Source organism: Aplidium turbinatum, chromosome 8, assembly GCF_918807975.1.
Source record: "Aplidium turbinatum chromosome 8, kaAplTurb1.1, whole genome shotgun sequence".
Lineage (NCBI taxonomy): Eukaryota > Metazoa > Chordata > Ascidiacea > Aplousobranchia > Polyclinidae > Aplidium > Aplidium turbinatum.
This window is the reverse complement of record NC_137479.1, coordinates 11,665,217-11,737,305: the sequence shown is the minus strand read 5'-3', so window position 1 is coordinate 11,737,305 and position 72,089 is coordinate 11,665,217. Positions and strand designations below refer to the sequence as shown.

The window sequence follows — 72,089 nt, the reverse complement described above, 5'->3', positions numbered from 1 at the left end:
CTCGCAGATATTTCCATCAATTATTTTATTTTTCGTCATTAACGCGTCCGGGACGAAAAAGATACTAACTACAAAAATCGATATAAACCTACCAGCACGTTAGGCTAATGAACGGTGACGACAGCCTGTCTTTGACTGTCAATTGCTTCATGTTTAAGATTGTATAAGAACTTCAATACAATAGCACTAGGCTATAATTTAAACAATAGACTTGTAAAAAATAATTTTACAAGTTTTCACTCACGGCCATTTTTGAAAGTTTTGAGCTCGAAAAGTTTAAATTCTTTAAGTGTTCAATTGTTCATGGCTATAAAAATTTGGAAACTAGGTACGGTAGCCTACTGCACAATGTCAATGACCGATACTCTTTAAGCTTTTAATCGTTATGACCACCAACACCTAATATTGGAACTTGAAACTTTGACATATCATGGATGCAAGTTTGTTTCTGTCTTGACTCTTTGTTGCAAGTGTAGATAATTTAGTGTAATGTTTATCATCGACTTAGCTGAGGGTGGCTTCGGTCACTTCGCAGCTTCCCGTTGTGATTTACTTCAAAGATGCAGTGTACATTTGTTATTTTTCTTTGTTTCAATTGTGTTCGTTAAGCGTGCTGCATCATTTAATGATTTTGCTGTTATAATATTGCACAACAAAATAAACCAATCAATCAATATGTTGCAACAACGAGGCTGCTGTAAGAAGTAGTTGTCGACCTTATTTATGAGCTACGCCTACGGCCCATAAAATGGGAGGCTGCTATAAGACGAGACTGATACGCTACACTTGGTCATAATGCTTACCAAACATTCGCAGAATGTCTTCAGAGATCGGTTTACTGCAAATAGTAGTTCCTTTGCAAGGGTCATCTTCGTTTTTTGTTTCGTTGTTTTCTTCAGCATCTAATAAAGCTTGATACATTCCAACCATTACCAAAACAAGAAAAAGAAGTTTTGCAAATAGGCCTAACTAGCCAACTGTAAAACTTAAATAAATAACTTACAAAAACTTTAACTATAAAAGTTAGGCCAACTGCAAGTTGTTTAGAAAATTTACTTTTGTATTGTATTGGAGTAGGCTATACTTAATAAAGCAACTCAAAACAATTAGCCTATTAAGTTGAAAAATATAAATAGGCTACAATTAAGGCCTATTTTTCCAAGTGACATAAAAACAAATTAGTTACGGTACTCAAGTGCCAACGAAAACCAAAAATCTGCTGTGGGAAAAGTGTGAAACCGCAGTTTAGTATAAAATTCTACATAGGCTGATATAGGCTAGGCCTGCATGATCACTGTCTTGCATTGTAGGGAAAGGCGGGGCAAGTTGTGCAAGTCCCGGTTTGAAAGGAAATAAAGAGCGTAATGAATCTTCAATGCCATTATTATATTTTACCTATAATGCCTTTAAAGTACATGAATCGCAGTTATCAGTTTTTTGGGCAGGTTAGGTTTGATCAACGATATAAGGTGCTTAGGTCTTAGGATCTAAATTCGGATGCAAACGAAACTTTGATTTTTTGGATGCACAATAGAACTAGTCAAACTTTAGCAGTAGGGGTCAGTAGACATAGCCTACGATGTACTGTAGTTGTATTTTCACAGGTAAAATTTTTTCGTACATTTGTTAGTTTTCTTGAATTTTTTTGTTCTTTAAAAAAAGTGTAAATGGGGCAAGTTGTGCAATTGATGACGGGGCAAGTTGTGCAACTGTTCCTGTAAACCGCCTTTGCTAATTTACAAATGTTGTAGCCTATTAGTCATTTTTACATAGTTTCAAAGTCTGGAGATAGTGAATGAATGTAAAAATAGCTGATTTGTTAAATTGTCTGTACTTTTGCTGGTCGTAATATGTTGCTCAACTTGCCCCTAATGTTGCTCAACTTACCCCATGGTGCTACACAGCTTGCCCCATGATGCTGCACAACTTGCCCCGGAAAAATAATCCGGGGCAAGTTGTGCAATCGTTACTTACACTTGAATACAGTGCAAAATAAAAAAACAAAACCAACCAGTTTTTGTCTTAAAACTTGGTTTATTAGCATGTTTTTGAAATGCAATACTTGAGTCTTCGAAAAAGTTAGTGAAATAAAAAAAAAATTAGATGTAAAAAAACCTGCTCAACTTGCCCCGCCTTCTACTTTTTAGTTTGCGGTATTTAATTAAAACACGCTTTCTTACAGAAATTACCAAAAATTTACTTTCAATCCACGCTCTCCATGGTTAGCCTACTCGTGTTGACAATTTGTTGATTATGTTTTTTGCTCAAACTGGTCTACTTGCACTTGTGAACAACGTTTATTGCGGTTTTTGCTTTGAAATGTAATAATAATGTAATAATTTATTTGCATCAGACAAAGCTGTCCATATCCAAAACAAAACAACGAAATAATAAATAAAACCTTTATTATTTTTTCCTAAAATATCATCTTCCAAAACAGCCTAACTCACTAAAAACTACGTGACATAACTTTTTATCGTTTCAAGTAGGCTAGGTCTATAAATCAACGCCATTTGCTAGCCCAATTAGTCATCGAACAACTGATGTCATCTTTCAATCACATCAGTGGCTGCAAAAGTCATCAAAATTCAATTGCTGTGGCAGACCACGTGAGTGGTCTTATGAGCCTTGTTGTAAAAAGAGCACACATTTGAACAAGGATAGCTGGACTTGGGAATATCTTAAATCTTACAAAGAAAAGCATGATTATTATTATTATTACATTGAGCTAGCCTATGCTTTTGTAGCCTATGTATGAAACTAGGCAGTCTAGGCTACTGTCATCCAAGGCGAATCAATCGCTTGAATAACTGGCTGTTTTTTACTGATAGCAGGTCTAATTTTTAGTAGGCTACCGTACAACTTTCACTGTTTCTTAGGACACTCGCTTTACTTTTAACGTACCGTAACCAACTTTAATTAGCCTATAGCCTACATTTTTAATGGCTATTTCCTCTTCTTGTGATTGTGATGCTGAGGAGCAGTCCGTAGACCACATCATCACCGAATGAAGCGCATCACTTTTAACCCACCTAGAATCGTGGGAGCACCATCTTGTCCCATCCAAAATCCACTTCATAGCATGCCGCTATTTTTTTAGTGACAATGCCGAAAATGCTTTTCAAATTATGGGTTGTGCATTCGGATCAAAAACATCAAATTTTGACTAGCCTACACATCGTTTAAGAGTCCATCTTTGACTTCAACAATGCAAAAAGCTATAGAGTTTAACAAAAAAAAACATAGGAATTAAACCATCCACATTTGTTACAAACACGCCAAAATCTTTCCGAGTAGGCCTAAACAACTTTTAGGCTACACTTTTTTTTACATCTTTCCACTGCGACTACGATCTACAACAAAACGTTAGACACGCAAGGGGAAACTAGGGATGGTAGAAGTAGAGGATTGCTCACTTAAAATTAAGGTGGACAACTGGAGGGTCACAATGTTATGACAAAATTGGATGCAACTACAGCTTGAGGTCTACTGCCATATGTCGCATACTCAGGTGCAGTTTATATGACCTGCCCACGTGTGTAGCCTACAAAGTGTGTATTGCCAAAACAAATGTAGGAAATATGTGATATCATTTTTATTTAGGCCTAATAGTATTCAAGTCCTGATAGTGTAGTAGTAGACTTCACGCAACACCAGTAACGGTAGGTAGCCTCCACACTGCTGGAGTAAGGTTTTGCAGATTTTCTAGCACCCAAAATTTTAACCAAATATAGCCACTCGTTTGGTGAGAATGAATTTACATAAAATCAAAGAAAACGTTGTGTAGTTCTGCTAATTTTTGAACTTTTTAGTAACTCTCCAGCTGTCCATTTCGCAAGAAAATTCAATGAAGTGAGTCGTCCCGGTATTCCACTGTTCCTAGGGGAAACTTAATTTTGCGCGTCTAGTAACACTGTTTTTATTGAATAACTAAACTATAACTCATGTCAATGGTTTATTTGTCAAAAACAAGAACAGAACATGTTGGAAATATCAAATATGCATGTTGTAGGCCTATGTAACTTACGTTGGCTACGTACACTGAAAAAGTAGCACAAGCTCCCATACTGACAGGGAAACAACGAAACGATCATACGGTCTACTAGTCAATTGCCTTGCCACCCTACAGAAATGATAATTTTGTCATTTCAGACCAGAGATAATCGGAGTCTTGATTTTTAGGCTTTTTATCCTGTTGTTTGAAGCAAAATTTATCTCCGCTCCGCATCCTGTTGTTTGGGGTAAAGTATATCTATGCAGCCAGTGCTTATTAATATATTGGAAAATTTTATTTTTATTTAACACTAAACTTTGCCTTCGCCTTCGTTTCCGCTCCGGCTCCGGTATTCGGACGAAAATTCAGGCTAACGCTACACTCAAGATCCGGTTGAAAACAGCCGGACTCCGGCTACGGTTACTCCGGAAATCCAGTTCCTGCTCATCTCTGTTTCAGACACACAAAACATTAACAGCAAAATACAATGTTTACGTGCTTTAAAGTACACACCAAAAAGGAAAACAAACATATATTTGAGATAGCGTATTACAAGAAATAAGCAGAGTTTAAATTTCCATAACATAGGCTACAATTTACGATTTTCCATAACTTTGTAAAATTAAGGTTTTCACCACTTTTTTAAGACGATGAAATGATAAGTTTTTTCATGTCAACCTTTTTTAACGGAATACCGAAGTGCGCTGAAAATTTGACTAGATGAGAGAAAGATGTGTTTCAATTGTCCTTCTAGCAGTGGCTCTGCTTCTAGCACGAGAAAAAAAATCGAATAATTACACAATAGAACAAGGATGCCGATCTAATGGTAGCTAAAATTGCGAGTATAAGTTGATACTTTGAGTAGTAGTTAATAGATAGGTCTTTGTTTTTATTTTGTGCCTTTGTGGTATTGTTGCCATACAAACACTGGACTATATTTTGACACTTGTGAGCTGGAAATCAAAAAAGCGTTTGGCAACACTTATAATAGTGTGAGATTTGTCATTTTTTGTTAGTACAGTTCAAGACGATCTCTATAACAGGCCTAGACACCGTGCGCCTCCAGTCGAAAACTGGAGGCGGATGGTTCAAGCGAGGTTTTTAGCTATCACACAAAATGCTTTTGATTTTTGCGAGTGCATTGTTATTCAGGGAGCTGAATATGCTTAATAACAATAAATTTAAACTAGGCACTGCAGTTTTTTTTAGAGAAATTGAGGTTTTTATGTGTGAAACTAGATTAGCCTGGCAGTAAAGCTGCAGAGGCCACCAGCCAGCAGGCTAGTGTGTTAGATATGTTTAGTACATTAGTTAAAATTGAATCCAAGCTAATTATTTTAAAATTGTGTGCTTTTGAAAGTAACATATATGGGTGCTCTTCCACAAGACACCCTGTTGGTCAACCAGACAAAATGATGACGTCACACACATTGGAATGGACTATTATGAAGGAAGAAAAGCGGGGTGAAATTGCAATAAAACACACCAGAAGGAAATTGTCTCCCATTTATTGATTTGTTGTTCAATTTAAAGAAATTTGCGATCGTTGAAAAGCACAAGCATGGATCTAACCAACTAAGTTAATACAAAGTCCCAAAATACTACTAGCTCCATCTGGTGGCCACCTAAACTTGACCAAATTCAAACCATTATCAAAAGTTTATTTGCAATGATAAACACATTAAACGACAACCAAATAAAAGAACATGATACTGTTTATTGAAGGGCTAACTTTCATTTTTATATCTTATTCAATATGCGCGCAATCGTTGTTCGAAGACAGCCCCCCAACGAAGCTTTTGCCCAATGCATTTTAATGGCGAATCGATCGTCTTCCAGTTCACGCCCTGCATGTTCACGATAATTAATTGTCTCCCATTTATTCATGTCTTGCTCAATTTCAACAGATTTGCTATCGTTGAAAAGCACAAGCATAGATCTAACCAACTAAGTTAATACCAAGTCCCAAAATACTACTAGCTCCATCTGGTGGCCACTTAAACTTGACCAAATTCAAACCATTATCAAAAGTTTATTTGCAATGGTAAACACATTAAACAACAACCAATTAAAAGAACATGTTACTGTTTATTGAAAAGCTAACTTTCATATTTATATCTTATTCAATATGCGCGCAATCGTTGTTCGAAGACAGCCCCCCAACGAAGCTTTTGCCCAATGCATTTCAATGGCGAATCGATCGTCTTCCAGTTCACGCCCTGCGTGATCAATGGCGAATCGATCGTCTTCCAGTTCACGCCCTGCATGTTCACGATAATTAATTGTCTCCCATTTATTCATGTCTTGCTCAATTTCAACAGATTTGCTATCGTTGAAAAGCACAAGCATAGATCTAACCAACTAAGTTAATACCAAGTCCCAAAATACTACTAGCTCCATCTGGTGGCCACTTAAACTTGACCAAATTCAAACCATTATCAAAAGTTTATTTGCAATGGTAAACACATTAAACGACAACCAATTAAAAGAACATGTTACTGTTTATTGAAGAGCTAACTTTCATATTTATATCTTATTCAATATGCGCGCAATCGTTGTTCGAAGACAGCCCCCCAACGAAGCTTTTGCCCAATGCATTTCAATGGCGAATCGATCGTCTTCCAGTTCACGCCCTGCGTGATCAATGGCGAATCGATCGTCTTCCAGTTCACGCCCTGCATGTTCACGATAATTAATTGTCTCCCATTTATTCATTTCTTGCTCAATTTCAACAGATTTGCTATCGTTGAAAAGCACAAACATAGATCTAACCAACTAAGTTAATATTAAGTCCCAAAATACTACTAGCTCCATCTGGTGGCCACTTAAACTTGACCAAATTCAAACAATTATCAAAAGTTTATTTGCAATGGTAAACACATTAAACAACAACCAATTAAAAGAACATGTTACTGTTTATTGAAGAGCTAACTTTCATATTTATATCTTATTCAATATGCGCGCAATCGTTGTTCGAAGACAGCCCCCCAACGAAGCTTTTGCCCAATGCATTTCAATGGCGAATCGATCGTCTTCCAGTTCACGCCCTGCGTGATCAATGGCGAATCGATCGTCTTCCAGTTCACGCCCTGCAGACAATTAATTATCGTGAAACACGCCCCGCCCTGTTTCACGATAATTAATTGTCTCCCATTTATTCATTTCTTGCTCAATTTCAACAGATTTGCTATCGTTGAAAAGCGCAAGCATAGATCTAACCAAATAAATTAATACCAAGTCCCAAAATACTACTAGCTCCATCTGGTGGCCACCTAAACTTGACCAAATTAAAACCATTATCAAAAGTTTATTTGCAAAGATAAAAACATTAAACAACAACCAATTAAAAGAACATGTTATTGTTTATTGAAGGGCTAACTTTCATTTTTACACCTTATTTAATATATGAGCAATCGTTGTTCGAAGACAGCCCCCCAACGAAGCTTTTGCCCAATGCATTTTAATGGCGAATCGATCGTCTTCCAGTTCACGCCCTGCATGTTCACGATAATTAATTGTCTCCCATTAATTCATTTCTTACTCAATTTCAACAGATTTGCTATCGTTGAAAAGCACAAGCATAGATCTAACCAACTAAGTTAATACCAAGTCCCAAATACTACTAGCTCCATCTGGTGGCCACCTAAACTTGACCAAATTAAAACCATTATCAAAAGTTTATTTGCGATGATAAAAACATTAAACGACAACCAATTAAAAGAACATGTTACTGTTTATTGAAGGGCTAACTTTCATTTTTACACCTTATTTAATATATGAGCAATCGTTGTTCGAAGACAGCCCCCCAACGAAGCTTTTGCCCAATGCATTTTAATGGCGAATCGATCGTCTTCCAGTTCACGCCCTGCATGTTCACGATAATTAATTGTCTCCCATTAATTCATTTCTTACTCAATTTCAACAGATTTGCTATCGTTGAAAAGCACAAGCATAGATCTAACCAACTAAGTTAATACCAAGTCCCAAAATACTACTAGCTCCATCTGGTGGCCACCTAAACTTGACCAAATTAAAACCATTATCAAAAGTTTATTTGCGATGATAAAAACATTAAACGACAACCAATTAAAAGAACATGTTACTGTTTATTGAAGGGCTAACTTTCATTTTTATACCTTATTTAATATATGAGCAATCGGTGTTCGAAGACAGCCCCCCAACGAAGCTTTTGCCCAATGCATTTCAATGGCGAATCGATCGTCTTCCAGTTCACGCCCTGCGTGATCAATGGCGAATCGATCGTCTTCCAGTTCACGCCCTGCATGTTCACGATCATTAATTGTCTCCCATTTATTCATTTCTTGCTCAATTTCAACAGATTTGCTATCGTTGAAAAGCACAAGCATAGATCTAACCAACTAAGTTAATACCTAGTCCCAAAATACTACTGGCTCTATCTGGTGGCCACCTAAACTTGACCAAATTTAAGCCATTATCAAAAGTTTATTTGCAATGATAAAAACATTAAACGACAACCAATTAAAAGAACATGTTACTGTTTATTGAAGTGCTAACTTTCATTTTTATATCTTATTCAATATGCGCGCAATCGTTGTTCGAAGACAGCCCCCCAACGAAGCTTTTGACCAATGCATTTCAATAGCGAATCGATCGTCTTCCAGTTCACGCCCTGCATGTTCACGATAATTAATTGTCTCCTATTTATTCATTTCTTGCTCAATTTCAACAGATTTGCTATCGTGGAAAAGCACAAGCATAAATCTAACCAACTAAGTTAATACCAAGTCCCAAAATACTACTAGCTCCATCTGGTGGCCACCTAAACTTGACCAAAATCAAACCATTATCAAAAGTTTATTTGCAATGATAAAAACATTAAACGACAACCAATTAAAAGAACATGTTACTGTTTATTGAAGGGCTAACTTTCATTTTTATACCTTATTTAATATATGAGCAATCGGTGTTCGAAGACAGCCCCCCAACGAAGCTTTTGCCCAATGCATTTCAATGGCGAATCGATCGTCTTCCAGTTCACGCCCTGCGTGATCAATGGCGAATCGATCGTCTTCCAGTTCACGCCCTGCATGTTCACGATCATTAATTGTCTCCTATTTATTCATTTCTTTCTCAATTTCAACAGATTTGCTATTGTTGAAAAGCACAAGCATAGATCTAACCAACTAAGTTAATACCTAGTCCCAAAATACTACTAGCTCCATCTGGTGGCCACCTAAACTTGACCAAATTCAAACCATTATCAAAAGTTTATTTGCAATGATAAAAACATTAAACGACAATTAATTAAAAGAACATGTTACTGTTTATTGAAGGGCTAACTTTCATTTTTACACCTTACTTAATATATGAGCAATCGTTGTTCGAAGACAGCCCCCCAACGAAGCTTTTGCCCAATGCATTTCAATGGCGAATCGATCGTCTTCCAGTTCACGCCCTGCATGTTCTGGATAATTCTGCCGTCCCAAGGTAAAGCGACGTAACTACAGATTTTTGATTTTTCCACTTTTTAATGTTAAACGCTTCGCAAAGACTATATTTTTCTTCCAGCAAAAACTCAACAGCGTAACTGCAGTAGTTTGCGAGATATTTGTTGGTCAAAACGACGTAACTGCATATAAAGATCATCTATGCAAAGCCAAAACGACGTAACTGCCAGTTACGTCGTTTTACCATAGAATCCAGAGCAAATAATCCCAGTTACGTCGATTTACAATAGAATCTAGAGTTAATCCCAAATTCTCAATGGGATGCCAGTCTCTGCCAAACAACGCCAGCTGTTTCGCTCGTGTTGCAAAGACAATTACATAGCAAAATAATAACCTCCTTTTGTAGATAAAATTCTTATTAGCTCCTGAAGTGAAAACATTAGTACAGAAGCTGCAGAGTCAACACGCAACAAAATGTTAACCTCATTTTGTAGATAAACTTCTTATTAGCTTCTGAAGTGAAAACATTTTATCTACAAAATGAGGTTAATATTTTGTTGCGTGTTGACTCTGCAGCTTCTGTACCCAAACACTCTTCATAAAGCGTCTTGTAGCACCCTTTTAGTGAACAGAATCAGCAGTTAGCTTTAACGCAGCTACAAGTTAAACGCGAATAATGACAAAAAAATCGACTTGCATGAAGTTGTGAAAACGCTTATGAATGATTCTGAGGACGATAACGCTAATGACAGAGACTACATGGTGACATACTAAGCAAGCTATGCCCGCTTATGCCGGAAAATCGACCACAATTTTGGGAACAGCTACCCACCAACGACAACTCACTTGACTTAATTGATGTTGACTAAAGATACTGCATTGTATTTGAACCATATTACATGTTTTGTGTGTGAATTCAATGCATTGCGTCAGATACGCCGGTTTGCCTTTGCAGCACTGTCAGAAACACAATCAGGTTTACAAAGGTAAAACGACGTAACTACAGTAATTATCTTAATTAGCGAAAATTAGGACAACAATCAATGTTTTTGTTCCCATTGGAACAAAAAGTAGACAAGGTCTTTTAGTTAGAGGCATCAAATGTTGAATTGCGATTAAAATGTCGTTATGGTTTACGATTAACTTTAAAGCGCTTTTTCTCGGTTTTAACTTTTCTGTAGTAACGTCGCTTTACCTTTGGACGGCAGAATTAATTGTCTTCCATTTATTCATTTCTTGCTCAATTTCAACAGATTTACTATCGTTGAAAAGCACAAGCATAGATCTAACTAACTAAGTTAATACCAAGTCCCAAAATACTACTAGCTCCATCTGGTGGCCACTTAAACTTGTACAAATTTAAACATATATCAAAAGTTTATTTGCAATGATAAAAACATTAAACGACAACCAATTAAAAGAACATGTTACTGCTTATTGAAGTGCTAACTTTCATTTTTATATCTTATTCAATATGCGCGCAATCGTTGTTCGAAGACAGCCCCCCAACGAAGCTTTTGCCCAATGCATTTCAATGGCGAATCGATCCTCTTCCAGTTCACGCCCTGCGTGATCACGATTTTTCTTCTTGCGTTTGAGATCACGATAATTAATTGTCTCCCATTTATTCATTTCTTGCTCAATTTCAACAGATTTGCTATCGTTGAAAAGCACAAGCATAGATCTAACCAACTAAGTTAATACCAAGTCCCAAAATACTACTAGCTCCATCTGGTGGCCACCTAAACTTGACCAAATTCAAACCATTATCAAAAGTTTATTTGCAATGATAAAAACATTAAACGACAACCAATTAAATGATTGCTTGCACAGTCCCATTGGTCATTCAACCACCAGTTTGTGTTTAGCTTGTCTGAAGACATATCACAGTACAACGTGTACTTTTCTGTTGTGATAGCATCAGACCCAACCATATGGCTTAAACTGTCATGCCAGGTCCCACTTGATACAACTTATTCATAGTGTAGAAACTGTTAACAACAGTTAACCATTTAAAGTTACTTTGGGAGCAGAAAAAAGAATCAACTGACCTCGCCACTAAATTGCACAGCTCCTTTTCAAAAAGCACGATGGCTCATGTCAAAAGAATTATGCATCCATTAAAAATAAATTTACCAATTCAACATGTTTTTGTTATTTCTATTTGGAAACCGTTGCAGCAAGCATTTTACGCTGAAATTTATTTAAAGTTGCTTTCTTATTTTTTTAGATCTTGGATATCGCCACCAAACGGTCAACCATCACCATCATTATGTTTCGGCCACAGGGGTTCATACGAACCACATTGAAAACCTGTGGCTGAACTGTAAACGGAAATTTAAAAGAATGGGTGGCACCACAAGGCACATGATACCTGGGTATCTTGATGAATTTATGTGGCGACATCAGTTTCCACGGGGACGACATTTTCCGGAAGTTCTCCGCGCCATAAGGGAGTCCTACCCCTTACTGTAGCCGCCACATCGTCCATTTGCCAAAAAAACAGCCCTTTTCAGGGCTACCTAAAGATAAAAAAGGGTTGCTGCCCACATACTTTGTAATATTTATTCTATAACAAACAAACTAGGCTAACAAAAGTGCAGTGTCAGATGAAACAAAATAATTTTTTTAACTTACGTTTGTAACATGATTTTTGTGTGTCAACGTTTAAGGTTTGGACCTATGAATCATTTTGTTTACACACACGGATGCCTTTAGGAAAAAGACTTCGTGTGGTAATGAAAGAACACGAGAATGCAAGCCCAAGTCATTTCATTACGGTTTCGTTACTTACCTTTGATCCATATTTAAGCCTAGGTTTATTAGGCTTAGACTAAGTGTTGTGAAAAAATTTCTTGGCTAAGCATTGAACAAAACATAAGTATCCGCACCCACTGTCTCGCTGGTTGTTGTTGCTTTTGATTATTTGCAGAGGATTCTCCATCCAAATAGGAACAATTTTCTGTCTCCTGCACTTAGAGCTGACATCACTTGCTTCCTCAACCGAGCTTTTCCAGTTGATGTCGACTGAGGGCCGAGTGACAAAAATTCTTCCACGACCTCCCAAAGGATCAAAGTTCTACACCGCTCTAGAGCACACATCGCTTTCCTATTGATCAGTGTTTGTTACATTACTTGATTCGGACAAGCCATTACACCACAAATTAGGCTATTTGTGTGCCTGATCCTCATCCTTTCTATGACTTTAGCATTTTTTCTATAAAAATAGGAGACAATTAATTATCGCAATCACGCAATGTGAATCCAGAAAGACGATCGATTCGCCATTGAAATGCATTGGGCAAAAGCTTCGTTGGGAGGCTGTCTTCGAACAACGATTGCTCGTATATTAAATAAGGCATAAAAATGAAAGTTAGCCCTTCAATAAACAGTAACATGTTCTTTTAATTGGCTGTCGTTTAATGTTTTTATCATTGCAAATAAACTTTTGATAATGGTTTGAATTTGGTCAAGTTTAAGTGGCCACCAGATAGAGCTAGTAGTATTTTGGGACTTGGTATTAACTTAGTTGGTTAGATCTATGCTTGTGCTTTTCAACGATAGCAAATCTGTTAAAATTGAGCAAGAAATGAATAAATGAGAGACAATTAATTATCGTGAACACGCAGGGCGTGAACTGGAAGACGATCGATTTGCCATTGAAATGCATTGGGCAAAAGCTTCGTTGGGGGCTGTCTTCGAACAACGATTGCGCGCATATTGAATAAGATATAAAAATGAAAATTAACACTTCAATAAACAGTAACATGTTCTTTTAATTGGCTGTTATTTAATGTTTTTATCATTGCAAATAAACTTTTGATAATGGTTTGAATTTGGTCAAGTTTAGGTGGCCACCAGATGAAGCTAGTAGTATTTTGGGACTTGATATTAACTTAGTTGGTTAGATCTATGCTTGTGCTTTTCAACGATAGCAAATCTGTTGAAATTGAGCAAGAAATGAATAAATGGGAGACAATTAATTATCGTGAACATGCAGGGCGTGAACTGGAAGACGATCGATTTGCCATTGAAATGCATTGGGCAAAAGCTTCGTTGGGGGGCTGTCTTCGAACAACGATTGCGCGCATATTGAATAAGATATAAAAATGAAAGTTAGCACTTCAATAAACAGTAACATGTTCTTTTAATTGGTTGTCATTTAATGTTTTTATCATTGCAAATAAACTTTTGACAATGGTTTGAATTTGGTCAAGTTTAGGTGGCCACCAGATAGAGCTAGTAGTATTTTGGGACTTGGTATTAACTTAGTTGGTTAGATCTATGCTTGTGCTTTTCCACGATAGCAAACCTGTTGAAATTGAGCAAGAAATGAATAAATGGGAGACAATTAATTATCGTAAACATGCAGGGCGTGAACTGGAAGAAGATCGATTCGCCATTAAAATGCATTGGGCAAAAGCTTCGTTGGGGGGCTGTCTTCGAACGACGATTGCGCGCATATTGAATAAGATATAAAAATGAAAGTTAGCACTTCAATAAACAGTAACATGTTCTTTTAATTGGTTGTCGTTTATTGTGTTTATCACTGCAAATAAACTTTTGATAATGGTTTGAATTTGGTCAAGTTTAAGTGGCCACCAGATGGAGCTAGTAGTATTTTGGGACTTGGTATTAACTTAGTTGGTTAGATCTATGCTTGTGCTTTTCAACGATAGCAAATCTGTTGAAATTGAGCAAGAAATGAATAAATGGAAGACAATTAATTATCGTGATCTCAAACGCAAGAAGAAAAATCGTGATCACGCAGGGCGTGAACTGGAAGAAGATCGATTCGCCATTGAAATGCATTGGCCAAAAGCTTCGTTGGGGGCTGTCTTCGAACAACGATTGCGCGCATATTGAATAAGATATAAAAATGATAGTTAGCACTTCAATAAACAGTAACATGTTCTTTTAATTGGTTGTCGTTTAATGTTTTTATCATTGCAAATAAACTTTTGATAATGGTTTGAATTTGGTCAAGTTTAAGTGGCCACCAGATAGAGCTAGTAGTATTTTGGGACTTGGTATTAACTTAGTTGGTTAGATCTATGCTTGTGCTTTTCCACGATAGCAAACCTGTTGAAATTGAGCAAGAAATGAATAAATGGGAGACAATTAATTATCGTAAACATGCAGGGCGTAAACTGGAAGACGATCGATTCGCCATTAAAATGCATTGGGCAAAAGCTTCGTTGGGGGGCTGTCTTCGAACGACGATTGCGCGCATATTGAATAAGATATAAAAATGAAAGTTAGCACTTCAATAAACAGTAACATGTTCTTTTAATTGGTTGTCGTTTATTGTGTTTATCACTGCAAATAAACTTTTGATAATGGTTTGAATTTGGTCAAGTTTAAGTGGCCACCAGATGGAGCTAGTAGTATTTTGGGACTTGGTATTAACTTAGTTGGTTAGATCTATGCTTGTGCTTTTCAACGATAGCAAATCTGTTGAAATTGAGCAAGAAATGAATAAATGGAAGACAATTAATTATCGTGATCTCAAACGCAAGAAGAAAAATCGTGATCACGCAGGGCGTGAACTGGAAGAAGATCGATTCGCCATTGAAATGCATTGGCCAAAAGCTTCGTTGGGGGCTGTCTTCGAACAACGATTGCGCGCATATTGAATAAGATATAAAAATGATAGTTAGCACTTCAATAAACAGTAACATGTTCTTTTAATTGGTTGTCGTTTAATGTTTTTATCATTGCAAATAAACTTTTGATAATGGTTTGAATTTGGTCAAGTTTAAGTGGCCACCAGATAGAGCTAGTAGTGTTTTGGGACTTTATATTAACTTAGTTGGTTAGATCTATGCTTGTGCTTTTCAACGATAGCAAATCTGTTGAAATTGAGCAAGAAATGAATAAATGGGAGACAATTTCCTTCTGGTGTGTTTCATTGCATTTCCACCCCGCACTTCCTCCTTCATAATAGTCCATTCCAATGTGTTTGACGTCATCATTTTTTCCGGTTGACCAACAGGGCGTCTTGTGGAAGAGCACCCATATATGTTGCCTAGTTTAGAGACACCCTAGCCCTAATGTGATAATGGGCAGAAAGTGTGGGTGCAACCTAGTTCGTACCTTGAACCATTCGTACAGTCAGTTCGTACCCTGAAAAGATCGAGAAAAAAAATTAAAAAAAGCCGAAGTCGCTGATCGCAGTTTAATAGCACAAAGCCGAAATCGCTGATCGGAGTTTACCCAAACAATTTGAAACAAACTCGAGGGTTAGGGTTAGTGGAAACTGCAAAACTGCGTAAAAATGTTTGTGGAAACTGCGATCAGTGAGGGTTAGGGTTAGAGCATAGATTACTCTATGGTTAGCGGAAACTGCGGAAAAATGTTTGCGGAAACTGCGATCAGCGAGGGTTAGGGTTGGAGCATACATTACTCTATGGTTAGAAGTAGGGTAAGGATTAACGGAAACTGTGGGAAAAATTTTGCGGACACTGCGATCAGCGAAGGTTAGGGTTAGAGCATAGATTATTCTATGGTTAGAGTTAGCGGAAACTGCGGAAAAATGTTTGCGGAAACTACGATCAGCGGACTTCAATTTTGAGCTATTTTTTCTCTCGATCTTTTCAGGGGGAAAATTTTAAAATGATTGCGGAAACTGCTATCAGCAACTTCCGCTTTTTTTAATTTTTTTTCTCGATCTTTTCAAGGAACGAACTAACGGTCCGAACTGTTCATGGTACGAACTAGGTTGCATCCAGAAAGTGTTGTGTTACTGGATGCAGATCTGGTTACAATGGAAATAAACAAATTATAATGTATCACTTACCCAAGGATAGTGAAGAGAGCGCTCTTACTAGAATTGCATCAAAAGTTAATAATATGCAAGGTTTTAACTTAAAAACTATTTTAGATACATTGTAGAGTCGCTCGAAACAAGTATATACGGTATTTCTTCTGATAAACGAAATATGGGCCTATGTCAAGCCTAGTACGGTATGTCTTACCACGGAAGGAAGATTTTTTGGAAAGCTCAATATACTTCTAAACAATTAGAAACCACTGTTCTAGCAGTTATGGTTAAGTAGGTATTTTTTGGCGGTCCCGAATTCTTAATGATACCAGTTCATCATTTAACAGCATACTTTCAATATGATCAAATCATCATTATTATCGATAGACTTGAGCAGTGCTGTTCACATATTGGTGATACGATCTGTGATCGAAACCAAGCCAATAGGTATTTTTTCAAACATTTTGAAACAATTTCAAACAAACCTTGCTTGACAAAGCACAAAAATGAGTTCATAAAAATGTTTCTTTAGTTTTGGAAGATTGTCAATGTTAAATTGTTAGGAGCTAATTTGTGCTTTAAGGATCCAGTCAGAGATGTTGTAAGATCTGACAATGACCTTCAGCTGAAGATATTAATACAGTTGGCTAATTCAGTTGAATGAATGGGTAGAGTTTAAAGAAAACAAGTATATACAACAGTTGTCCAGTTTAACAAGCTCAGCTTTTCATCATACCGTACCTGCTTCAAAGGTCTAGTTGATCTTGCTCAAAGCCTTTTATCAGCAGATCATGAGTTTGTTATGTTCAGTGAGTTTTCAACAGATCCTCTTGAGAAATTATTTGGTAAGGTTGTGGGGGAACATATTTTATAAATGTTCAGCAGGTCTCCGAAAAACTGTCAATAAGCAAGATCATGCTTGTTTTGCATCAGGAAAGTGACATTTCGTCTGTATGTGCACCAGCTGGGCATGTTTGCAATCTAACTCATATCATACAGAATGGTTTTATCAGAAGTGGAAGTGTTTGAGGGATTGCCAAGTATAGAAAAGAATTTATCATTTGATGAATTGCAAGCCATTGTTTACTTAGTTGGATGATGGATATGTTACAATGAAAGAGGAAATTTGTAGTAAGGATGACTTTCTTTTACTATGAAAATTTTGGATCTTATACCCATTACTTGAATCGGGGAGGATTAAATGTACCAAACAATGCAACATGTCAGATTGTCAGTAGTGTGGTTTTTTCTATTTTATTTTTGGTTGTAAAATTAAATGTTTGCCAAAAGTCACTTAGCACAATTTTTCAGTATATGTAAGTGATTTTTATGAATATGACTTCATTACATTGTAGTACTTTGCCCAATATTTTGCTCAATAAGTTATGCAAAGCAATGACTCCATTGTCATGCATAGAACCATCTCAGAAACTGTTAAAGTTGCAGTAATCATAATATATATATACAGTACGCTTTTAACAAACTGTTCATTCTGAAAACATATATATAACTTCTAATGTTGGCCTCGTATTTGGTAACACAGCAACCCCCTAATATGTTTGGACCCAATTGAATGCATATCATAAATCGTTGCTCAATCACACCCAACATGTATAAACATTAAACAATATTGTCACAACCTACTGTATTTAAGTGATTCCCTTGAGAATTGTATGTCAAATGTACAAGTTTGGCCTAAAAAGGCATAAGCTGCATATCAAGTATATATGTGTTAATAAGCATTAAGCATTGTTATATATCTTGGGTGTTTGAGGTACGAAGTTTGTTGCATTAATTAGTAGGTGCTTGAGTACTGAAAAATTTGGTTGTTCCTGTTCTATGTGGAATGCAATAAGCTGAGTAACAGTAGTTTCAAGGTTTTGTGTTATTCTCTGTTTTTCTTGTGCTGCCAACAAGCAAGGCACATTCATTTACAAGGTATAGGCTATATTATATAAATGCATCAATTAAACAAAATATTTTAATCTTCTATGATGTCATAAACAACCTGCATCACCCCCAAATAGTTGCTATTGACCCATGCTTAGCAGAAAATATCTTGACTCCAAAAATGTGTAGTCTTATTAAGGAAATGTGTATTTATACCATCCGCCTCCAGTTTTTGACTGGGGGCGCGTGGTGTCCAGGCCTGTTATAGAGATCGCCTTGGTACAGTTAAAGTAAAACTGTAATCACCGGCAGCAGACCGCAGGAGTCTTGCGGTTGTAAAGTGATATTAGATTAGGTTCCAAAATTGAAATTACATCGGCCTCCAGTTCTTACGTTGGCAAGGCCTGTGTGTATATTGATTGCTATGATGTTAACCTTAGTAACCCTCTTTGGACTTAGGCCTGGCTTGTCAGCTGTGATTTCTATGCAACCATTGATTCATTTGAATTTTTAGCCTACTTTGTACTGCATTTCGGTGTCAATATATCTGGTTTTGGTTTCTATTATAACGTACTCATTATGTTGATTGTACGGTACCTGGTTCACTTACTTTCAATGATGGTTTGTTGCAGTTGGTTTTCTAAAAGTATGAGATGTCATAGTGCTTGTAAAGTGAATCTGGGCTAGCCTAGTCCAGTTTGTTTATTTAATATGTACAATGGAAGAGTAACACGATCACAAGACATAAAAGATGTAATTCACATCAAAGTGAAAGTATGTTGAATAACTTAGTCGCTTACTGGATTTTCCCATTGCACATGTTATGTATAAAGTAATATGTGAGAACTTATATTAAATATATCAACTTGTGTACAGAGGTTTCACTGAAGACATAATTGACTTCAGCTTACTTTTTTATGAAGATTGTAACAGTTTGTTCAAAAAAAAATCAGTGAATTCTTTCAGTAATGCTTACTGACTTGCCATATATTGTTTTTTTTTTAGAAGTATGCGGGGTACTTTAATCCTGAAAGCCGAAGTTTCGCTGTAGATCCACATCTAACAAGTTTTGAAGATTTGCAAAAAATTTTGGTAGAAGCTTTCAGCTTAAATGGGTGAGGATAAACTGTAGGCTACTAAATATCTTGTTTATGAAAGTTTGTTGATGGTACAAGTGTACGAAGTCTTTAATGTAACTATAATAAATTTAGATAATTTCTTGGTCAACATCTTATAACAACAATAAATTTGCGGTATAATACCGTACAATACTAGTTTTGAGCCCATGACTTTTAGGGGCAGACACATCACCCACACTTTATCACTTGCAATTTAGGTACTATTCTGAGCACCGACAGTTTGTATTTTACTGAGTGTTTAGTGCTTGTGACTATGGTAAGTGCATATAAAAATCGCAATCACAAAAGTTGAAGATGTAGGTTCAGGTTCCATGTACATTGTACAAGTTTGTGGCCTTGAACAAGTGAATGTTGCATACATGCTTCCAAATTTAGACACTACCAAGAAGCTGACCAAAGACTATTAATTTTCTCAAATCGCTCCATCTAGCAAGGTGGCAGTTCCAAATTTAAATGGGCCTAAGCAGATTGGCCACTCAACCAAAGCAAATACTTATACTACATTAGTAGCCTATTTTTCACAAGACTGCTGAGATTGAATAAGCCAATTTGTTTTAAAGCTACACCATTATTATTGCGACAAACTGTAAATGCTGCCTATGCTAGTGAACACTCAATGCTCTTTTGCTGGTCCTTTTTAAGATTGTAGAGCAATTTCTTCCAGTAGACTGGCCCATATTTATAAATGGTATGACACACTTAAATATTCTTACCTTGCTATTTTTATTTATTGGATAACACTGTATATATAAGTCTTTTGATTTCTATATGCATGGGTAACAATATCCTTTCTTTTTAGACCTTTTCATATAACCTATTTATGCCGTGATGATGCTGGTGAGAACGTTTTCTTATCCATGCTTACAGATTGGGATTTGGATGCCGCCTTTATGACTTCATCTGACCCACATCTTCGATTAAAGGTTTGTATTGAATAAATGAATATTTCATATCAATGTACAAGTGTGCATTGCATGGTTTTAATATATTTGAAATTGTGTTAAAGAGGCTTTCATGCTTTAGAATGGTGTTTATGCATGTGTCTCGAAGCTATGTGTCTTATTGTCAGGCCTACAAGCTTCCGACGGCCATGGACGCCAGGAAGTCGTTAAATGGCCTCCAAAACTAACATGCCGGTAGGCCATGTTTGATCACATGTTTCCACAATATTTCTCAATTTTGGTTGGTATTTCAAACTTTTCTCCCCTTTTGTACGTGAAACATTTTACTCTTCACTCGCATTCGCAACCTTTTTTAACAAACAAGGCGAAATCTCCACATGCCCTCGAGAAATATTGCTGATAAAGGTTTAGCAAAAAGTCTGAGCGTTGATGTATAAAAACTCAAAGACGAGCTGTAGCCTACTGGATCGTCCCTCAAGGTTACTTAAAGAGACTTTCATATTTAGGAAGCTTGTATTATAAGTCTTCTATCCTTTTCTAAACTTCCTTCAATGCACAACTATTTGAAGCTTATTTGATTAATTCATTTTAAAGGATTAAAAATAGTTCTTTACAAACACCAAACAATAACACGAAAAGATCTCAGCCATCCGGACGGCATTAATAAAAAACTGAAGTGATTGAAAATAAAAAGTCAAACAATACTGGCTCTACCTTTGGGAAGGCACCTTCCCGTAGGTGAAGCGCTAACAAATTAGGTGAGGCGCGCAGAAACAATTAAGCAAATGAGCCTCGGGAATACCTACACCTACTTGGGAAGCAGCAAGCAGTGCATTCAAGTAGGCTACAACAGCAAACATGTTTCAGAGCCATGTTTGCATTGTTCTTACCCTACTGAACGCAAAACCACGATACTAATTAAAAGGTTTTTAAAAACACAAATTTTTAACGGATTTTAATTTGGCTGTGTACCCGAGAATATTTGGCCGCTGAAAGAAGCTCTAGTTGGGCCATGCTTGGTTACCTGAAAAATAAAAGAGCTTAGAGGCCTGCAATTACTTTTTTTAATCTAATTTTTTTAATCTTTTTTTAAAATACAAATCTAATAGCTGTGGCTGTTTTATTCCCAGCTGGATGCAGAACCTTATAAAGATGGTTTGATGTCGAAGATGAAAGAATGGGACTCTCCTGATCCTCCCAATTTACACGGCAGCAATACCAATCTGATTAAAACTATTTTTCAACCAGTTACTAACGTCACAAACAGGCAAGTTGTTTATTGTACATATTTCAGTAGCTTATATGACTACTGTATTCCGGTAGCAGTTTTATTACCGTACTTGAAATTTTTTTTGAATCCAAGCATATATGTGGCGCTGAAGTTTTGAATTGAATGGATGAGAAAGTAAAAAATCTAACTTGTTATTTCCACTAACAAGTGCTGTGTGCCATTATTTGTCTTGCCAGAAGTAGTGGTAGTGCGTTTTTGATGAATGTTGATTTATTGTCATACCTCATACTACCTGAATGTCGAACTGATAGGCAACTACTTTTTCAAGCGTTGGTTATGTTGGATAATCTCATCAATCGGACATTCTTCCAGCATTGGTGGGGTCTGTTACTGCCTAAACATTGTACATCAAAGCTACATTACACATACCTTCCAAACTGGTTTTAGAACAATCATATGCAATGTTATTTAACAGTTTTAACCTTTTTCTTGTATCACAAACAGCTGTGCGTGATACATTGAGTGTTTTATTATATTTATCCTGCACTACAGACATCATTATTCTGATGTAGGCTATTGTAGATGCGGAGTGAAATCTTCCCCATCACCACAAGATCTGATAAAATAAAAAAAATAGATCTATTACTTCATAATAAGTGTATTGCTAATAAAATAACATCAGAATGAATCAGATTCTAGTTTACATTTTATTTTTAAGACTGGTAACTGATGCCGTCAATCATTATTCATAAGCGACACACCAATACTAGTATATATTATATGCATCAATTCATCGCTTCAAGCATTATGTTTTCGGTACCAGAAAGGTTTTATTGGATATAACAATTCGTTTTCGAAATATTAAATAGTCAAAACATTTCACGTTCAATCAGTTTAGAATGGCAATCTGATGGTGTCTACTGTTTATATGCAGCATGAACAGTATGATCTTTCACAACGCCCAGAAATCGTGGGTTGATTCACTCGGAGGAGCAATCAGCAAACTCGCGGTAGGGTGGGCTTCCAACTCGAACCAGGATGTTTCACTGGATTTCTTTCCTGCAAAACCTCCTTTAGGTGCGTAAACCACAAGTAGGAATTTTTAAACGATCTGAAAGCATAGACTATTTTTTGATTTCCTACTACAACAAATACGTGTTTACTCGAGAGAATGAAGATCTTACTGGAGTGGGGTGTGTGATACGACACAATGTAGCCTACCGTACTGCAGGGTGCGTCGAGATTCATTGCTTGTCACTGAGGTGCTATCTTCGAACCTTTTCCTAAAGTATATTTCACAATGTATTACATTAGGCATTAGCCACTACTCTTGTGCATACGATATGTTTGGCATTTTTATGTGGTGGATCAAAAACGTGTTTTGTGAACAACCTTGCGACTTGTATCTCTATAACCCAAGGGTCTGCTACTATTCGGCGAGTCTGATTCGGCGAGTCCGATTCGGAGAGGCCGGTTCAGAGAGTTCCCTATTCGGAGACAGTCTGTTTCGGAGAGTTCCCTATTCGGAGATTTTTTGAAATTTTTTTTAAAAATTATTATTAATTTTAAAAATTAATTATTTAAAAATTATAGGTTTACTCTAAACTGCCACTTAGGTTTTAACTTCATCTTTTATGGCAAACGCTATTTGGCAACTGTCTTTTTTAGTTGACACGTTTTCGCTGAGACTTTATCTCATTAACCCCTATCGTTAATCATGAAAACTGTTGTTTTGATGTAAAACACATATTTTGAACGAACCCAGACAACAAAATTTGTCATTTTTACATTGATTCGAACGTCTGCAGACGTTGAATCAATGTAAAAATGACGGATTTTGCCGTCTGGGAAGGCACTCAAAGGTAAACAGTGGGTAAAATGCAAGAATGCAAAAGAAACGATATTGTGGAATAAAATACAAAATTCTCTAAATAAACAGAAGAATCGGACATACATCTCTCTGTTATCATTTTTAATGTAAAAATTCCTTTTTGTGGTCCCTTTGTCTGGAACAAATAAAAGCTGTGCTGTTGAAATTTCCGATTGTAGTTTTGGTCTCAATCTGATCATCATGATTCGGAGTAAGATGTTTGTTAGGTGATTCACAAGGCTAATTGTTCTGTGAAGTGAGCATTCTGTTGCTCCGGTTTTCTTTGGTAAAGTTATGAATATGGAACGTACCGTATCACTAGGATCTTTCCGGTGTCATAAATATGATTTAAGATCTCAGTGGTTAGATCTAAGCCCCACTCATCTAAAGCTTCGATAATTTCAACTATAAAAGAAACGATATTGTGGAATAAAATACAAAATTCTTTAATGTAAATAAACAGACGGCGTCGTTGGATTTAGAATTTTGTAATAGTTGAGGATTCTAATATATTCTAAGTTTGCATGCAGAAGGCGACGCAGGATACATGTCAATTTTATCTGAGCAAACATTAATAGTTCAAAAATAAATTTGATTCGCTTTTTAGTTTTAAGATCTCAATGGTTAGGTCTAAACCCCACTCATCTAAAGCTTCGATAATTTCAACTACTGTAAAAAAGAAACGATATTGTGGAATATCCTAGTATGCGTATCCTAGTCAGCTAAAGTTCTCTTTTCTACACGATTTCAACGTTTAGCGACGTTAAAACGATGTAGAAACGGCTACGGTATTTCAACGTTTAGCGACGTTAAAACGATAGGCCACACATTTGGTTATCTGTTACTACAATGTAAAAATGAACTGTTCAAAGGCTAACTGGGTTCATGCTGGGTTCTTGGAACAAATTTTTACTGGTCGGGATAACTAGGCTACGGTACCCGATAATTTCCTTTCAATCCAATCTGTAGGCGATACGTTTGTTGATCCAAACTACCAGTAATCATTTTAACTATTCAAAAGTACTAACTTATACACATATATACACTTGATTTTTTTTTGTAACATCTTCTTTTTTTTATTTTCCCTTCATAACTTAAATTTTTCTGAAGGTGTTGCGGCCGTGCCAAATTTCTTTCAACTCAATCACTTACTTTGGTCACAATCACGTTTTAACGTTCGCGTTTTGTCGCTTCTACCTTTTTCTCAACCTTTGCTATGTTGACGTGTATTGTTTTTGATATGATGGTCACAAATAAAAACAGCTCAACTGAACTGACATGACGAATTTTCATTTAATTGTTTAAAAATTTTATTTCTATTTTCTCTGCACGATTTCAACGTTTAGCGACGTTGAAGCGATGTAAAAACGGTAATAATAAATAGGCTACGATACCCGATAATTTTCTATTTTTTTTTGCACGATTTCAACGTTTAGCGACGTTAAAACGATGTAAAAACAGCAATGATAATTAGGCTACGGCACTCGATAATTTTCAAAATAAAATTCAAAAAATCTCCGAATAGGAAACTCTCCGAAAAAGGCTGTCTCCGAATAGGGAACTCTCCGAATCGGACTCTCCGAATCGGACTCTCCGAATCGGACTCGCCGAAACGGGCCATTCCGATAACCCAACGTAATAATACTCCATCCTTTCTGAAAGAGTAAAAATTTGAATTGTAACAATAATATCAGATAGACTGATACACGATTGAGCGAAAAATTACGTTTATTTTTATTTTGTGTCAACTTCTCTTCGTGATACATCTTCTCACAACCTATTCAGATGACGCGGAATTTCGTTCTTTTCTCGGCCAAAATGGCAAGCTGACGAAGCCTGAAGGTTTGCGCCTCCGTGTCTACAACGGAGGGGTTTCCCCAGCTCTTCGTAAAGTCGTCTGGCGGCTGCTGCTCAATATATTCCCCGAGCATCTCACAGGACAAGAACGAATTGCTTACACTAAAAAGAAGACCGGTAGGAAAAAATGGGTCCACGTCTTTTAGGCGCAGACAGTTAGGCGCCGGTCAAATAGGCGCGCACACTGTGGCGTCTAGATATTTAGGTGCGGAGCACTGTGGCACCCGTTACATTTTACGGTACATTTTTTACTGATGTTTAGTTAGTTATTATTTGACTTATATAACTAAAAGTGAACTCAGTCATGTTCGGAAACTTGAATAATTTATTGATAAAGCTTTCGCCGACGCAAACCTGGACTAACAACAAATAAATGCCGAACACGCCCATTAAAAAAACAATATATTTTTCTGTTCAATATAACATTTTGTGTGAAAAGCATTGCCGGTTTAAGCAGCTTCACCCACCGAAGCCATGACATATTGTTCTATTCAATACAACATTTTGTGTGAAAAGCATTGCCGGTTTAAGCAGCTTCACTCATTGAAGCCCAGACCAACAACAAATAAATGTACGCGTATTAACTAAACAACATATTTTTCTATTCAAAATATCATTTTGTGTGAAAAGCATTGCATTACCTGCCAAGCTGATACAATATGCAGACATACTAGGAATGGCACCTAAATAAACGGGCGCCATAGTGCTCCGCACCTAAATATCCAGACGCCACAGTGTGCGCGCCTATTAGACCAGCGCCTAAAAGACTTGCTCCCAAAAAAATCGTCTAGTCAGTAAAATGTTCTTGGAAATATAGAGTTCATTTGTAGTATCGTATACTGAAAAGTTTTGTAACTTTGGTTGTAAAAATGTACCTTTAGATTTTATTAGTCGATTGCGTTTTCCGTCTCGTTAGCGAAGGCTGCATGGCCGTTTGACCATGTCAATCTATTGGCCTGAAAAAACTCCATGTTTTGTTAGCCTGATAAAGGTCATGCAAACTTTTTTGAATTTTTCCTCCCTTCTTGTGCAGGTCTAAAATCGCCTCTATTCATGTTAATGTAAGCTTCTGTATATTTCAGATGAATATGAAAGATTGCGCTCGAAATGGCAAGGCAAAGTGGACAACAAGACTGTGGAGCAAATATCGAATATGGTTTGGAAAGACGTTCTTCGCACTGACCGGTAAAACGATGATTGTTTCATGAAACCTATTTTGTGCTGCGTACTTTCTATAGAAATGCTGCGAATGATAAAATCCACATTCCCCCACATTTTGATTTCACTTGACATCCAGTGAGGTCACGCAAGATTTCCAGTCGGTACTAATTGTCATAGTTACATCGTATTATTGCCACGTAGCCAAGGAGTGAGAGCCCTGTTACAACTCTTGAAAAGGCGCCGCTTCGGCATCGCTCAAGAGCATGTGGCTGTGTCTTTGGCAGGACACTTAAAGGCATGTCTGAAGGTGGACACGAAAGATTGGCTTCCTGCCTTCCCATTCACTTGATATAAATCTTGAACCATCCTGCATAAAGCTTGGATACGACAAAAATGCATTTAGACGTTAAAACGATGTAAAAATGACAAGTTTTGCTGGCTTGGTTTGTGCATTTAACCTTTACGATAAGACCAATTATGTTTTCATGCCTTATGCTGAAGCCTATTCGTTTCGCTGCATTTACACCAAAAATTGATTCTCCTTTGTAAACACTAAGTACCCGACAAATGTGTTCGCAATTTAAAATGTTCATACTAAGCTCTTTTTGTGCTTCATGACGCTGCATGACTTGATTCACTTCGGAAGTACGTTTTACTTTAGTCAGTTCACGCGTCGCGCTTTTCTTGTTTACAAAAATTGTATTCAATGCGGCGCTTGATTCGTAATTCACAAACAACGCGAATCGTCATTCTTGCATTGTTTATTTTCCTTTCAGCTCTCATCCTTTTTTCCAAGGTCCAGACGATAATCCGAACACAGTTGCCCTCATGAACGTCTTAACAACGTTTGCTTTAACGCATCCTGACGTCTCTTATTGCCAAGGTGATTTATCCCAGAAGCAAAATCCTTTATTTTTACATTGATTCAACGTCTGCAGACGCTGAATAAATGTAAAAATGATGGATTTTGCTGTCTGGCTAGCTCGTTATACACAATGTTTCTGATTTTTTGTCGATATGGTTCTGTTTTGGTGGGAATGGTATTTTTGTCACTGCGTACTATGATGTGACAGCTATTGTTTATGCTCTACTGTCAAGGGAAAATGACTTGTGCAAATGTGTAAAGGTACACACAAAGGTTCAAATCCCTTTCAAGCTATTTTTATCTTTTTAACGGCAAAATAATGATACCAGTTATTCATCACAGCTTAATTTTATTTAAGTCTTGCATTTTTATGTATCCAACTGGGATGCCAATTTCCTGAAGATTTAACTTAACTGGCTTGCAAGGCGGGAGGCCAATCTTCGTGGCCATCTTCAAGCGTGTGGTCATGAGGTTTGCCTTAGAACGAAACCGTGTGATCTCGACGGGTGTCGAACCAATACCCTTTGGAACGACGTGGAGATGCTCTCACTACTCGTTTGCATGATCGACAATCTTACGTAATCGCCATGCTTGAATCTTTGAAAATCAAAAACTCCGATGGAATCTTTTCGTTTTCCTCTGATTTTCGCAGGGTTCGGTTCAATACAGTTTTTCTTATGGGATGAATTGAACCTCTTTTAAAGGTTTACTTATTTAATTGCTTTCCATCTTCAGGTATGAGCGACCTTGTATCTCCAATACTAATGGTAATGGGCAATGAGGCGCAAGCTTATATTTGCTTCTGTGGACTTATGACCAGGCTGTGCGACAACTTTTCAAGCCACGGGAAGGCCATGTCGATCAAGTTTAAGGTGGGAAGATTCTTCTTACAGTGCTGGCTTTGTATTTGCAGAAGTAACCTTATCTAAGTGATAAGTGACTGACCCTTCATGGTTCGTACTCCATCTGCTTTCTAGACTAGGCCACCGCTACCAAACCGAAAACGATGAATGGCAGACCGACTCCGCCCTTCAACTGGCTAAGAAGAATGATGCTTCTTTGTTACAGACATTGTGATTTAAATTTAATATTGTTACCGTAATACTTGTTACCCTCGTGTAATCATTCACGTACCTAACTTATTTGTCATAGTGAAGTCTAGTGTCATTTCCCTTTCTTGAAAGTTAAAGTAGGAAAGCTAAACAATTACATAGAGACGATTTTTTACAATTTCACACTACTTTGTAGCACTTAGCAATGTTGGTGAAGCATTATGATCGGGAATTTTTTGACTATCTTCATTCTCTGGGAGCGGACAACATGTTCTTTTGCTACCGTTGGATCCTCTTAGAGATGAAGAGAGAGTTTTCATTTGATGATGCCATCACTGTATTAGAGGTAAGTTTGTCTTGCGCGATTTTTATGAGATCTGAAAAGGAAGAAAATTGTTTAATCGCTCTTTTCCAGGTGATGTGGAGTTCATTGCCTCCTCAACCTCCAGAGCTTGATCTTCCTCTTGAACAGTATTCTCCATCAAGTCCTCCTTCCTTACAAGGTTCACATCACAAGTCATCGTTTAACACAAAGAAGACGCAACCAGACCAAGGAAATAGCGTTGATCCAACAACCGAAGAAACATCTTCTGCACCACCCGCTTCATCATCCACCTCCTGGAGTTCCTTCGAGATCTTGGATTCTGTAGATGTTCGTTTACCTTTGCATGATCCTTTAATCGTTAACTCTGAAAAGTATGAAACAACTGCAGCGGATATTGAAGAAGATCAAAAATCTGATGTAGATGATCTTTTCAAAGAGTACGGTTTCAGCTTGGATAGCATTGATTTTCACAATCCCAATTCTCACTCCTCTTCATGCGACTCTAGTCCTTTGCATTCTGCTGGCCACGTCGAAAAATCTCCGTCAGAAAAATCTCCTCTTCCTAGTAAACTGCCGCCTCCTGAAGAGCTTGGATGCGGAAATCCTTTCCTGTTATTTGTGTGTCTTGCCGTCCTCCTTCATGAACGGGATAAACTGATCTCCGAAAAGATGGAGTACGATGACATGGTGATGCATTTCGACAAGATGGTTAGAAAACATTCTCCAACTAAAGTCCTTTCACGTGCAATGAAAATATTCGCGGAGTATCTCAGAGCTGACATTGCATCATCTTCCTCTTGGAGTTAGGAGGAAATATCAAAAGTGCTGTAAATTTAATCACGTACCATTGTAACAACATAAATTATGGTTGTCATGGTTAGTACATGAAAATGCAGCCGTGGTTTCTAAATTTGAATTTTTTCGCCCCATTTGCTGGTGGCTTATGGATAGTGCAATTGAGAACAAACATCTCAGATAGCAAAATCCATCACTTTTACATTGATTCAAGGTCTGCAGACGTTGGATCATTTGTAAAAATGATTGATCTTGCTGTCTGGGATTTTCGAATATTTACTTAAAGGTGCATACTCATCATTGCTTGTCACTTATTCGTGGCTTTATTTTACTTTATTTGAGAAAGTGACTGATTTATTGTGCAATTCTTCAGATCATGTTTTTCTTCATTATTTATTTCTGTCGCTGGGTTTGCAATTCTATGTTGATTTAAGCTTCTAATGTATACCCCAAGGTATCAAAATCCTTCTTGTGTTCATCGATTTAAAGTCTGGAGACGTTGAATCAATGTAAAAGATGGATTCTGTTTGTTGGGATAGTCGAAGAAGCCAAACGTTTGCACAACCATTCCTTGACTAATGTTTCCTTGCTTCTGTGCGAGTTAGTTTCCAAAATCTTATCGTTTTAAATCGTTTTTAATCTAATACACAAATAAATACTATTTTGCACATTTTATGTTTCTTCTATTTCAATTTAAATCCAATCACATTAAATTTTGTTTTGTTCAAAACAACGTTACATCGATGTGGCTCGTTTCTTTTTTGCATTTGTTTTTTTACCCCCTCACAGCGAAATAAGCGGAAAGATTTTTCCACCGTGGTGTAGCATTCAAGATGAGTTCTTGGATATGAATCGAACGATCGGGTGTTCGAATCCCACGCTCGCTTGAGCGAGGCGATTATCACTAGTGGCTTAATTGAATAACTCCGTTTTTTTTTGCAACTAATGTTATACGTATTTATGTTTTAACACTGTCGTTCTTGTTCTACATGTAGACCGTAAGGTCGAGAATGCTTTTTTGTAACTTCAGCAAGTCTAGAATTTCATAAAGATCGAAATTGCAATGATTTTTTTTTTAAAAAGTAAAATTTTAATATTGCTTTTATTAGTAAGCTTTCTGTTATTGTTAATCGCGTAGTGGTTTTACCCAGGCAGCAAATCAACCGTCTGCGGACGTTGAATCAACGTAAAAAATGGTTGATTTGTTGTATACGGAATAACGGTTGCAAGTCCCATTATAGGGGAAAAGCAGCTTTCTTCAATTTTATCCTTGAGCTTTTGTAGGCTATTAGTTTCTTTATTCAACCACTGCTATCCATCTGCATTGTAGTGTTGTAGAATTACCAGTGTTTGATACTTGTATTGTATAGTGTCAAATCAAATCAACTTTTTATTGTCTTCAATACAGGCGTATTTACTGCTGGTGAATTAGTCATCCGGTAAAAACTGCTATTTTTACATTGTTTCAACATCGCGTTGAAAAAAAAGTTGAAAACGTTGAAAGCAGAAATGCTCAAAATTGGGCAACTTTGACTAGCTGGGTGTGTGAGTGAATTTTGTCCTCTCTTCTCTTTTAGAGGTGATGTGATCCTCCTAGTATGCAAGCGGTTCTTTCAGTGGGGGTGGCATGTAAGTTCAAAGCTTAGCTGGCCACGTTAGCTCACAAAGTAGCATTAAAAAAGAATAATTTGAAAATACTCCATATCTACATTGGGGGCGTACTTCTTTTGCGTGCTACAAACAAAACAATGAAATCCTGTGCCTGATTAGGCGTCTTGGTTATCACTATAGGCTACTGCGACTTTGACTTGTCGTCAAAGCTGAGCTAAAACCTTTTCTTTCCCTTAACTTATAAATTGTTTTTGAAAACATGAAATAAATGATGTCGAGGAAGTTGAAACTTGGTAAATGAAACAGTCCGTGCCTTTTTATTCGCTTCATTGCGCTGGTGGCTTCAATAAAACTAATGACCCGTAACGAAAATTCAACCTTTTTATTTTATATTTTCCCTTGTTTAAGTTTAGCACGTGTTCTTCATGATAAGCCAATAGAAAATCCCACTTGGGTTTGGGGACTGCATTCACCTAAAAACTATTTTTAGTTTGTTTTCAGTTCAAAAAAATATTGACAGCAGTCAAATTGCATGTTCAATGATGTAAAGTTTGTGTTCGCTTGGTTGGCAACTTGCTTTCGGTTTTATTGATGTAAAACGACATTGTCCATAAGCTGTGTATTGTGCAATTACAGTAGGGTAGATGCTTTATATCGGTTGTGTTCCAATAAAGGTAAATGAAAACGTTGGTTATTTGTCGCATTAGGTTTAATTTTCTAACCAGCTATTAGGCCTATTTAAGAAATCTAAAACCTCAATTGCTAAGGTAACAGGGATCAGTTGTCAGTAGATGTTACAGAAAATATATTTTGCACTTATTCAGTGCATCTTCAGTTCTGATCAGATACTGATACAGATACAGTTCTGATAAAATACTGGAATAGTCACGTAACTATTCACTGCAGTATTAAGTAAACCAGCTAAATTAGACGCGCTATTTTCAACGAGGTCTTCCCGCTGTGAGATCAGTTATGATTCAACAGAACGTATTGTTTTGTTCACGATGTGTGAGAATTAAATCGAAAACCGATAAAAGAAAAGGTGATTAATGGTCTTGGTTGCAGATATTGCTTGCATTAACAACGTCTCTTACCGCAATTATCACCTAGCTAACCTGACATCATTGTTTTATGCGGTCGCTAAGGTTTAACATCGACTTCCACGATCATGGAATGTTACGTATTGGAACGATTATATCCTACTTACGCAAAAATAAAAAAGATTAATCTCTTAAAACAGCTCTTTCCGCTGTTTTGTCTTGTGAGCTTTGTATATTGCTCAACAAGTGTATAAAGTATAAATTGACAAGAAATCATTAAATTTGAAAATTAAGTTTGAATCACTGCAAATAATCGTATATAATCGTATTCAAAACTTTTAGTTCGGCCGACGCCATTGCACACTCCGTAATCTACGTCGGCAATGATTTTGCGGCAGCAAAAATGTGTTTATTTTGAAAACTGCCGAGCTTGCCCCGTGCAGTGGCGGCTCGTGCCATGGGGCTGCAAGGCTGCAGCCCCCCTGAAAGAAAGAGAAAAGAGGGAAAATATGTTTTCCTCTGTGTTTGTCTGACCCGATTACTTTTTTCACTTGTGGATTGCGGATCGAAAATTAAAATATTTAAAGTTTCGTTTGGAAACATGGCTTTTGGACAACATTCTCTGCAGCCCCAGATTTTGGATTTCGAGCGCTCTGATTGGCTAAAAAATAGCCTTGAAGTTCCACGTCTTTTGGTATTTTACAGCAATTTTAGAATCTGTTGGGGCTGCATGGAAAACAGCCCTCCCTAACCGAATAATTTTACAGACTTTTTAAAGTTAGGTTTTGTTTCGCAGAGTAGCAATGAGCCATGAATGTAGGAGTGATAGCTGTAGGGTTAGGGTATTCAACAGGTTTTGGGATGTACTAGGGCAAGACAACAAAAGTGCTAGGACAAGAAACAATAACTTAAACTGGATCTCGAACCTCAATTGTCGTAGGCAGGCGCGGATTTATGGGGGGGGCCCGGGCCCCCCCCGAAATTTTGTGAAAAATTGTATGTTTCCGCATCAAATGGTTTGATATGCTTCTAAACAGCTGATATTAGTCCCTCGGCAACACAATTGATGAAAATGGTTGTTTTAATGTCTATTTTCTAGCATATCGTATATGTCGTAGTATCATTGTTCATATCTGTTTAGCTTTTTCTTTCTTTTTAATTGATTTTCAAATTTTCCGCCCCCCCCCTCCCCCGAAAAAAACTCTTAGATTCGCGCCTGGTCGTAGGCTACTGTGTGACGTGCAGTCTGACCATAGAAAGAGCTCAACACCTTGCTCTCCTGGGCCACATCGAAACCTGCTTTTGCATGAGGATGGGTTTCTTTTATGTCCGGTTTTCTTTCTCCATCCTATTATTATTACGAAGTGGCTATTTTTACACATTTGTTGCCATAGTTACAATCAGGTATTGCCAGAGTTAGGATTAAAGTTAGGAAGGGTTAATTAAGGTAAGGGTTAGAGTTAGGATTAGGAATAAGGTTAGGGTTTTGATCTTTGCGCAGTTTTGATCTTTGCATGTGACTCCATGCTGCTGAGGGACCACTTTGGTAAGCCTACTGTATGATATTGATGGTTGGTAGGCTATAGTATTTCCTAGGGCAAGGAACTTAACGATAATTGTCTCCACTCAGTGATCTGTCTGGAGTGATATATATAGATACTCTTATTTTGACTCTGAATCTACGGTACCTCCATTTAAAAAATTTGACTATGATTTCATTTGTCTTAACAGGTTTATGCTATAATAATTTACACTTTAATTGGAACATTTTGCAATTTATATACAATGGATAATTCTGTAATGTCATTGAAAAAAATTAGGTTTTCCTAGTTGTCTTTACAAGAAAAACTTAGCATCAAAGCACAAGGAAGACCCACTCTAAACCTTGACATTTCCCAGTCATCCACCAGTAGAGGTAACCCTTATGCAAGGAAGTTTAACAGAAATGTGTATGATGATCGTGACTGGCTGTGTGGCTGCAACAGTGAAAATGCTTTCTTTTGCTTTCCCTGTTTGATGGAGATCAAGAACATTCCTGGATCAAAGTAGGTGTGAAAGACCTGAAACATCTAAGTGGAAAGACACAGAAGCATAGTAGATCAACTTTCCACATGAACAATACTTTGAGCCTTTCAGTGCTTGGCAGAGTTAATATTGCTACACTTATAGATTCTGAATATCAACTCTTCATTACTAAACATAATGAAGAAGAACAGAACAGTATTGTCAAAGATTATAGATTGCATAAAATTTTGTGGCAAATTTGAATTGCCATTAAGGGGACATGATGAAAGTTAAGGCTCAAAAAATCCTGGTGTGTTCATGGGGTTAATTGATTTTGCTTCCAATCTTGACTCACGCTTCCAAAATCATTTTAATTCTGCAAAGGTACATCCAAAACTATTCAAAATGAGCTTTTAGAAACGATTCTTGAGCTTTGCAAAAGCAAAATCAAAGAAGAAATATCACAGTCTGAGTTTGTAGCAATCATGTGTGATGAAACTACTGACATCTCAGAGAAGACACAGATGGTAATTGTACTATGGTATGAAAGTCATGGGAAGCCTATTGAAAGATTTTTTTTTTTAATCCTGCTAACCAGATAGCAGAAGCTCTGTCTTCAATCCTATTTTAGGAATCAGGAACTTGAAGTTTTGCTTGGGAGCAATACATCCAAACTTGTAGCACAAACTTATGATGGTGCTGCTGCTATGAATGGTGCAAGAAATGATGTGCAATCAAGAATCAAGCAAGTATATAGCAATGCACACTTTTTCCATTGTTATGCACACCAGCTAAACTTGGTTATGCAAAAAGCCACTTCGCAGAATACCAGTGTCAGAGTATTTTTTAACAGTCTTTCAGGAATCCCAAGTTTTTTCTCCAAATCTCCTCAAAGAATGGCTGCTTTGGACTAAGTTGCTCAAAGGCATATTCCTCGTCCATCAGCAACACGATGGAATTTTAAAAGCAGGACAGTGAATGCTGTATTTGAGGTAAAAGACGCATTGATAGAATGCTGCTCAACTTTGAAACAAAGCAACTCTTCGGTGACTGGCTTTGCTGCTGCTGGTATAAAACGAATGCTCATAGATCCAAAATTTGTGTTTTGGTTAGATCTCTTTTCGAAAATCATGCCTCATGTGGACATAGGCCTACTGTTTGCTCAGCTGCAGTCTGTGGAGCTTGAGTCATTCAAAGTGCAGTGCTCACAAGATAATTTTCTGTCAGCAATACAAAGAGTAAGGGAAGGCATTGCTGCAGAGAATGAGTCACCTTCACCCACACGGAGAATGCCTGAATCCCAAATAATTGATGCTAAAGAAGTATGTGATGCTGTCTTAATGCAGTGTCAAGAACGATTCAAGTTCACCAATCATCTTGAAGCAAGCAATTTATTTAATTTGAAAAATGCTTCACAATATGCAAGACAGTTTCCAGAAAAAGCTTTAAAAAAATGTTGTGAAGCATACCCTATGCTAGTTAAAGACAAGCTTAAACCGGAGCTGTCTGTTCTCTATTCTAGAAATGACATGCATTCAGTGAGTGGACTTGTGCAGTTGCTTTCATTGCTAAACCTGAAAGGAATGCAATCAACTTTTCCTGAAGTAATAGAGCTAGCTAAAATTCTACTTACCACTCCAATGTCAACAGCAGAACCAGAACGTTGCTTTTCGTCACTAAAAAGGATTAAAACCTTTTCTCGCAGCACCATGTGTACTGAAAGACTTTCTGCATTACCCATGGTGTCAATAGAAAATAGCTTGATAACTGAAACCAAAGATTTCAATGAGAGGGTAATTGACCATTTTGCCAATGCAAAAAGTCGCCGAATGGAATTTATCTATAAATAAAGGTCAGCTGTCCTTTGTATGTGATGCTCAGTAATGTGTAGCAAAGATGAAATGTGGGACCTATGGCTTGAGCGAGATCAATGGTTAATTGGTTAATGGTTATGACTTATACTTGCCATCCAGTGGGCATTTATACTTGTGATAGAATTAAGATTTTGTCTTTGTCCTTCTGTTTTGTGATACATGCAGAGTTGCTAGCTGGCTTCAGCTGGCAAAAGATAATTTTGTAGGAAAGAATAAAAATTGTTAACTTTTAAGCATTTTTAGTTCTGGAGCAGTGGGTATATAGCCTACAGGGTGCTCCAAAAAAGATGTAGGCCTAGTTACGGCTACATATACTGCGCCGTGTATGCTGCAATATACTGCGTGTGTGCGAAGATTATGCACTTTGTAATGAGATTGTTTTTAACTGCAAAAAGTTGTTTGCTATGTGTTTTCAAACTAATCACTTAAAGTTAAATTTAAATCCAATTTCACGGCTCAACGGAAGTCAAATCAAATTTGTAGATAGCATCAGATATTTGGGTGTATTTCTTGGCACGGCAATGTGTGATGACAAGGATGTAAACCGACAAGTGCGATCATTATACTGTTTTGCTAATAAATTAAAATCAAAATTTTACAAGAGCTCCAGTGAAGTTAAAAATGTTCTCTTCCGTTCATTTTGTACCCCAATGTATGCATGTCTCCTTTGGGAAAATTATCACCAACGTGACATTAATCACTTGCGTGTTGCATTCAATAATGCATTTAGAATTATTCACAATTTGTCCAAACATTATAGCGTATGTGAACATGAAGTCTTGTGTAACATTTGATGCATTACAACGGAAATGTGCTTTTTCTTTTGCTGGAAGATGTGAATCATCGTCAAACTCTATTGTTGCTTCTCTGATGATGTCTGACTGCTATCGCAACTCAAACTACCTCCTTCATTACAAAAACTACTACAAAACTACCTACCACTATCATCTATGTATTGTATGCCGTATGTATTAGGCTACCTAAGTATATAGGCCTATTACCTAACCTTGATGGCTGCTATGGCACAGTAAGTGATATCAACATTCATCGATTGATAAAGTTTAAATTTATTTTTATAGTTGGGTGTTTGAACAGATTAAGTCATATTTCATTTTGAATTGATATTGTTTCGCATGTTTAATTTGTGTGATATGGATCGCATGATCTGAAATGGACGATTGATACACGTTCACTGAGAGGGTAATGTTTATTGCTTACTTCAGCGTCATTGCTGTGAATGTACTTCTGTTTGTCTTTTGTTTCTGTGTATTTTTTTTTTGTTGATCGTGTATTTTTAATTTTTGTTGATCGTGTATCGTTAATTTATTGCTTACTTCAGCGTCATTGCTGTGAATGTACTTCTGTTTGTCTTTTGTTTCTGTGTATTTTTTTTTTGTTGATCGTGTATAGACATTCGTACCCGATGCTGGCGATCGACAATAAATATTTGCAGACAACAAACTAAGCGAACTATTGAGAAAACGACGAAGTGCATAGAACATAGTTTCCTTTGTATTTAGCACTTATTTTGAATATAAAAATTTGAAATATTAGTACTTTTCAAGCTCTGCAGCAACATTTTTGACTGTTATTCCACTCCCAAATTTCTTTTGAATGCTCTCAAAATGCACCAAATTGAATGTAATCTTAAAAAGTTTTCTGGGGGAGGCCCCCCAGACCCCCCGTCGTGGGTGTCGCCTTCGGCGACACACCCGCGAGGCTCGTCTAATATCGCCTTCCAACAATTCCTGGATATGCCAGCTTGCAGCCCCCCCGATTCAGGAAGCCACCACTGGCCCCGTGTATAAGTTGAACCTGTTATTTTGAGGTGAAAATCACTTGCGAACATCTCGACCTATACTCGAGTATACACGGGATTCGATAAAAAACATCAGAGAAAACACTTCGCCGTTGTTAACGCTTTGAAGGTAAGTAATTAGTAAAACGAGCGAAACGAAGCTAATAAAACTCATAGCGGGTTTCCACTCTGCTTGAGATCGTGAATTTTTGCGTTTTATTTCGTAATATATAACTTCACTGTCGTGATCGTTGTTATTCACTCGCACGAAAAGGAAATTAATCGGCTTGTTTTCCGACTGTTCCAATTATGAGCTAACAATATCACAATTTTTACGACTAGACGTAGGCTACCGCATGCCTAAAACTAATCATTTCAAGCAGCGGTTCTAAAAAATTCGGTTTGCAACCTTGGTGTCAATATAAGCAAGACACTAAGCTTAATCAAAGACTATTTTAATTGAGTAAAATAGCGTTATGGTTATGACGTCATCACCTTTCTCGCCCCCCCAAGGTTTTTTGAAAAGTCGGCGCTTATGATCGCACCACTAATTCTAAGTTGTGCGATACTGATGAGCCCACACGTCTCTATCGCTGTCAATTCTTGCTACACTCGACTGCCGAGAAACGGAAACTTTTATTTTGCAACGATCAGCAAACGTCTTGCGGCTCAACTACTGACGACTACGACAAATAATTAGGTGGTTAATCGCGTCGAAATGGTGCTTCAAAATTTTTGTGTTTTGAGCATTTCTTACCTCTGATACTCAGGTTCAGCGAGTTGTTGAATAGCATAACTTAAAGATTTATTTTCAGACTTAAAACAGCATCTCAAAAAGAACAATCCTGGCAGTTTTTTGCACGCTAGTGGATGCATTGACAACAGGCCTGTCACCGAAACTGGCAGTAATTGTAGTTACGTATGGCATTTTCACACCTAAAGCTCGTTGTATTTAAGCCAATTTTTAAATATATTTTCACATTGATTGATTGAATCTTTATCCTCGGACTGGGAAAGCTTCTTGCAGAGCTTAATCCTGGCAGTTTCGCATACTTGTAGAGGCTTTGCATCACTGACGCAGGCCCGGTCACCGAGATTGACAGAGTGAAGTTTCCGATTGTTGAAGTCTTGTTGTCGGGGAACTATTCCATCCATTAGATGCCGCTGAATGGAGAGCAGTCCTTAACGTGCGTTGCTCAAGCAGTCCTTAACGTTCTTCACAGGCAGTCACAAGCAGTTGTAACATGTACCATGTTTTTAAATAACAAATTTATATTTTAACATTTAACCGAAAATTATCAGTATTGCAAAATGCATTTCAATGCTGCAAATTCAAAACCTAACGTTCTCATAGAACATAAGTCAAGCTTCCTGTGACAAACGCCACTCACACAGAATCTAGCTCAACACATCTGTATTTCCAAAGCGACATAACTATGAAACCGGTATAGCGTTTCCCTTGATTCTTACGATAGCTATTATTCATGAAAAGGCTCTACCGGGATATTATGATATAAGCGGGGAATTGAAAAATGCAGACACTCAGACTTGGAATTCGAAATTTGACTAGCAAAACGAACGGACTGAACTTTAGAACAAGAAGGTTAAATTCACGACTGGGGAATGTCACTCTTCTGACACCGGTCGCACTAAATTATATTGATTAGAGATATTTTTCAATTCCCGAATAGCAAATTTGAAACTTTGATTTAATAAAAAATGATTCATTCTATTTAATTCGTTTGCTTTTTTGTAGGAAGTCATACCCCTAGACTAGACAGGCAGAAGCCTAAATTATCCTTTTTATTATCCTTTTAATTAGAGACAGAGAGCCTCAATATCCTTTAAATTATCCTTTTATTTTTATAAACAAATTACGACAGTAAGTTAGGTAAAATCCCTACACTGGGGGCTCGTCCGGGATCGTAAAAACCCTACACTGGGGGCTCGTCCAAAGGCGAAGTGTAGGCCTAACAGGTTTTAAAAGATTGATGAGTTCGTGCATTTTTAAGTTAGAAATAGAAATTGTGGCAGAGCTTACATGCCAAATCGTTCATGGCTAATCTTTCTGCTTGGGAAGAATTTTTCTTGTAAGTAAGTAACTAATTGTGCATGAAACAAAGACGCATAGGCTAAAAGAGGAACCAAAAGAAAGGTAACGTATTGATATTTTATATTTAGGCTATTTATCTTCAATGTCCACTTTTTTAAAAGCAACTACCAAATTTTTCCCATTCGTCCGCCAAAGAACGAGACACCAGTCTGACCCAGTCACGGTAGTAGAAAACACATCAATTTTACCTCGAACGCCTGAAAATTCGACATCTTTTTCCTCAGAAAGCGCAACTACATCTTTTTTAAATTCACCTACTAATTTGCCTACGACCGCTGTTGTACTAAGCGCCCAACCGCGTAACTCGGCAGCAAACACGGATATGAACAACGAAAACGCGACAACCAGCTCACCGGAATCAGGCCGGGAAAATCACGATCCGTCACCGATGTCGCAGACCGCGATTCAACCCCCAAACGCCACGCTTAACAACGCATTTTTTAATACAGAAAACGAAACATTTGCTACTTCTAGAAATGACCCGTCGCTGTATTTGGCTAATGCAAGACAAAAAAATAACTCTCCCGAAATTTTACAAAAATCAACCGGAACTGTGGTTCAAAATGCTGGAGGCAAAAGCAGCAGCGAGCCATATAGCCAATGAAGAACATCTATTCACTAACGCCTTAGAATTTCTTGACGAGGAGCAGGTTGCGTTGGTGCACCACATCTTTGACGACGTAGATGCACATCCCTACACTAAACTAAAAAAAACACTGATTAAACACTATGAACAAACTGCAGCGTCAAAGCTGCAGTTGCTGCTGACCGACCTGAAATTAGAAAATAAAAAACCTTCCACCCTCCTAGGCGAGATGAAAACGCTCGTTAGGCAGATTGGATACTTCGGTAGGGATTTCGAAAATTTACTTTTAAATCTTTTCATTCAAAAAATGCCTAGTCACGTACGCGTCGCCTTGGCAGGGCATTTACAAGAAAAAACAGTCGATCAACTGGCGGAAATCGCAGACAGTATATTTCTAATTAAACAAAACAACGACGCCTGTGGTCAAGACAACCTGTCGAACGCGGAAAACCTTCGTCAAGGTCTGATAAATGATCATCTTCAGCAACAACTTTTAACTTTGACAAAAAAATTGGAGACAATGGTAAATTTTCAAGAGCGCACAACTCATACGCCTCCGTACCACAACGTTGCAAGCAATAACCCGCGCGCTTCTTTCTCACATTGGTCTCCGAGACAACCGTTCCAACCCCCTTACCGAAATACGCTTTCCCAACCTAAACCTAGGGTTTGGAATCGGCAGTTTTCCCAACAGAACGGGAATCGATCTAACTTTTCGCCAAATCAAAGCGGTTTTAGGGCGCAATTTAATCCGAGACAACCGTGTTTTTACCACGCTCGCTTCGGTCACAGAGCAAGAAAATGCGAAGGCAACTGTCCCTTTCCAAAAAACGCGCAACTTACCCAACAATAAGTAGGGTTGTTGGGAAGGAAAATTGTGAAAACTACACAAACCTACTACATGTTATCGACAAAAATACAGGGTCTACGTTTCTAATCGACACCGGTTCGGAAGTGTCAATTCTGCCAGTCAACAGCCGTCAAACTAAGCGTAAACCAATCATGCACTTTAGCGACGTAACTGGTAGACCAAGCATCAAATGCTATGGATTGATTCAAGCAAAAATAGATATCGGACTGCAGAAAACTTTCAACCAAACCTTCTACTTGTGCAATATCAATAAAGGAATTTTAGGTTGCGACTTTCTGAAGGCGAACGAAATAACCGTTGACATCGCTAACAAAAAATTAGCACGTAACTCTATCAAAACTTTTTCAGTAAATCACGTTTCACGTAACGCAAACCCTTCACACGCAGATACTTATAACACCCTATTGGCAGAATTTCCTGCGCTAACAGCCGAATTCGATTGTACGAAAGCAGTAAAGCATCGACACAGATTGCATATTATTACGAATGACTCGCAACCAATTTTTAGCAAGCCACGCAGACTTCACCCAGAAATGCTCGAAAAGGTTCGAGCAGAATTAATTCGCCTCCAAGAGAAAGGAGTCATTTTTCCAATCTCTGGGTCTAGTTGGGCTTCTCCAATTCATGTGGTCACAAAAGCAAATGGAAAAATACGTATATGTTCCGATGTCCGAAGAATAAATAACATTACAAAACCAGACAGATACCCCTTGAGAAACTTGCAAGACTTTCGCAACAATTTACGTGGTTGCACGGTTTTTTCTAAAATTGACTTAACAAACGCATTTTTTCAAATTCCAGTGGCCCCCGACTCTATTGAGAAAACAACAATATGCACGCCTTTAGGTTCTTTTGCTTACAACCGCGCCCCATTTGGCTTCAAAAATTGCCCTTCAGTGTTTCAAAGACTGATAAATGAGGTAACAGAAAAACTGCAATTTTGCTTTCCCTATATAGACGATATCTTAATCGCTTCCAAATCGCACGACGACCATTTTTGCCACTTAAAAAAATTGTTTGAGAGCCTAAATGAATATGGTCTAAACATAAATTCTGAGAAAAGCGTGTTTGGCGTAACAGAACTCGACTTTCTTGGCCATCACATTTCCAAAGAAGGCATTTCGCCTTTAAATGATAAGACAGCAGCAATCCGAAATACGCCTCTGCCGCAAACTATCACCGAGCTGCGTAAATTTCTAGGTTGTTTGAATTTTTACCGCTAGTTTATTCCTAACTGCTCCAGCACTCTTAGAGAGCTCAACAACTACCTGGGTAATCACCCAAAAAAGTGCAAAAAAGCTGTCCCTTGGACTAACCAAGGCAAGCGAGCGTTTGAAGACGTAAAAATAAAGCTTTCTAACGCTACGGCTCTATCCCATCCAATCCACGGCGCGGAACTACAACTAAACACCGACGCTTCTAACGTCGCCGTTGGCGCTGTATTACAGCAAGTAAATGAAGCCGGGGCATGCGAACCCCTCGGATATTTTAGCAAAAATCTATCTCCCGCACAAAAGCGCTACAGTACGTATGACCGCGAACTGTTGGCCATTTACCTCGCCGTTAAATATTTTCAAAATGATGTCGAGGGCAGATCAGTTACAATTTTTACTGATCACAAACCCCTAACGTTTGGATTCCACCGACCGCCAAACACAATGACCCCGAGACAAGTTCGCCATTATGATTTTATTTCCCAATTCGCTTCTGAGATTAAATATCTTCCAGGCGAAGACAATCACGTCGCTGACCTACTATCACACATAGAGATTAACTCACTTCAATTACCAGAGGGAGAGCTTAACTATGTAGAAATGGCAAAGGACCAACTCACAGACCCCTCTATAAGTCAACTTCTCAACAAGTCGCATAACAACATGGTGATAGAAGACAGGGCGTTATCAGGCACCAATATTGTACTGAAAGGTGACGTCAGTTTAGGAAACTTCCGCCCACTCGTACCAACGCCTCACCGACAACTGGTTTTTGATATTTATCACAACTTGTCGCACCCAGGATTTCAAGCAACCAAAGACTTGATATCTCGTCGTTTTATATGGCCTGGATTGAGCAATTTTGTCAAGCTGCGATGCAACTCCTGCATCCCTTGTCAACGCTCGAAAATAACGCGTCACAATGTAGCACTACTTCAAAGCTTTGAGCAGCCGAAAGAACGATTCCAGCACGTACATGTAGATATCGTCGGCCCTCTTCCCGAAAGCCATGGCTACCGCTATTTATTAACATGCATTTGCAGATTTTCCCGCTTCGTCGAAGCAATACCTCTAAGAGACATACAAGCCTCTACAGTTACTGATCATTTCCTCTTGGGCTGGGTCGCCCGTTATGGCTGCCCTGCCATTGTAACAACAGACCGAGGCGCACAATTCACATCTCACGTGTGGCAAGAAATGTGTAAAAAAATAGGAGCGAAAAATTCAACAACTTGCGCCTACCACCCAATTGCGAATGGCATGGTAGAAAGATTCCATAGGCAACTAAAAGCCTCTTTAAAAGCATGCTCAGACACCCCTAATTGGTTCCCCCATCTAGCCTTAAATCTGCTAGGCATCAGGTCTTCTGTGAAAGAAGATCTAAAATGTTCGTCAGCAGAAATGCTGTACGGCACACAATTAAGGCTGCCAGGTGAATTTTTTGACGAAATAGCGCCACCACACAAAGAATCAGATTATGCCGCTGAACTATCGCAAATTATGTCAAATTTAAGGTACACTGCGACACGCCACCATAACACGTCAAGGAAACCATACATCGACAACGCACTTTGGCAGTCCACGCACGTTTTTGTACGAACCGACCTGCAGGCAGGGACGTTAGTACCGCCGTATAGAGGACCCTATTTTGTATTAGAAAAAAAATCAAAGTATTTCGTTTTAGCAATAAACGGTAAATCTGATTCGGTATCAATTGACCGATTAAAAGCAGCCAGACTCCCACAACATCTGTTGGAAGAAAACAGAAACGAGGAAATGTCAGACGACGACAATCAATTAATTGGGCTAGCAAACTTAATTACACTCGATTCCTTTGCAGAAAACTCCGCACAATCCAACTCGCTCACGCCAAACGTTGGAACAACGAAGACAAACGTCACGTCTTCATCCACGGAACGCAACGACAAACAACACTCTCCACGCCCATCGAAACTACCAGTACACGTCAGCCGCAGAGGAAGAGTCATTTACAGACCTGCAAAGTTAAGTGATTACGTTGCATGATGTATGTCTATACATTACTGGGCCTCTGTTTTTTGGCACTTGGCCAATCACAGGAAATAGAAATTCAATTGTGCAGACCTCAATTGACAGAAGCTGAATATTTTATAGAAAAACCGATACGATGCATCAAACATCAACATAATTCAGTACACAGCTGTATTTCTGAAGTATATAATCCGTCTGCAGCTTATGTCCCGCTATCTGTTCACTCGTGTCAAATCTTTGAAACAACATGGTCAACCACGCACTATCTTTTCGGAGCGCAAACCCATCATCAGACTACAAAATCAGTAACACCGCCATCTAGTAGTAGCTGCTGGTATTGGACAAAAGCACATCACGCTACCAATATAGGCTCACATAAACAATCTCTGTGGGGCACCCATAACCCAGTTAAATTAGAATACAAATGGCCTACCACTACCGAGGGGAAGACTTTAAATTCAGTAGTTACTCAAACCAAAGCCCGTTACGACCCATTAACAAACACCATATTTAATACCTTAGCTACAATGTCTAAATGTAATATTAATCGGGGTTCTTGTACTGTCGGATCCAGACGATTCGTTTGGATTGTCCCACCACGCATACACCGTCCAAACACAACACTAATGGGTAATCATACTCTATTGATGCATTTCCACTCCGAATCGTTACAACCATACCGTATAGAAGTTAAAGATCTGGGAATTAGTCTTCATCAACAGGCGAAGTGTCCTCCAAAAACCTCCTCTTGTTATGGAAAAAATGCGCTGTGTGACGTAGCTGGCTTAATATTAAAACCGCTTAATTGTACTAATATTTCTTCCATTGAATTTCACGACACTATGAGAAAAACAATAAAAAATGCTAACTCAATAACTAGAAAAAAACTAGGCTTGGTCCCCACTCGCCTGCTACAGGAAGCGTCTGACACTATCACCGAATTTCTTCAAAAACAAACCAACGAGATTCACTTTCTAGAATGCCAAATTCAATCCCTCTTCACCACTTTGTATCATCTTATTTCAAAACAATATCCAGGTGAATCACTTTCTGCCCTGTTAGGTGGAACACATGCCGCTATTACCCAGGGAGATTTAATTACAAAAATTTTGTGCATTAGAATAAACGGCACTATTCTTCCCAGCTTGCGATATGGTAATTATTACTCTCAACGTCCCCTAATAGAATTTTTAAACAATGGCTCCAAGGAGACCGGTCAAGTCATGAGAGACGGAAATGCTTACCCTGGAGTCCACCTTCTAGAAAAATACATGCCTGGAAAGATTCTTACGTTCCGCATCGGTGAGGCATTTTACCTTTACGAAAACTATTCACTAACACACATCCACAAAAAGATTAAGTTGCTTCAAGCCCACCTTGCACCGTTAACTCAGCCGGTTGACTCCCCAGATTTTCTTGAAATCGAATCCCTATACAACCAGTCAAATTACGGTTTCGAAGATTTGCAATCAATCCTGATCGCTATCAGTGCTTCCCAACTTGGCAATGAACGCATTTACGATTTCTTACAGTCCAACATTGATGGCGACGACAGCGCAGATATGCAATTCGTGTCATCGACACTTAGCCAAGTGATGTCAAATGTTTTTTTTCAAATTTTTTCTTCTATTACAAGCCCATTTATTAATACATTGCTAGTCGTATTGTTGTTTTTATCCTTCTTTTGGAGTGCTGTTCTTACTATCATAGCGCTAAAGTATTATCTTCCTGCCATCGCTAAAAGCCTGCGATCATCTGTTGGTAAATTACAACAGCGCAGACAATCCCAGCGTCAAACCACACAGGAAAACGGGGGAGAAACCCCACAAGCCCAACTTACACAAGGGTAACTTTATTTCTCGCCTGTTCTCGCATTTTAACAGCTTCACGTATAAGCTGGCATCTGCCGCCATAATGAAATCATGTCGCCTAGTGGTTTCAACAATTTTATGCTATATTTTGTTATTGTGTTATACTACCGTGTACGTACCTTACTTATTACATGTACCTTGCGGATGCTACTCTGTATCGTTTTTGCAGAAGCGCCACCTCGCGACATGGTTGCTGCTACGACGAGATGCGAGAGACATTGAGAGACCTCAAGAGACATTGAGAGACTGACAGCACTACGACGGATGACACGACAGAGTCCTCTATCGCCACCACACGGTGACTCTCATCAACTTACCTCCATGCGAGATGCCTCTATTCAGAGATGCCTTTACTTAAAGAAGCCCTGCGCAGACGACGTCAACTCGGCTAACCTCATAGTCGCCAACATGCACCGAAGCTGCATCGTTACCTTTCAACATGGTCAATCCCATGTCCACTGCTACATTGCGACACCACGCGTAGTTGCATTGTTACGCACTCAAGCCTTCTTCACACAAGAAGCACTGCTGCTTGCGACACACCGACGTGCACCACAGTTGCACTGTCTATCCAGCATCCAGCTGCTCAAAACGTCTGCTTTACAGCTTGCGACCTTACAAGCTGGCCACTCCCATGTCGTGCTCATCATCTGTCAACAGACATAGACTGAACTGCTCATCAGCACTGCTTGTCATAGTCTCGAACTCAACATGCTTGAACTGTATAGCATAACTGGTCCTCAAAGACATTACTCTCATAAACGCCATCTTTGTCTAGCTAGTACAATCTTCGCGCACGCGCCGCTTACCGCTATTCTATTATTATTATTATGGTTTTTTTGAGTGTCAAGCCTATCTCCCCGGACGCGGGGCATGAACAATCAAGGACACTCACCTGCCTATATAGCCTAGCCCAGGGCTTCCCAAACTGGGGGTCGCGACCCCGCAAGGGGTCGCGTAACGAACTTCAGGGGTCGCAGAGAGTGTACCAATTTTACTCAAAGTACTGAATATTAACATTTCTGTGCAAGTTATTAGGTACTGTAACTGTATTGAGAGTCACGCACTCAGTACGCGTATGTTCGCAAATTGATGTGGTAAAACTGAATCAGAATTTAAAATCCTTTTATTGCGATGTGAAGTAAGATGGCTTTTAAAATTTGATGCTAAAAAGATTATTATTAGTGTTGAAAATTGAAGTAGTGATTTTTCTAACGAAAAAAAATACAGACTTTGCCCACCATTTTCACAATGACATCTGGTTCTTGAAATCATGCTATTTATCAGATTTGTTTGAAAAACTGAACGAACTTAACTTGTCCCTCCATAAAGAAAACATCTATGTTTTTACATTGAAATCTAAAATTAAACCGTTCATCAACACATTAAACATCTGGAAACAAAAAGTTGAAAATGATTCATTTGAAATGGTCTCATTTACTGAAAAGTTTTTAGTTAACAATGATGTAAAATCAAACGTTATTAAGCCTTTAGTTATTAACCATTTGTCAAATCTGTTCAAACAGTTTCAGAAGTATTTTCTTCTAGAATTGGACAATAACTTACCAAATTATATTGAATTCAAAACCGATTTGCAACGCTAAAACAAAGTAGCTAGCCTACCGAGCACTTCTCTCACGAAGATATTACTGATTTATTTTCTTTTAAATTTTATGGAAAATTTTGAATTCAGATAATAAGAAACCAAGGAACTTCCAGAAATAATTAATTAAACTACCATTCAACGTTTTATAAGCAGAGAAAACTTTTCCTCGAACCGTAGAAAATTTCATTATCAGATCACCGCTTCAATGCGTGATGGAAATCTACAGATAAATCTGCATCAAGCATTGCAGAGTGCAAAAAAAAAAAACAGTGTTGCAGAACGCGTTTTCGAATATTAAATTCTCATCAGTGCAACTACGTTTATGAACGCAATAATAACGGTTAAATTTAAACTCAATACAATACATTACAAACATTATAAGGACATATTCTCACCGTTCAATTGAATATTAATAAATCCAGAGACATCAGAAAATCACTTCCCGCATGCAATTCCAGACCGACATTACTCGCTTAAGGTTTTTTTGTTAAAACAAACTTAATGTTCAAATCAAAAAAGCCATCACAATGAACATCTACCGAGGTATACTAATTTACAGTACTTAGATAAGCACTGAAAATTAATAGACGGTATTGTTATTAATATCAATTCAATATGATTTCAGTGATTATAATACAATGTAGCCTAATACAGTAGCGTATCCAATTAATTAGCGACGACCTTTTAAAGTGTAACCGGTGGTGAAATCTTTTTAAAATGACTGAGACTTTTGATAAATTCTTATTCTTACGTCGCTAATTAATTGGATACGCTACTGTATTACATTGTATTATAATCACTGAAATCATATTGAATTGATATTAATAACAATACCGTCTATTAATTTTCAGTGCTTATCTAAGTACTGTAAATTAGCATACTTAGGTAGATGTTCATTGTGATGGCTTTTTTGCTTTGAACATTAAGTTTGTTTTAACAAAAAAACCTTAAGCGAGTAATGTCGGTCTGGAATTGCATGCGGGAAGTGATTTTCTGATGTCTCTGGATTTATTAATATTCAATTGAACAGTGAGAATATGTCCTTATATTGTTTGTAATGTATTGTATTGAGTTTAAATTTAACCGTTGTTATTGCGTTCATAAACGTAGTTGCACTGATGAGAATTTAATATTCGAAAACGCGTTCTGCAACACTGTTTTTTTTTGCACTCTGCAATGCTTGATGCAGATTTATCTGTAGATTTCTATCACGCATTGAAGCGGTGATCTGATAATGAAATTTTCTACGGTTCGAGGAAAAGTTTTCTCTGCTTATAAAACGTTGAATGGTAGTTTAATTAATTAAATTTTGAATTTTATGCAAAACACCTTCACACTTTTTGGCTAAACGTTCAAGCGGAATAGGCTATCTACCATTACCTGATTCAGCAGTAGGCCTAACCGCACTCCTGTCTTTTGTTTTGACGTATTTGTCTTGACAATTTCCAGCAGAGGAAACTGAGATAAATGCTGGCTAGGCCTACTCGTTGAGAGGATCGTCTCACCAACGCAAGTACGAACAAAACGCGACGCAAGTACAAAGATCAGTTAAAGTCACCCTCAACCCAGCAAACATTGATTTAGAATCGTGGGAACAACTTGCCAGTGATAGGTCAATCTGGCGGAAGAGAACAAGGAAAAGCACGGAATTTTTCGAAAAAAAAAACAGGATACAAAAGTTTCAGAAAAAATAAAACAGTAGAAAAAAGCTAATACAACCACGTTCCCAACTCTCCATACAATGTGACTTTTTCCCACGTTTTTTCCACTGTAGAGTAGTCCTCCAAAGCCACATACGACTTGAAAACAAAACCAACGCTCGGACATGAGCTGGAACCGACGACGACAATTTGTGCGAGTCAGCGTTTTAACGTGGATGAACAGGCACCATTAAAACTAAGCAACGTTGAAACCGCCTTGGAACCAGCATTAGCCAATTGAGCCACTGCTGGACTTGCTTTGTAGCAAAAAACGGTCGCATCCATCACACTCATATCCATCTGAATAAATGTGTTTGGTTCTTTGTTTTGTTTCCAGTAGGCAGCGTGTAAACTGTAAAGTAGGCTAACAGTCATAAAGTACCGTTAGCTTGTTTTAAGTTTTCATTTGAAAACCTTTCCATCAATATCACAAATGTAGGCTAGGCTATGTTTCGCACTGTTTATCATTTTAACCGTGAAGGGTCGCGGAAAGTTTTAAGAGATTAAAAGGGGTCGCGAGCAAAAAAGTTTGGGAAGCCCTGGCCTAGCCTACCATATTTGTGTATATCGTCCTAAGCCAAAAGGACCCCAGGGAATTAAGACATCGCCTTATCTCTTATGATAAACGACTGTTGCCCCTGTAACCGCAATTACTGTAGCCTATTACAGTCCTGCAATTATTGTATATCGTAGCCTACTAAGCCAAAATGGCTCCCAGGGAACTTAAGACATCGCCTTATCTCTTATGATAAACGACTGTTACCCCTGTAACCGCAATTACTGTAGCCTATTACAGTCCTGCAATTATTGTATATCGTAGCCTACTAAGCCAAAATGGCTCCCAGGGAACTTAAGACATCGCCTTATCTCTTATGATAAACGACTGTTACCCCTGTAACCGCAATTACTGTAGCCTATTACAGTCCTGGAATTATTGTATATCGTAGCCTACTAAGCCAAAATGGCTCCCAGGGAACTTAAGACATCGCCTTATCTCTTATGATAAACGACTGTTATCCCTGCAATCACGTTATCGACTACTTGTTAACTTATGTGTGCGTCCAATCTCCTCATCCCACGAAAGGAGGGGGGTCATGTGTCTTCCCCTAGCAATTGTTAGCCTACAATTGTCAATTTTGTTGTAAAGTATCTTATAACCACACATCTGTACATTTGTACATAGTTTGCATCTTGTATAACCGCTTATTGTGATATGAATTACCGTTATTTTGCCGTAAGGAGGGAAGTGTGTAACATGTACCATGTTTTTAAATAACAAATTTATATTTTAACATTTAACCGAAAATTATCAGTATTGCAAAATGCATTTCAATGCTGCAAATTCAAAACCTAACGTTCTCATAGAACATAAGTCAAGCTTCCTGTGACAAACGCCACTCACACAGAATCTAGCTCAACACATCTGTATTTCTAAAGCGACATAACTATGAAACCGGTATAGCGTTTCCCTTGATTCTTACGATAGCTATTATTCATGAAAAGGCTCTACCGGGATATTATGATATAAGCGGGGAATTGAAAAATGCAGACACTCAGACTTGGAATTCGAAATTTGACTAGCAAAACGAACGGACTGAACTTTAGAACAAGAAGGTTAAATTCACGACTGGGGAATGTCACTCTTCTGACACCGGTCGCACTAAATTATATTGATTAGAGATATTTTTCAATTCCCGAATAGCAAATTTGAAACTTTGATTTAATAAAAAATGATTCATTCTATTTAATTCGTTTGCTTTTTTGTAGGAAGTCATACCCCTAGACTAGACAGGCAGAAGCCTAAATTATCCTTTTTATTATCCTTTTAATTAGAGACAGAGAGCCTCAATATCCTTTAAATTATCCTTTTATTTTTATAAACAAATTACGACAGTAAGTTAGGTAAAATCCCTACACTGGGGGCTCGTCCGGGATCGTAAAAACCCTACACAGTCCTTAACAGTCCAGTCCTTAACGTGCGTTTTGCTGTCTGGCAAACCAATTGGTAGGCTACACTGTGTTGTAATCACCGGGTAGCCGGGTCTGCTACTATTCGGTGAGTCCGATTCAGTGAGTTCCTAACCTCTAACCCTAACCCCAAACCCTAAAACGACAATGATAATTAGGCTACGGTACCCGATAATTTAAAAAAAAAATTAAAAAAATCCCCCTTTAAGGGATCTGACTCACCGAATCGGACTCACCGAAACGGGCCATTCCGGGGTAGCCTACTGCAGTCCATGGGCAGTCTAAAATCAAATCACAGTAGCATATGCCCACTTTTTTCGCAATTTTGACAAATCGATGTGTTTGATGGCCCCATCGATGGCAGTGAAACTTTCGTTTGCTATTAAAGTGTCTTTGCCTGTGAATTATCTCATTTATTAAGTGTAGCTGAATGAAGAGCTGCGTTGCAACTGCATTGCTCAAGCGCACACCTCCAGAGTGCATCAGTGGTTCATTGATCTTGCTGTTTCTTTGTTTGCATAGCCTGAAATAGAGCCTTCGGGGCAACAAAACAAAAAAATTTATTTTTGCTGCACATTTTACATTTTGGTAAAGAAATAAAGGCGGTTTGAAACCGACCCAGACAGCAAAATCCCTCATCTTGCATGGATTCAACGTCTGCAAACAGCACAATCTGTTATTTTTGATGACGGATTTTGCTGTCTGGCAAACCAAACCGAAATACGTTTTCAATCGAAATACTTTTACGTTTAAACATTCGTCAATCTGATTACTTGTTATTCTTCCAAAACCGTGGTGCAAGCCTGCACTCATTTTAAGCTATGTTAGAGTAGGGTTGATCACGATCGACTGGATTGGCAAGAAAAAGGGGGAAGGCCTTTGCTCAGCAGTGGGCTACCACAGGCTAAAAATAAAGATGATGAAAGTAGGGTATATTCTGCGTTGCATGCCAATTAGGTTTAGGCTATAGCCTATGTAAACTTATAGGCTACGCTACCCACGTTTGAGGAATAAAATGGCTCCCTTGCAATCCCTTCTTACGTTCGTTTCTGTTTTGAATAGATAGCCCAACAACAAAATTGCTTTTGTGTTGAAACCAAGACAAGGTATTTCAGGTCGAAACGAAATATTCGTTTTTGTATTGTAATCTTTTCAACAGTTTTACTGTACATTGTTGCCATCATCCCTTCCAACGTTTCCCTCCCCCAGTCTCTACGCTGGCGACTTCAACTGCCAGCACATCGACTGGGGCTACAACAACACAAGCAGCGACGGAGAATTGCTGGCTGACTGGGCCTTTACAAACCATCTTGCCCTCCTATTCAATCCAAAGGAACCAGCCAGTTTCCACTCCGGCCGCTGGGGAACAGGGACAAACCTCGACTTGGCCTTCGCGAGTGTCGACAGCTCTCTTCCAGACAGACGTGTGCTTGAGAAGTTCCCGCGGTCCCAACACCGGCCGTCCCTCATCATCGGACCAAAACTTGTGGCTCCTGTCCCGAGTTCACCGGTGAAGCGATGGAACTTCAAAAAAACCGATTGGAATCAATACAGCCTCTTGACCAATGACTATACTGCAAAGTTACCACCACCTGAAACATGCAACGCAGACGAGGCATACCAGGACTTCTGGAATGCTATAATAATTGCGGCAAAGGCCACAATACCACGTGGCCATCGAACCAGCTATACACCATGCTGAGTGTGAAGCTCTCTATCGCTCCTATCTAAACGCCACCCCGGGTACTGCTTCTAACACCGCCGCCACCAGACTACTTGAGCGGCTGGACGCAAAGAAGCTTGAGCGATGGAATGAAGCCGTCCAAACCATCGACTTCTCACACTCAAGCCGCAAAGCATGGAGCATCATCAACAACCTCACTGGGCGCTCAGCAAACTCCCCTCGCCAGTGCCCCGTTTTTGCAAATGCCATCGCTTCCCAGCTAGTGCAGAACGGGGTCTACAAGACAAAGGACCGCAAGACATCCCGCCTTGTCGCCAAGGAAGTGTCTGCTCTGTGGCGAGTGGTAACACCACAAGAAGAAACAATCTCTGGAGATTTCACTCCAGAGGAATTTGCCACCGCCCTCCGCCTAGTGAAACCACACAAGTCTCCAGGGCCGGATAAGATCTGCCCTGAGCTTGTGCTCCATGCTGGCCCTGCCCTCAAGTCCTGATTACGTAGATTCCTTTCTTCCTGCCTGCACCACCGCACAATTCCAAAAATCTGGAGAAGAGCTCTAGTAGTTGCGATCCCTAAGCCTCACAAGTAGAGTTGTAAATGCAAAAAAAACGAACCGTTTTTTTAAAAAAAAACGTGTTTTTTTTCAAAAAAAACTTGGGCCAAAAAAAACACGCGTTTTTTTGTTTTTATTGTTTTTTTTTTCATGTTTTTCTGGAAAAGTTGCAAATTTTTTACAATTTGCAGCTTAGTTTCATTATAGTGCTCTTGAAAAACACTAAACTAGTAAAAATGGTTTTATTGGTGTGCTGAAATTCTTAAGTGTTTGTGCTTGGCAGCAGCATATGTTTTCTGCATAGCCCTGCGTTGTTTCACTTTCTTCTTCATTCTCAGGCATGTGTTGTGGGCTGTGGCAGTAGACCTGAGTCTGACAAACATTGAATTAATGCAATTTGATACATGACATAGGCTAATGCACATGAGTTAATTTCTTTTTCCTTTTATGGAAGTGCCCTTTATGGAAGAAGGTAGCCTACGGTGTAAGTAGGCTATGCCGGTACTTGTTATAAGTTGTAGGCCTACACACTTTAATGGGTTGACGAAAATTTGGCAAAAACAAGATGACATTGCAGTGGCGTAGTCACGAATTTTGAAAGGGAGTTTTTGACGGCCGGCGGGCAAAGCCCGTCGGCGTGTTCGCCTATAAGATCACACCCAGCGGTAGGGAGTCTGGGGGGCTTCCCGCAGAAAATTTTGAAAAAGTACTTTGAATTTGGTGCATTCTGAGAGCATTTTCAACAAAAATGTGGGTATGAATATTCCTGTAAAATAGCGCTGTCCGGTGGCATAGCAAAAGGATAAGATCATGTTTTCTTCGGCATTTTTCGGAAATAAAGCTAAGTCTCTATGTTTTCTTCTGATATTTGAATGTTTGGTATTGGCAAAACTCGCTCTTTCAATGCAGTTTCGTTTAAAATTAGACAAACTTTGTTTTAGAGACATAAAGAGACTAAAAGCATCATTCTCAATATCGTGAGGTCACATAGGCTACGTGCCAAAGGGGGGTTGAAACCCCCAACCCCCCCCCCCTTGGATGCACCGCTGGATGGCAGTATTCAGAACACACATTACGTTGTTTGTGGTAATTTACTAATGCAAGCTATTGCCAATAGCTTGTTTAAACATTTTTTTTTAACTGATAGCTTAGCAACGATGTATATGCTTTATAAATGTTGAAACAGAAGTATTCCTTTCGTGTGTTGTAAGCTCTTAGACACTTTGTCATTGATGCTTCTTGCAGATCATTTGTGACATAATGCAAGAGATCTTATCACTGATATGTTTAGCTGTCAGAAGTAGCCTAAGTGCATTTGTCAGAAAAGGTTTAGGTTAATGTTCCTTTCAAATACCCACCACCCATGTTGACTATTGCTAGTAACTAACAACCCTGAATGAAGAAATTTTTCTTTTAAAGTGAAGTTTTTTAGCACTGCTCAGTGTTCACAGAGAGACTAAATGCTTATAATACTTTTCCTGACAAGTGACAAGTATAAAGTTTTACCCATATTCCCGCAATGCAAGAGAAAGATACAAAACCAACATCAAAGATGAAAACTTATTTTATTTGGGAACAAGAACAAATTTAATGAAACTAACAAAAATCTGATGTAGTAAGAGTCTGTTTGTCTGCTACGAAGTAGTTATGCAAGATCAGAGTCCTCAGATGAATAATCTGTTGTGTTATTGCAATGAGTTTACCTTAATTGCTACATATTGTGATATTTAATGTCAAAATAAGTAAAAAACTGTCACAATCAATGTGCGAGGTCTTGCGACGGGCTGCTTGTATCTCGATCGAGCGTGCTGTTTTGATTGTAAAATTCTTATGCTATAGGTTATCATCGGTCACTATCCTGAAGTAACCTCTGATTACGAAATCTGTATTATGTAACGTGTATTCTAGGTCTTTCGATTGCTACGTGCAGTTCTGGAGTCTTCTTTAAACTTGCTTGTTTATGCCGCTCAATGCTACGTGACCGAACGATGAGTTCGTGTGATGCAACATTACGTAACCTTCTCGAAGTTACTAGACCGAACAAACCTTTTATAAATAGTGGTGTAATTTGCGTAATTATGATTGAGTTGATTATGTGATTATGGGAGTTGTATTATTATGAGTTGATTATGAGAGTTGTGTTATGAGTTGTGGATTGGTAGTTGATGCAGAAATTATTGTTGATTGAGAGTTGAAGTAATCGAATACAAGTAGATGAGAATTGGTGCTGATATAAATTGTGTTTGAAATTAGAGTTATTTGAGAAGCCGTTCGTTAAAGTCCTTCAAGAAGTTGGATTATCATTCCACTAGTAGAATTACTCGACATTCAATTGACTGCTTTTCGGTTTAACCCATTAAACTACGTCATTGAACCTTTCCAAGTCTTTTTCCTGGTAAGAGATAGAAAGAAATCGTGACATTCTGGGGGCTCGTCCGGGATTTAAACCGAAAAACGGATAAAAAAAAACCCCGAAGAATACCGAAAGATTTATTGAAAGAATAATAAATTAACAACAAGCTGTCAAAATGGCGGATACCGTCAAAAATGAGATGATTGAAGACTTACGGAGCATGGCTGAACGAATGGGGCTGAGTGACAATGAAAAGTCTCAGTTTGTGATGGAAGAGTATCACAAGATAATGGCCCAAAAAGCTCAGCGGGAAGCTGACGAAAGAGAAGATAGAAGAGCTGCTCGTGAAATAAGGAAAGCAGAACTTGAAGCTGAGGAAAAGTGAGCACAACTTGAAGCTGAAGAAAAGCGAGCACAACTTGAAGCTAAAGAGAAGCGAGCACAACTTGAAGCTGAAGCAGAGGAGAAGCGGGCGCAGCTCGAAGCAGAGGAGAAGCGGGCGCAGCGCGAAGCCGAAGAGAAGCGGGCACAGCGCGAAGCAGAAGCCGAAGAGAATCGGGCGCAACGCGAAGCAGAAGAAAGAAGAGCGCAATATGAATTGGAAAAGTTAAAACTTGAATTAGAAAGACAAAAGCTGGACATTGGTGAGCGATCTAATTATACTAATGATAATGTTCGAGATGTTATTGTGGCGCAAGTTAGACGTCCAGATTTGCCAGCATTTGTTGAAGAAAAAGATGAGTTGGATAGTTATTGTTAAGATTTGAAAGATATGCTACAATAGCCAAATTGGAGAAGTCGACGTGGGCTACCCAGCTAAGCATGTTATTATCGGGACAAGCTCTTGATGTATATTCAAGACTTTCGCAAGAAGAGGCCATGAACTACGACAGATTGAAGTTAGCTCTGTTAAAGCGATACAATTTTACCGAGCATGGATACCGTCAAAGATTCCGTGAGGCAAAGCCTGAACGACACGAAAGCCCAGGTCAATTTATTGAACGTTTAAGAAGCCTTTTGTTAAAATGGTTTGAACTTTCGGGGGCCGAACAATCATTGGACGGATTGGCAAACCTTATAGTTAAGGAACAATTCACAGATTCTTGTTCAAAAGATCTGTCTGTTTATTTAATGGAGAGAAGTCCAAAGACTCTAGAAGAAATAGCCAGTGTGGCGGAACAATACTTAGTTGCCCAGGATGAGAAATTGTCGACCGAAGAAATGTTGTCATTCGATGATGACGAGGAGCAAACAAATAATTTTAAAGGAGGTGCGGTTCCAAGAGAAGTACGTTGTTTTAATTGTAATGGCTTAGGTCATAAGGCTGTTAACTGCCGGAGGAAGACTAACAGAAATTATCAGGAATCGAGGAAGTGGTGCAATCGTTGCAATAAGCAAGGACACGAAGCGAAGGAATGCAAGGACAAGTCGTTTTCTCTTTCCAATCAGTCTGGAAAAGATAAAGACACGGACGTTTATCGAGGTGGTTGTGCGATGATGATTCATGAACCAGCGCTTGACGAGGAGAGACCGGATAAAGGTGCTTACGAAGAAATAATGCCTGAAGATTACCTGCCAGTAGTAGATGGAAAAGTTGGAAACAAAAAGGTAAAAGTTTTACGTGATTCTGGTTCTACGGGTATAATGGTGAGGAGAGATTTGGTTAAAGACAGTCAGTTAACGGGAAAAACTGGAATTGTGATGTCGATAAATAACACTTCAATCCAAGGACCGTTAGCGAAGATATATATCGAAACTCCGTATTGTAGTGGGACTGTGAAAGCGTTATGTTTACAAAACTCTTTAGTTGATCTTATAATCGGAAATGTTATTGAGAGAAATTCTGAAGTTACTTGTTAATCTTGTGGCAAGAATGGTCACTTTGCTCGAGATTGTTCTGCAGATAATAATCAGCGACGATCTCACGGTCATGGATACAATGAGCGCGAAGAACCGAGGGGAAGAGGCAGGCGACGACCATTTGGAGTTTGCTATAGATGCGGTAGACGCGGACACTTCGCCAGGGAATGCGTTGCTGACGGCGGACATTCGGAAAACAGACGTTGCCGTGACAACCACTGCTACCGATGTGGGGAAATTGGACACATAGCCAGGAGCTGCCCTTTTGATGAAAAGGCTTGCTACAACTGTCACAGAGAAGGTCATCTGGCCAAGGACTGTCCGGAGAGGAAGTGTTTCCGATGTAAGAAGATGGGTCATCTTGCTCGCCGGTGCACTGAAGATATTGAGGACGTTGGAAACTTTCACAGTAAACGTGATTATTGTTTAGAGAAACGCTGTCGTTGGTAGATCATGCAACGATGGACTAATGAGAACTGTTTTATTGAGTAATTAATTGTTTTGTGGTGTGTTTTGTATTGATTGTGTTGTTATATTGTTTGCAACAATATTCTAAGGGGGGGCGCGTATGTCACAATCAATGTGCGAGGTCTTGCGACGGGCTGTTTGTATCTCGATCGAGCGTGCTGTTTTGATTGTAAAATTCTTATGCTATAGGTTATCATCGGTCACTATCCTGAAGTAACCTCTGATTACGAAATCTGTATTATGTAATGTGTATTCTAGGTCTTTCGATTGCTACGTGCAGTTCTGGAGTCTTCTTTAAACTTGCTTGTTTATGCCGCTCAATGCTACGTGACCGAACGATGAGTTCGTGTGATGCAACATTACGTAACCTTCTCGAAGTTACTAGACCGAACAAACCTTTTATAAATAGTGGTGTAATTTGCGTAATTATGATTGAGTTGATTATGTGATTATGGGAGTTGTATTATTATGAGTTGATTATGAGAGTTGTGTTATGAGTTGTGGATTGGTAGTTGATGCAGAAATTATTGTTGATTGAGAGTTGAAGTAATCGAATACAAGTAGATGAGAATTGGTGCTGATATAAATTGTGTTTGAAATTAGAGTTATTTGAGAAGCCGTTCGTTAAAGTCCTTCAAGAAGTTAGATTATCATTCCACTAGTAGAATTACTCGACATTCAATTGACTGCTTTTCGGTTTAACCCATTAAACTACGTCATTGAACCTTTCCAAGTCTTTTTCCTGGTAAGAGATAGAAAGAAATCGTGACAAAAACAAAAAAACGAATAAAAAACAAAAAAACGATAAAAAAACAAAAAAAACGAGCTCGTTTTTTTCAAAACAAAAAAAAACGTTTTTTTACATCTCCACTCACAAGCCACCAGAGGACCCAAGGAGTTATCGTCCGATATCCCTCCTCTGCGTTCCTTTCAAAACCCTCGAAAGGCTGATCTATGCCCGCGTTAACCCAATCATCGACCCGCTCCTTCCAAAAGAGCAAGTTGGGTTTCGGCCCGGAAAATCCACTGTAGATCAGGTCACACTCCCCAAGACATCGAGGACTGCTTTGAGGCAAAATAGAAGGCCGGCGCTGTCTTTCTAGATCTCACAGCTGCCTACGATACTGTATGGCATCGCGGCCTTACTTACAAGCTGCTTCGCCTGCTTCCTGACCGACATATGGTCCATATGATTATGGAACTTGTCAGGAATCGAAGCTTCACCCTCACCACCGGCAATCCACGGCAAAGCAGACTGAGACGCCTGAAAAACGGCGTCCCACAGGGATCGGTCCTGGCTCCACTTCTTTTCAACATCTACACCCACGACCTGCCAACCACGGTCTCCGCAAAATACGCTTATGCGGACGATCTGGCAATTCTCCACTCCACAAAGTTGAGGGAAAATCTAGAAGACACCTTGAGCCAGGACATGCAAACCATCTCAGCTTATCTCCAGAACTGGCGACTGAAATTCAGCGAAACCAAAACTGTGGCAGCAGCTTTCCACCTACACAATCGGGAAGCTGATCGTGAGCTATACATGTCCACAACAACAGAAAACCTCTGTCTTTCTGCCCCGAGCCAAGGTATCTTGGGGTGACACTAGACAGATCGCTCACATACCGCCACCATTTGGTGTCACTGCGCAAGAAACTGACATCCCGCGCTGCACTACTCAAGCGCCTGGCAGGTTCTAGCTGGGGGGCGAGGGCTGACACTTTGCGAATAGCAGCCTTAGCCCTTGTCTACTCCTCTGCAGAGTGCTGTGCACCTGTCTGGTGCCGCAGTGCTCACTGCCACAACATCGACACTGCCATAAACAGCGCCCTGCATATAGTGACCGTATGCCTGCGTCCAACACCATTGGAAAATCTCCCCATTCTCGCTGGCATCCAACCTGCTGAGCTTCGTCGTGAAGAAGCCACTCTGTCCCTCGGTCGACGGACACTGGAGCCTAACCACGTTTTCCACCACAAGATCTCTGCCTTCCCAAACAGGCACCCCTGCCGACTAAAATCAAGACACCCATTCGTGCCAGCCGCTCGGCTTCTGATCAACGAAGCTGATGAACAAGACATCTCTGCGGCTGCTTGGGCGGACCATAAATGGAATTCTGAATGGAGGTCAAGCACCACCAGACTCCATTCATTCATCCCCGACGCCGACACACGCCCCATCGGCCTGACACTACAGAGACAGGCATGGGTGCGCCTCGGCCGTCTCCGTACGGGCGTCGGGCTTTTCCTCTCAAGCATGCACCAATGGGGAATGGCTTCTTCCTCCTCCTGTGAATGTGGTGCCGAGGAACAGACCGCAGACCACATCATCAATGACTGTACCATCTTCAAGCCACCTAACGGAGTGGAAGGTCTGCGCGTCATGGATGATGAAACTAAAGACTAGCTGCTCTCTAGCAGCCTTCCAGTGTAGTCCGGGAACATCGTGAATCTGGGGTGGTAAAAGGATAGATCCTCGGCCCCAGAAGCTCAGACGACGACGACGACGACTGTACATTGTGTTTTGATTTATTGTACATCTTTTTCGCAGCGGCCAATAAACAACTATATATCTATCTATCTAGAAATTGTCTACTTCGAAATATTTTTGTCTTTTACAGCTGTAATTTGACGAAGGCTAATTAAATAGGTACCGTAAGCTACAAACAACGGAAAGCCAAATTGTTGGAATGCTTAGTCGATCTGCTTTCTACTAAGTGCAGTAAGCTAACCATGTAGGAAAAAGGCCTTTCTAGCTGAATGGTTAATGAGGCTTATCATTTTTTTGCAATATGTGATTTATAAAAAGATTATTAACGATTTTTCTGCTTTCATTCGTAGGCCTATAGCGACAGATGATTAAAGATTAAGTTTTGTTGCGGTGCATGCGGTTAGATTGTCATGATGATGTGTGTTTTATTGCGCTGCTGCAGAGTGTAGAATATCTATCATAGACATGTATTGCAATTAGCCCATTTCAAAGTTGGCAAATAGAATCACCGATGTTTAAATCGTAGCCTTTAACCACTTCGTTGATGCCTCAAATCTTTGCAAACCTTTTCAATTTTATATTGGATAAAATGTTCACATTGGTCATGGAAATAAAACTCAAAAATTTTGTGGATCTCAAGTTTTTGATCTATATGATCCAATATAATTGTGCTATCTACATAGATAAATCAGTAGGCTATTAATTTTTAAACTGAGTTTGGTTGCAGATTATAACAAACCCACAAAATTGATTGTTCATGCATAATTGTATCTTCATCAGGACTGTTGAGTCGGAGTTGGAGGGATTTGGACGTGTCCGAAGTCGGAGTTGGACAAACTTTTGCTAGCGGGGACAACCGTCAGGTTCGGCCGTACACCGTAGACGGTAGTCTTCATTTAGTAGACCTAGCAACCTGCAAGTCACTGCTACGCACCACGATTTTTCACCTCGACGTATATTCCATGAATGATAATAATAATCAACTTACCATCAAACAATAACTCCCAAAAAGATCCTTATTAAGCGATTAAAAATCCAAGGCTTATATCATGACAGCATCAAATATCATTAGTTTTGTAGGTTAGGCTACTGTTTTTATGAGATTCCCGAGCCAATCTAAATATGGTTGACATGAAAAAAGTTGATCCATTTGTGATGAAGAGGGATGAACTCATTGCTCAAATCTTTTTTTAAAGTATAGAATTATTGATGTGTTATGCGACTTCGAACATTATGCCTAAAAATACAAACGTAGGCTTTATGAATCACCATGGTAGTAGCTACTCTTTGTGCATAATTATAATTAAATGTGCGGCAGAGACACCATTTTAGATTTCTCCGAAGACTATTCGTTCAATAAGCTACAAGGTTGATCAAAATTATAATCGAAATACTTTGATTGAACTTTCTTGTGGCTATAGTCACGGAACCTGCATCTTGCAAAGGCAATGTATGTTAACAGAGAATCATTTAAATAAAGCACTCTCAAGATAATGAAAAGGTGATGGTCTGGGAAAGAAGCAAAAAAATAGCCTATAAACATTAATTCTCCTACGCCAGTGGTTCTTAATTTGTGTAACTAATTTATAGTCATGTGCTTTGCAGCCTTTGCTTATTGTTTTGATATGCGTTTTTACAAACAAAAGTTAATTTTTTATTTGGTCACAAATTTTAAGGTCACACATTTTAGCTTACACATGTCCAGGTTTTTTTTTAAGGTTTGGTTTGGGTGACCGCTAAGTAGTTTTAAGAGACCGCAAGTGTTTCATTTAAATACCAAAAAATAGCCATATTTGCTTAAGCCATAGCAAGAAACAACCATTACTTTTCTACTGTGGTTGCAAGTCCAAATTTTGGTAAACCGCTGGAGAAATTTGTGGGACCGTTTCGGTCCCTCAAAACACCTTAAAAAAACACTGCACATGTCTACACAAGGCGCATACAGAACAAAAAACTGCTCAAGAATATTTTCTGATATTTAAGTGCAACTATACTAGAGTAGGCTACTTCAAATATTGCCCTTATAATTGTGAATCATGCCTCTCTAAGGAATTTTACTAATTATTTTGTCAATGCAAATCTCTTATTCATATCAAGAAAGTGAACGTGAACAGAAAAAAGGAGATTGTGACAGCAGAGTTTTTTGACAGTGATCGATATATCACAAGAGTGTGATTTGTTATTTAAACAGTTGAGAGCGAGTGGTTCCTGTTTGAAACGTTCTTTCGTTGCATTTACAAGCAAATATAAGCATTTCATGCATTCGAGGTACATTGTTGATCTTTTGGTTTGGATTTACGTTTGTCAACGTAAAGCTAGCATAAAAATAATCTATGTCAACGTAAAGCTAAAATCTTTTTACGGTGTTACACAAGTCTGATTTTTTCCGTGCCAGATCAGCCTATGAATATTTCAAGTACTAAATTAATATTTAGATTTGGAGAATGAATCATGTCAAGATTGTAAACCTAAAATTTAAAACAGAAAACCGATCATCATCTTTTTTTTAAAAATGTGCAATCTATTTTCATTTTCCTTTTCTTTTACACGTGAATAATTTGAACATTTTAATAAGAAAACATAGTAGTAAGGACACGCCAGTGAATTTGGAATTTTCGATTATAATTGGCTATTTTTATGCAATGACAATAGCTTGAGTTTCAATTTTAGATGCAAAAAGTAAGTTTGCATAACATTGGGTTTTTCAAAACAGAAATATTTCATATTTTCAAAATGCTACGTTAGTTTTAAATGTACCTCTTAATTAAAACTTGAGCTGATTTAAAATTTTGACCCAAGTTTTTTAACTTGATTTTAGTTTGTTTCATTTCAAATTAAGTTTCTTAGTGTTTGTTTGCGAAATAAAAGCATTTTTGTTTCATTGTCAAGTAGATCGCTTAACTCTACAATCTACATTGTGGAGTTTAAAAGTAAATTTAGCCATCTGACAATTTTTAAGAAGTTACTTCAAAATCAACGAAATTTGAAAGCATATACTCTGAGCAAGAACGTTTTGTCTGATAAGCTTCCAATGGTCGTCGGCAACTTAAAGAACTTCACCAAGACCACGTTAAAAACAAAACATTTCGATAGTCATCTGCAAGATGTCATGCTTCTTTGCCCACTCATTCACTCAAGTTGCGATCCGAACAAACACATTCATACTAAAACATGACATATCACATTAACTTTGGGATCCACTAGAATTCGTCTTATTTTTCACATCAAGGAGATTATAAAATAATGACTAATTAGGCGAGTTGACGAATTATACAAACAAGTTAAAACTACTGTACCAATAAATGTATGTTATATTCTTTTGATTTAATAATTTAAACAGGAAATTTTATCAAAAATCCATAGTTATGCAAGTTTCAATTTTTGATAGCAAATGAGTAAAAGATTGCCAACCCTCGGGCAATAGACTAAACACTAAACATTTATTTGATGGCCACATAAAGCCTAACAGAGTTTTTATTTATAGATATACATGAGCTGACTTGAACTCATCTGTGTTCTCAAGATAATAAGTTATGTGGGTGAAACATCACCTAAACAGAAAAGTAAAACACTGGATTAACGAAGACAGTGGGGAATCTGGGGAGGGAAGGGGGCGAATTATGCGATCTTCCTCCTAAAACACAGAAAAGCATCTTTATTCATGATATATTTTTAAGGTCGGATTAATGTAAATCTACACATCATTGTGCTTTGTAGAATTTGTCCCTACCCAAAACTACTTGAGTGACCCGCTCCTGATCGCAGGGCTGTGGAGTCGATCGGGCGAATAATACCACTCGAACTTTTCGATTTATAACTGGCCGCTTCTAACTCCGACTTTAATGTTGCCAGATTTTTGAGCGTTGCTAGATTTTTTAAACTTTTTGATCATTTAAACAGAATAATCACTAGTTTTATGAAACGTAGTATATTAAAGTTGTGTTGTTGAAAGTAATAGACATTTGATGTTATTTATCACATAGTAAGTAGTTCAAAATTCAATTAGGCTAATGTAATGTCTAAAGCAAGCAAGTGTGCATTTGTTTTTTTATTGTTCATCATTTTGTATCAAGCCGGAGGTTTTTTTAACAACTTTAACTCCAGACACACCGAAATCCATCCAACGCCACAGCCCTGTTTAACTGTATTATTTTAGGAAGAAGACTCTGATGAGCGACAAAATTAAATATTTTCATATGTTGGGGAAGGCGGGGCAATTTGTGCAACGGGGCAAGTTGTGCAAGTCCCCGTTTGAAAGGAAATAAGTACCGTAATGATTCTTTAACGCCATTATCATATTTTACCTATAATGTCTTTGAAGCACGTGAATCGCAGTCATCAGTTTTTTGGGCAGGTTAGGCTTGATCAAGGATATAAGGTGTTTAGGTCTAAGGGTCTAAATTCGGATGCAAACGAAATTTTGATTTTTTGGATGCACAGTAGAACTAGTCAAACTTTAGCAGTAGGGGTCAGTAGACATATAATGTAGTTGTATTTTTGCAGGTAAAAATTTTTTCGTATATTTGTTAGTTTTCTTGAAATTTTTTGTTCTTTAAAAAAAGTGTGAATGGGGAAGGTTGTGCAATTGATGACGGGGCAAGTTGTGCAACCGTTCCTGTAAACCGCCTTTGTTAATTTACAAATGTTCTAGCCTATTAGCCATTTTTACAAAGTTTCAAAGTCTTCCACGTGAATGAATGTAAAAAATGACTAGTGAATGAATGTAAAAATAGCTAATTTGTAAAATTGTCTGTACTTTTGCTGGCCGTAATATGTTGCTCAACTTGCCCCAAGTCAAAACGAACAATTGTTGTTGCTCAACTTACCCCATAGTGCTACGCAGCTTGCCCCATGGTGCTGCACAACTTGCCCAGGAAAAATAATCTGGGACAAGTTGTGCAATCGTTACTTAAACTTGAATACAGTGCAAAATAATAAATAAAACCAACCAGTTTTTGTCTAAAAACTTGGCTTATTAACATGTTTTTGAAATGCAATACTTGAGTCTTCGAAAAAGTTAGTAAAATAAAAAAAATTAGATTTAAAAAAAAACCTGCTCAACTTGCCCCGCCTTTCCCTAAATTAAGAAACTGAAAAGGATTACCTAAGTCACCAACACGCAGTCAAGCATTAAGCAGACGATTCCGCAAAAAAAAACAAATTAGCCTATAGCCTAAAAGAGGAAAAGATTTTTGAAATTGTACCAACAGAGTTAGTACCAAGAAAATTGAATTAAAAACATTATTTCCTTCGAAAGGCAATGTAAATTTGTAGTGTTTAAAAATAAATAATCGATAACTAGATCCTTGCTCTAACGACGCCGAGAGAGAAAGTTGAAAAAGCTACAATAAGCTACATCGCAGAAGATTCACAAAATTTTGCTGGCAAACCTTTCTTTTAAAACTACTCATCTGTCCATTGCTTATTTTTTAAGAGGAGGCGAGATTATATTTTAAAATATAGATTGATCATGGGATAATAAATGATGTTCAGCGTAGTCAAATTGAGTGTCTAATTATTAACTGCTTTAATGATGTTGTTATGTTGTGGACCTCTAAAATATGTTGTATTTTCATTTAAAAAATTATTTCATACAAGTCCTAGCTGAGACTGTTTTCACAGTAAACTTAGTTGTTATTTGTATGTACTATATACTGCAGAAATCATGAATTACCTGATGCCAGGGGGAGCAGAAAGAATAAAATAATGAGCTGCAAAAAAGTCTTTGTATGAAATAGTTTGAAAACTTGAGCCCAAAAAAAAGAGACTAACAGAGAGCAGACTAAACACAACTTGACTGAATGGATTATATAGATCAACCAAGAATAAAAAATTCCATGCGAACTTTACACCAACTTGAGAGACTTAGCATACATTTTTAATAAGCCACGATACCAAATTAATGATATAAACACGGATTCGGCACTATCACCTTCTCTCATCTATTGTCGAATGACGACAGCAACTCGTAACAATACCATTGTTAGATGTCAAATCAACAACTGTTTTCGTAAAAGAGTTTTAGAAAATTTATATAAATGGATAACATGAGAGAAAAAGAAAAAGATGGTGTAAAACCTGCTACAAGGACATTCGATGCCATAAGATAGTTTTGACGATCAGCGTCTATAACTCTATCGGCTAAGCTTGGTTTTCACTGTCAATTCGGCGCAATGTAAAAGGAATTATCGTTGTTGTAAGCAGAAGCGACACGTTAAAGCCAAGCCTATTACCTCGATAGTGAAAGAAAATAAGGAAGTTTAAAAATTACAATTAGGCTGACGTGGGAAGTTTGCTCAAAAGCAATTTCAGTTTTGAAACAGCCGATAAAAAAGTATTAGAACAGTTTTCTACAATATTCGTTGCAATAAATGTTAAATTGTTTTTTATAAACATCTTCGTCGGCTCCAGATCCGCCGCCAATGTAAGAGACCGAGCTGGAGGCTTCAAACTCTAAGAAGCCTGCCCCATTTACCCGTGATATCATCGCCATTGGTCTTAGTTTGGCCCAGGTACAAAGTGAGACAAAGGCCATGCGCTTGTATGGTTGTTTAAGGTGTTCGCGACTACGCGAGGGCTATACGCACACACTCTTGCCAGCTCCAAGTCCGCTGCGGTCCAATAAGATCGAAACGTGCAACTTCAGGGGAACTGGTTGCAACGGGCTGCCGGGTGCTCTGTTCAATCAGGCCTGCCTTACAGGATGGCTGCTTGTCAGACACTGCCCTCTTCTGCCAAAAAGAGATTGCCGTTGGGGACTTTTACGTGTGTCTATTAGCCCTAGGAGTTGCTAGGAATGAGCCTAGTTTTCAGCCTGGATTCACCTTTACACCGCGTTGAAGCATCTCCATAGAGATGGGGGCTTAACAAAGCCAGTTTCCTAGACACTCCGATTTCATAGAGGTATTTCTAAGAGGTAAATATCTTAATCTACTGGGAACACTGCACTTTTGAAAATGTGAAACAATCAATTACTCATTTGTAGGTATGCTAGGTCACGTAACAAGTGTCACACGTTGGCCATAAAGAGCCTTTCAAATGACATAATTAACTTGTTTAAATGCGTCTTACTTTTTAATTTTACAACTCATTTGTGTCTTCCTGATTAAATTACCTTTCATTTAGAGAATCGTGAACATATGCCAGTCTTTGAGCTTGCAAGAAGCAAGGATGTTGAGAAAAAAGTGTTGCAACATCATATTCTTTATCTTATTCTTATTAGGGTACGTAAAAACAAATTTATCAAGGCAAATCGCCATAAAGGCAAACCGCATAGTTTTAGGGTTCGCATCACTGCGAGCCGGAAACCGAGCTATTATTATAATTTTTATTGCATATAATGTACAAAATGAAACTCCAAAACTGATAGGCTACAAGTCTTCTTCCTCGTGTGTCACACCGTCGTAGACCGGAGCACCACGCAAGCTCTTGCTCTATCGTTGAACTCGGCCAAATCCTGTACAGAGCACCTTGCTTTTAGGTCAGGACATTCGAGTAGACGTTGCATCGTTTGCTCCTGTCCGCATTTGCAACTTGTGCTCCCCATGGAATACCCCCAGCAGTGTCATCATAGTTTTATACCTGCCAATGCTAGTTCTTAAGCGGTTGAGGCATCGCCAATACTTCCACGATTCACGCTTTCCGGGAGGAAGGCCCTCTCCGGGTGAAAGCTCCATATTGGCCAATGTCGGTCCGGCTGCCTGTCCCTCCTGCCATAGTTGAACTCGCACATTGGCGGCGACATCGTCTTGACCTAATGGGACAACTGAGCAAAGGAAACTTTTTCTTGACTTCAGACGCCTGTGTGCTGGAGTTTGGCCATACAGTGGGTGTCTCAAATCCATGTCTTGGCAAGATCTTTTCTTTCTGATGGTCACGCTTCGTCTGATGTTGGGGGGAGCAATTCCAAACAAAATGTGCAGCGACATGATGTTGGTTGGTTTGAGACAACCTGTAATCAAACGGCAGCTTTATGTTATAAGTAAAAGGCTAAACGTTGTTTTTAGTTACGAGTTTGACATCAAAAATAAGTTTAAGCAGACTTCCCTTGGATTTTACAATAAAAACTTATGTTTTGTCGTGGCCTTTGTGTGTTGGAGATGTAACACGTAAATTAGCTGATATTCTATGCTAAGTTGTTGCGGTCTTGCGGACAGACCACAAGGGTCGACTTGCCTTCGCTGAGCAACCCAACATCGAGAGCTCCCTCTCTCGGCTACGTCGACCAACTGGATGTGAGGACTAGTCACCCTTCCCCGGCATTGTAGCCTACTGTAGCTTGCACAACCACATACACAGAAGACCTTTGCTTTGTAAATTGTTTACATTTTTACGTTCAACAAATGGCTAAGCTTAGTGTTGTTATTGATCACTCTTGTCAAAAAAGTTTTGATTTAAGCTACTTTTGTTGATTCTGAAGTCTGAATGCATTGTAATTTGTAATATAGCCTACTGTAGCCTACATATATCTATACAGGTTCATATCTTCGCGGTAAAGTTAAAAAAATTTTCTAAATATTCTTTCTTTATTTTTAGAAAATTATATTCTGTTCCAAATTGAAAATGGTGCAAACAAGCTTCATTCTAGCGTGCATTTTGCTTGTCTGGTGCCAACTAATCACACCAAAGAGCGCTTTTGTTCCATGTTCAAAATACAAGTGTTGCTCATCTTGCAAAGTAATGAAGCATTGCCGACGATTCTGTTATATTTCTAACTTACTGAAAAATGGCCGAATTGATGGAATCACCACAATGGGAAAGAGGGCTGGAAACAACCCTGCTCATTTTGAACCTCGTTATCAGAGCATCAACTTTGAAACTGTCTTGGTAGATCTATGCCAAAGGATGCACCAACCGACAGCATGTGCTATTCTCAACTATAAAATGGAAGATGATCAATTGATGTTTTATCGAAATATAGCTAGAGATGTTGAATCACTTGTTTGGAATGATCAATGAAAAGAGATGAAAGCAAATATGATAGATTTTACGTTTGCCTAATTTGTTAATGGTTTAATCTGCATCGTTGTTACCACGTTAGGAATTTACTTTGTAGGCCACTTTGCCCTATCCTATACCGTACATGAAACTAATTTATTCACACTCTTGCTGATAACTTGAATCTTACAACTCGTACTTTATGCGATTTAAGCTACATTGTATAGTATACCCAATACACATTTATCTATCAAAGCAGTGATAGCCTACTGTTGTTTGAAATCGTTATGTTGTTAAAATTATTTAGTGACATCAGCCGATCCAGTGAAAGTACATCTTCTTGGAAACAACTCAGTTTGTTATAGTAACTTCGACAACAAAAAATATACATACAGACGCTGTTTGCTGAATGTGTTTGCTGAAATGTTAGCCTGATATAACTTTTGGATTCCACAACTAAAGTTCTGGATTTTTGGCCTAATATTCCGGTTAAAAAAATTTGAATTTTGAGTCAAAATTCAGCTGAATCGTGTTATTGTGAATAAATTCTCTTGTTACGATGTTGTTTTTATGTATTGTTTAATCTTTAATGTGTTCGTTTGGGTAAGACGCGGCAAGTAGGGCTGGTTTGGGTTAGTTACTTAAACACCGTTATTTGTTGTTACTTAAGTAAAGTTCCCAATTAGCCTACTTGAAACTTTGAAATACCGGTATCAGTAGGCTAATTTAAATAAGGTGAAAAATGAAAGCACAGAATTACAAGATGTTTGTTTTTACCTAATTAGTGTCGCTGTCACTTTTATAGTTTTATGTAATTCTTGGCTCCAAGGATGGTTCGTCAAAAAGTAGGCTAGCTACCCTACTCTTGTGATTTGCGAAGGTGGCACAGGCTACAAATTCCCTTTGCGTCCATTCCAAAAAATTGTCTTGCCTCACAAAAACAGGAAATGGGTTTTTACAAAGTCACCAAAAAGTGTCCCAAAGCCAAGCCCTTGAAAATGTAAAATCCTGCCTTGCTCTCCTCTTACCCAGTGGCGTAGCTAGGGGGGGGGGGGGCAGACCGCCTCGGGCGGCACGTCTGGGGGGCGGCACTTTCAGACAGGACGTTTTGTTTTTTTGTTGATAATGCAAAAGTACACGGAAAATAAAAGCAAACAGAATGGCAACGTTCAAAACAGTGGCGTAGCCAAGGAGGAGGAGGGTTTGGGGGTTAAAACCCCCCCTTTGGCACGCATGTGACGTCACGATATTGAGAATGATGCTTTCAGTCTCTATGTCTGTATAACAAAGTTTGCCTAATTTTAAACGAAACTCCATTAAAAGAGCGAGTTTTGCCAATACCAAACATTCAAATATCTCAGCCAGGAATTAGCAACAAGAAAACATAGAGCAGTGGTTCTCAACCTTTTTTCTTTCGTGGCCCATTTTTGTTTACATAAAAGTTCTGTGGCCCATTTAGTTTTTATGTAGGAAAAAAATTACAATAAAGGTTTATAAACAAAAAGTTGAATCCCTTGTTGAATCCAGGCCGTGACGCTTCACACTGTATTTTTTTCGTTAAAAAAACTTCACATCTTCATCCTTGTAATTTGGATGAACTTTTTCCAGGTAAAGTTTCAGTTTTGATGGCCTCAATGGATGATGACTAAGAACTTTATAACATAATACACATTGTCCTTTTTCTTCTCTGTTATCAAAAATTGACGTACATACTGAATGTAATTTTCATCAAAAACTTAAAGCTTCAAGTATTGTCAATTCCTCCCCAAAATAATCCACAAAGTAAAATGCTGCACGTACTAAAAAGCAGATCTGCAGAAGTTCAACAAAGCTACCGCTTATAAAGATGACTTAGTTGTAATCACAAACTAGTCTATTACATCATAAAGCGTTGTAAAAACTGAGTTGATGTAAAACTGTATGTTGCAATAATTAGAATGATGATTGCCACTATGTAGCTAAAAACTGCAGCAACATTCATTGTTACTAAACAAACACGTAAGTGTAAAATTATAGTGACAAAAATGAAACGATATGTTTCAATAGGCCTAAATCTTTCAATTTTTTAAATATGTCTGTGGCCCACCTCAAAATGCTTCTATGGCCCACCAGTGAGCCATGGCCCACTGGTTGAGAACCGCTGACATAGAGACTTAGCTTTATTAAGTTACCGAAAAATTCCCAAGAAAACATGATCTTATCCTT

General features: G+C 38.4%; 1 protein-coding gene across 1 annotated transcript; it reads left to right on the top strand.

Moving 5' to 3' along the window:
• The first annotated feature begins 18,754 nt into the window (after window positions 1-18,754).
• On the top strand, window positions 18,755-31,573 carry LOC145775472 (TBC1 domain family member 25-like). Its single transcript, XM_082586766.1, has 11 exons — window positions 18,755-18,850; window positions 19,082-19,191; window positions 20,015-20,138; window positions 21,248-21,384; window positions 22,283-22,425; window positions 25,004-25,192; window positions 26,158-26,260; window positions 27,013-27,119; window positions 27,837-27,973; window positions 28,350-28,499; window positions 28,569-31,573. The coding sequence occupies exons 1-11, from the start codon at window positions 18,788-18,790 to the stop codon at window positions 29,283-29,285; spliced, it is 1,980 nt and encodes a 659-aa protein (XP_082442892.1). The 5' UTR covers window positions 18,755-18,787; the 3' UTR covers window positions 29,286-31,573.
• The last annotated feature ends 40,516 nt before the right edge of the window (window positions 31,574-72,089 follow it).

What these genes read in the sequence shown, in the direction of transcription:
- LOC145775472 (XM_082586766.1), top strand. Translation starts at nt 18,788, where the DNA reads ATGTACAATGGAAGAGTAACACGATCACAAGACATAAAAGATGTAATT. An exon ending in GTTACTAACGTCACAAACAG is followed by an intron (nt 21,385 to 22,282) that starts GCAAGTTGTTTA and finishes GTTTATATGCAG; the next exon opens with CATGAACAGTATGATCTTTC. An exon ending in CCATGTCGATCAAGTTTAAG is followed by an intron (nt 27,974 to 28,349) that starts GTGGGAAGATTC and finishes ACTACTTTGTAG; the next exon opens with CACTTAGCAATGTTGGTGAA.